The sequence below is a fragment of the Prosopis cineraria genome, unplaced genomic scaffold, assembly GCF_029017545.1.
Source record: "Prosopis cineraria cultivar Desert tree isolate PC_DT_omini unplaced genomic scaffold, ASM2901754v1 PC3, whole genome shotgun sequence".
Lineage (NCBI taxonomy): Eukaryota > Viridiplantae > Streptophyta > Magnoliopsida > Fabales > Fabaceae > Prosopis > Prosopis cineraria.
In genome coordinates this window covers 11,239,436-11,311,524 of record NW_026555334.1, presented here as the reverse complement: position 1 = coordinate 11,311,524, position 72,089 = coordinate 11,239,436, and the positions used below count along the sequence as shown (strand labels likewise).

At 31.7% G+C, this 72,089-nt stretch overlaps 3 protein-coding genes across 9 annotated transcripts; 2 read left to right on the top strand and 1 right to left on the bottom strand.

Moving 5' to 3' along the window:
- The first annotated feature begins 43,288 nt into the window (after nucleotides 1-43,288).
- LOC129307042 (ribosomal RNA-processing protein 17) lies at nucleotides 43,289-45,992 on the top strand. The gene is made up of 4 exons (XM_054947901.1): nucleotides 43,289-43,534; nucleotides 43,669-43,774; nucleotides 44,809-44,926; nucleotides 45,479-45,992. The coding sequence occupies exons 1-4, from the start codon at nucleotides 43,416-43,418 to the stop codon at nucleotides 45,712-45,714; spliced, it is 579 nt and encodes a 192-aa protein (XP_054803876.1). The 5' UTR covers nucleotides 43,289-43,415; the 3' UTR covers nucleotides 45,715-45,992.
- A 6,085-nt stretch (nucleotides 45,993-52,077) lies between these two features.
- On the top strand, nucleotides 52,078-57,381 carry LOC129306050 (calmodulin-binding protein 60 B-like). Its single transcript, XM_054946366.1, has 8 exons — nucleotides 52,078-52,726; nucleotides 53,302-53,377; nucleotides 53,912-53,970; nucleotides 54,313-54,806; nucleotides 54,883-55,043; nucleotides 55,205-55,408; nucleotides 55,588-55,825; nucleotides 56,138-57,381. The coding sequence occupies exons 1-8, from the start codon at nucleotides 52,614-52,616 to the stop codon at nucleotides 56,683-56,685; spliced, it is 1,893 nt and encodes a 630-aa protein (XP_054802341.1). The 5' UTR covers nucleotides 52,078-52,613; the 3' UTR covers nucleotides 56,686-57,381.
- A 1,598-nt stretch (nucleotides 57,382-58,979) lies between these two features.
- Nucleotides 58,980-70,732, bottom strand: LOC129306386 (anaphase-promoting complex subunit 4). Of its 7 annotated transcripts, none has more exons than XM_054946972.1 (21): nucleotides 70,409-70,732; nucleotides 70,250-70,331; nucleotides 70,061-70,172; nucleotides 69,250-69,341; nucleotides 68,580-68,663; nucleotides 67,686-67,925; nucleotides 66,537-66,617; nucleotides 65,768-65,916; nucleotides 65,374-65,534; nucleotides 65,198-65,298; nucleotides 65,028-65,102; nucleotides 62,797-62,976; nucleotides 61,626-61,708; nucleotides 61,445-61,543; nucleotides 60,937-61,041; nucleotides 60,758-60,808; nucleotides 60,501-60,642; nucleotides 60,133-60,360; nucleotides 59,885-60,037; nucleotides 59,638-59,719; nucleotides 58,980-59,251 (listed from the first exon to the last, which is right to left on the bottom strand). In XM_054946972.1, the coding sequence occupies exons 2-21, from the start codon at nucleotides 70,316-70,318 to the stop codon at nucleotides 59,157-59,159; spliced, it is 2,382 nt and encodes a 793-aa protein (XP_054802947.1). In that variant the 5' UTR covers nucleotides 70,319-70,331; nucleotides 70,409-70,732; the 3' UTR covers nucleotides 58,980-59,156. The 7 variants fall into 7 exon arrangements, with proteins under 7 accessions (XP_054802947.1, XP_054802946.1, XP_054802949.1 ...); XM_054946971.1 differs by having other exon boundaries at nucleotides 70,250-70,326; XM_054946974.1 differs by having other exon boundaries at nucleotides 70,061-70,159; nucleotides 70,250-70,326.
- Between the last annotated feature and the right edge of the window lie 1,357 nt (nucleotides 70,733-72,089).

Genomic DNA, 72,089 nt, shown 5'->3' with positions numbered 1-72,089 from the left:
AACATTAATGATTGTTTTTGGGTTTAAGAGTTGTTAAGAAGTTCAATGTTGGTTAAAAGAAATTACTGCTCCATTTTAATGTAAAATTAATTTGACTTGGAAATTTGAGTTGAAATTGAAATAATATAGATATAGATTATCCAAAGCCATTAAAATGAAAGACTCTTGGTTTACAAATTAATTTTAGTTGGTGCAATGGTTAGAGTCTGTGCCTTTTTAGGAAATAAGGAAAAATGGATAATTTATTTCAATAAATACTTTTAAATGGCAGATGGTTTTCAAACCATGTGTATAGGATTTAAAAAGGGTATTCTTAAAGGCTTATAAATTAATAGTTTACTTTACTACTTGGAAATGTTATAGTGATATTGAATAGCCTTTATAATTGCACGTGACAGTAAATTCTTCTTGATTAAATGATTAATAATAATATTCTGTGATGGTTTAGATGAATAGGTAAAGATGGAAGAAATTCAGTTGCGACTATTTGAAGGAACTCAGAATAATGCATGAAGTAATGAGGCTTTGTCTTCTAACGTAAAGTTCATTATATAATACATGATTAATTGAACTAAGATTTTCATCTTTTGCTATAATGTTCATTATATGTATAGGTTTGGTACAACTTCATTATGTAAAGTTTAATGGAACTAAGACATTTCTTATTACTCATGATTCTTACAAGTTTAATTTGGTACCTCATATGGTCTGATGATTATAGGCTTTCTGGTATAAACTTGATTATATAATATATATTCAATTGTTGGGACAAAATCTGATGATTTAAGAAATAAAATTTTGATTTTGAGTCATGAAATACTACCATTAATAATAAAGGGAAAAGAAGAGATAAACTGATCATAACAGTTGTACAAGCTTGTAATCAAAATTGTTATAATTAAGAATGTACCGAGCATGATAGATAAAAACTTAACTTGGGGCTAACATGATCATACAAAGCCCAACCAAAAGAAAATAGAACTTAAATTATAACTATCAACTTTAAAAGCAAGATTACAGATTCAGCAAAGTGAAACGTAGAGGATGAAAAATAAAAAAAAGCCTTCTACATGAGACGATTGGGTACTGATGAAAATATCCTAACTGTTGATTCTTGATGAAGAAGGGTGATTTGGGTCAATCAAGGACCTTTGCCTTTTTAAACAATCTTTGAAGAACCGGACAACTTTAGGATCATGGTTGTACTTCACGCTGGTAGCATTATAATGGTTTATTATCACCTTATCATCTATATTCAGAGTGAATGAAATGATAAATCTTACTATAAAACCATAATTAAAATAGTGAAATGGAAAAGAATAATAAGAAAAACTATGACTGACCATTCTTCCCCACCAACTTAGCAAATTCAAATGTAGCAACTAAATCTTTTTTTCTCAGTCTCTAGAAGATAATTATTGTAAACATCATATTTTGTTCGGACATTGTTTTTAATAACTAAACAATATAAAAATACAAAAATGAAATTTAATCCTTTTTAGGATTATATTTTCAAAAAAAAATAATTAATAGGGTTTAATTTTATTTTAGCCTAGATAATCTTTTGTTGTTTAGGATCTTATTTCTTTTAGTTCATTAAAAATAACTAAAAATAAAATTTAATCCTTTTTAGGATTATATTTTAATAAAATCAAAAAAATCTTGTTTAAATCTTTTAAAATCTCTCTCCAAATTATCCCAATCATTTAACAATATTGAGAGTCAAATTTTGAGAGTTAAACTTCTCTCCTTAAATCTTATTTCTCATTGAAAAATGTACATATGTGTGTGTGTGTGTGTGTGTGTGTTAATCTAAAAAGAAAAAGAAAAGAATTAAAAAAATAGTATAAGGCTGGGTGAAATGCATAGCGTTTCACCATAGCCCAAAAGAGAGAGAGCTAGAGGACACAGTACCAATACACATGAAACTCACGCAAAAAAAAAAAAATAGAAGGCACACACTAGCAAAAGCATACAGAAGCAAATACATAGAAACACAAAAAGTAAATGCAGAATAAAAGAAACAGAGCTAGACACACGCAGACACAATAGAAACATGCAGTGCATATCTCAATACTTTCTTTGATTTTGAATTCCGAAGCGCATCGCCAAGCATTGCAAGAAGTGTTGAATCAAGCTTTTGTGCAGCCTAATATAATCCCTGAGAAGGTGGCAAGTGTAATGAATGTTGTGAAAGCCTCCTTTATCATTTCCTTTTTGGAAGAGAAGTTACAAAAAATGCTGTCCACCAAACTAAAGCTTTACATATCACTTTGAAATGTGAAGGGTTCATAATAGCAAGAGTACCGATTGACGGAGGATCAGCATTAAATGTCTTACTGCTCTCCATGTTGAATCATTGTCACTAGAAGCTTCAAGTGTACACAAAAGCAATTGTGGTAAGAGCATTCGATGGATTAAGATGGGAAGTATTAGGATCCGTTTGTCTCTCTCTAGAGATAGGACTAAGCATGTTTAGGTGGATTTCCAACTTATGAACATAGATCCAAGCTACACAATGCTGTTAGGAAGGCTATGGATTTATTCTGCTAGGGCTGTTCCTTCTACCTTACACCAAAAGGTTAAGTTTATTAGTAATGGGGGAATTGTATCAGTTAAAGGAGAGGAGGAAATCATGGTGAGCAAACTAACCTCACCTCCTTATATTGAGGCTGTAGAGAAGGATCATGGAATTTCATTTCAAAGCTTGAAAGTTGAGGGTATTCGTGACAGTACTCATAACATCAATTTCGTTGTTGCTAAAATCATGACGAAGAGTGGGTTTATGCCAGGGAAAGGTTCAGGCTCTCATTAATAAGGAATTACGTGTCCAATTAAGGTTTTGGATAATTGTAATAACTAAGGGTTAGGGTATGAGCCTACCCTAGAAGATCAGATAAAGGATAAAGCAAGTTTGGCGAAAGGTAAAAAGGCCAGTAAATTGGAGATTCCACATATCAAAGAATCTTTCCCAGGCTCGTTTGAGGTTATATGTGAACCAACTATCTTAGTGATCTCTTCCAATGAAGATGTAGTATGTGAAACAAGTGCCTTAATTGCAATCAATGATTCCAGCAAAGTTCTAGCGAATTGGGAGTTTGAAGAGGCCAATGATGTCATTAGCTTAGAGTAATTGTTTCAATTATGTTATTCTTATTTTGTTATCCACTTTTTGAGCCCAGGTTTAGGTAATAGATCCTGGGTATTCTCTAATACAAACTTTTGATGCACGTAATTTATAAAAATGAATTTCGGTTGCATTCATGTCTATCTCTTTATTCCACCTTATCCACTTCAATTCATTTTTTCCCTTTCTTTTCTTTTCCTTATTTTTATTTCATTCCATATTCATTTCTATTATCCAGGGATTTTGTTTCTTCTGGTTCCATCTCTCACCCAGAGGTTAATAAACCTTGTAAAGATGATTCACTCGTTGCCACTGATATGTATGATTGTGAGTCTGATAATGAGATGTAATCTAAACTTTTTCTAAGATGCTTGAATTGAGTGATAAGAGAATATGCCAACATGAAGAAGTGATTGAGATGATTAATATGGGAATTGAGGAGGATTAAAAAATGCTCAAAATAGTAGATAATCTTGAAAGGGAATAAATGATTGAGTTGTTCAAAGAATACATAGATGTGTTCGCATAGTCCTATAAAGATATGCCCAGGTTAGACCCAAGCATTGCTTCTCATAAAATACCATTGCTTCCCAAGGTTGAGCTTAAGAAACAGAAGTTAAGGAGAATGAATACGAGGGTGTCCTTGCAAATAAAAGAAGAAGTAATGAAGCAGTTAGAAGCAAGATTATTAGAGGTAGTAACCTACCCACAATGGGTGGCAAATATTGTTCCCGTTCTTAAAAAAGATGGTCGGATTCGAATGTGTGTTGATTATCGTAATTTAAATAATGCAAGCCTAACAGATGATTTTCCACTACCCTACATTAATGTATTGGTTAATAATACTGCTCGAAGCTATCGCTATTCCTTTATGGATGGTTATTCAGGGTACAATCAAATCCCTATGCATGAAGGAGATAAAGAGAAAACAATCTTTACAACCTAATGGGGAACTTATTATTATCGCGTGATGCCTTTTGGTTTGAAAAATGCTAGGGAAACTTATCAACAAGCTATGGTAGCACTATTCTATGACATGATGCATAAAGAAATTGAAGTATATGTGGATGATATGGTAGTTAAATCAGCAGAGAATGAGAGTCATGTTGAAGTCCTTAGAAAGCTATTTGTAAGATTGCGCGAATATCGACTAAGATTAAATCCAAATAAATGCATCTTTGGAGCTCTTTCTAGGAAGTTATTAAGGTTTATTGTGAGTCATAAAGGGATAGTAGTAGATCTAGATAAAGTAAGGGCAATTCAAGAGATGCCACCTCCCCAAATAGAGAAAGAAGTTAGAAGTTTCTTGGGACGATTGAATTACATTACTAGATTCATTACCAATCTAACAGCTACTTGTGAACTGATGTTTAAGCTGTTAAAGAAAAATTGCAAGGAGACATGGGATGATGATTAGCAAAAGGCCTTTGATAAAATCAAAGATTATTTGTTAAATCTCCCAATTTTGATCCCTTCATCACCAGAATGTCCACTAATCCTCTACTTAGAAACTTTACCTCACTCAATGGGAGCAATGCTAGGTTAACATGATGATTCTGGAAAGAAGGAAAGGGCAATTTATTTCTTGTGCAAGAAGTTCAATGATTGTGAAGCTCGTTATCCAATGATTAAGCGAACTTGTTGTGGACTAGTATGGGCAACTAGAACGCTTAGGCAATATATGCTTTACTAAACTACTTGGCTAATCTCACGAGTAGACCCACTCAAGTACATCTTCGAGAGCCCACACATTGCAGGTAGAGTACTGAAATGGCAAGTTGTACTATTTGAATATGATATAAAGCATGTGGTGCAAAAGTTAGTCAAAGGTAGTGCGATAGCGGATCACCTGGCTGATAATCCTTTAAGGGATGACCAGCTATTAGATTTTCAATTTCTTGATGAAGGCATATGCGCTACAGAAGAAAGTTGTGATGAAGGAAATGATGAAGAGCAAGAATGGGAAATGTATTTTGATGGAGTCATCAACATGCATGGAAATGGGGTAGGAGCAATGATCGTTTCACCAGAAGGAAAACAATTTTCAGTGGCCATTAAATTAGAATTTGATTGCATTAACAACATAGCAGAATATGAAGCTTATGTTAATGGTCTTCGAGCAGCTATTACCTTGGCCATATGATGTTTGAAGGTGTTTGGTGATTCAGCTCTCATTGTTCATCAAGTAATAAGAGAATGGAAACAAAGGAAGCAAAATTGATTCCCTATCAAGAACTCTTAACAGATTTGATTAAGCAATTTAAGGTTGTCATCTTTCATCACTTAACTCGAATAAAAATTATTTCACTGATGCTTTAGCCACTTTAGTAGCAATAATTTAACTTGATTATGGAGTCCATATCCAACCCATTCAAGTAAAAGCTAGAAGCTTTCAAGCATGTTGTTTGAATGTTGAAGAAGATCAAGAAGAATATCCTTATTTTCAGGATATTAAGGACTATATCACTAAGAGGTCATACCCAATCGGAATGACTAAGAATGAAAAGAAAACCCTTTATCATTTAGCTATGACATTTTTTATCAGCAAAGATGTTCTGTACAAGAGGGGTTATGATGGAACCTTACTTCGTTGTGTGACTTTAGAAGAAGTAACGAAAATCATGGTTGAGGTACACGAAGGCATATGCGATACACATGCGAATGGTCACACTATGGCTAAATAGATTTAAAAGTGTGGCTACTTTTGGTTAACAATGGAGAAAGATTGCTTTGAGCATGTCAAGAAATGCCACAAATGTCAGAATTCATTTGCTGGCATCATGCAAAAAATGTTTCTTAAATTCATGAAGATAAATATTTTGTGCTGATATGGGATTCTTGAAATGATCATTACTGATAATGGTCCCAATCTCAATGGAACGGAAGTCAGAAACTTTTGCGAGAAGTTCCAAATCAAGCATCATAATTCAGCCTCATATAGACCTCAAATGAATGGAGCAGTTGAAGCAGTCAATAAAAATATTAAGAAGATAATTGGGAAAATGATAGTAACTTATAAGGATTGGCATGAGATGCTTCCCTATGCTTTACATGGTTATCGTACTACTGTACGCACATCCATAGGGGTAACCCCATACTCCCTTGTTTATGAAATGGAAGCTGTCATGCCCATTGAGATGGAAATACCATCCTTGAGAGTATTGGCTGAGGCAGATTTAGAGGAAAATGAATGGGTATAAACCCAATTTGAGCAGCTCAACATAATTGAAAAAAAAAGGCTTACCGCAATGTGTCATGGACAATTGTACCAAAAGAGAATGGCAAGAGCTTTTGATAAAAAAAACTTTGCCTACAAGAATTCAGTGCTAGTGATCTTATACTCAAGAAAATATTTCCTAACTAAGAAGATAATAGAGGCAAATGGGCTCCAACCTATGAGGGACCTTATGTTGTCAAACATGCTTTTCTGGAGGAGTGTTGATCCTAACTAACATGGATAGTCAAGAGTTAACAAAGCCCATTAATGCAGATGCTATCAAGCATTACTTTGTTTAGACAGAAAATAAAAGAAAGAAGCACTTACTGGGTTGAAAACCTGTAAACGCAACTTAGGCAAAAGTTAGAGCCAACAGAAAATGAAAAGGAAAGAATAGCTCGTTGGGTTGAAAACCTGTAAAGGCAACCTAAGCAAAAGTTAGAGCAAAGAACAAGTAAAGCAATGATAAGAAGAAGAAGAGTTCACCAAGACAAAAGGATGTCTTAGGAGAACAAAGGAAGGCATAAGAAGTTAAGTATCTATGTTTGGGAAAGTTGACTCTATCGTCCCTCCTACTATGCATATTAATGGTAGCTCAGTAAAGCACTTGTTGGGGTTTTGAAAAGCTAAAGGAGAGAGATGTGATTAAGTGGATCCACATATCCCATTTGCGCTTAGGCCATTTGTATTCATAAACCGGGATATTCCCATTTCTCTATGAACTTTGGCATTAGAGAATGAATTTTTCAACACCCTTGTTCCTTTGAGATCATTTTTATTCTCTTTTTGTGTTATCATATTCGAATTCATATCTCATATATTACAACAGGTTCACATTCAAGGAACAATATTTATTGATACATTTACTTGATGTAGAATGTTAGTACTTTTATTCTTACTTTTCGCCCTTGAGATATCAAGATCATTATGTAGGTGTAAAATGATAACGAGAGCATGTGTGCCATCAATATTTGGTCATAAAAGTTGATTTCATTAGCTTGAAAGCAAGATCAAGTGACGAGAATTTAGTCGTTTGGATTTTCTAAAAAAAGGACAACGGCATATTGTGATACTACACCTATTAATGAATAAAGGTTAAATAATGGATTTGGACGTATTACCTTGTGTTCAAAATGATTTATTCAATATGCACGGAAATTTTCAAAAATGGAATATATATATTAAAACAATTTTCAACATCAAGCTTTCCCATAAAATTTTTTGCAATATACTTGCATTATCTATACACTTGCATTGGGGCAAAAAACCGCATCTTACCCTTTGCATTTATCATAAAAAGAAGTCTCATAAATTGAGACGAACAAAGGTTCAAACCTTTTACATTGCAAATCATCTATCCATGGTATTTTGTACATATTTTTAGCACCCATGAAAAAATCATACATGGCGCATTACCACATTGTATTCCTTGTCATAGAAACACACCTCATTTGGATTGGGGCAAAGCAAAATTAAAAAAAAACTGAGGAAGTAAGAGAAGAAATAACAAACCTCACTTGTGAGTTTCTCGTATTTTCCCCGTGAGATGAAACCTAATCTCACACCCTCAAAGCCCAGTACCAGCTGGCACAATTTTTAAAAGCCTTGTCACCGACAGGCACCCCAAAGTCCATATCAGCTGGTACGATTCTTTAAAAGCCCTGTCATGGCAGGCACCCCAAAGCTTAGTATCGGCTAGCACGATTCTTTAAAAGCCCTATTACAGTAGGCACCTCAAAGCCTAGTACCGACTGGTATGATTCTTTAAAGGCCCTATTACTGTAGGCACCCCAAAGCCTAGTATTGGCTGGCACAATTCTTTAAAAGCCCTGTAACGACAGGCACTCCAAAGCCCTATAATGGTAGGCACCCCAAAGCCTAGTACCAGCTGGCACGATTCTTTAAAGCCCAGTAACGACAAGCATCCCAAAGCTCTGTAACGGCAAGCACCCCAAAGCCTAGTACCGGCTGGCACAATTCTTTAAAAGTCCTGTAACGGTAGGCACCCTAAAGCCTTATAGCGGCAGGCACCCCAAAGCCCAGTACTAGCTGGCACGATTCTTTAAAGCCCTGTAACGACAGTCACCCCCAAGCCTTGTAACGGCAAGCACCCCAAAGCCTAGTACCAGCTGGCATAATTTTTTAAAAGCCCTGTAACAGCAGGCACCCCAAAAGCCTAGTACTGGCTCATGATTCTTTAAAGCCCTATAATGGTAGGCACCCTAAAGCCAGTCTCGGCTAGCACAATTCTTTAAAATCTCTATAACTGCAGGCACCCCAAAGCCCAGTACCAGCTAGCACAATTTTTAAAAGCTTTGTCATGGAAAGCACTCCAAAGCCTAGTACCGGCTGACACAATTTTTTAAAGCCCTGTCACAGCAGGCACTCTCTAAGCCTTGTAAAGGCAAGCATCCACTAGGTCCTTTGGAACATAGGCAATTCATCTTCATGGAGGTTTTGTTTTGTTTAGTTCCTAAATCACATTTCATTTTAAACCTTTTGTTTTGTTTTGTTGTTTAGTTATAGGTACATAAGAGTCTTGCCCTTCCAAACAAAATACATGTTCTATCTTTACTTATCACTTATGTAAAAATTCAAAAACATACTTTTTCATATATTTACATAAGAAACAAGTAAATAGGGGCAACGTTCTAGTCAACATATATTTTGTTTGGATCATTGTCATTTGTTTACAACATCTTTTTTTTATCTTATTTTATTTAGTCATTTTCATTCACGTCACATTACTAAAACAAAAAATCAACCATTAAAAAAAATTATTTTACTGTGTTTGTTATCCAACAGTCCTGCATTTTTTATGTTATTTGATTATTTTCATTTGTGTCACATTACTAAAACAAAAAAAAAATCAACCATAAAAAAATCATTTTACTATGTTTGTTATCCAACAGTCCTTCATTTTTTATGTTATTTGATTATTTTCATTTGTGTCACATTGCTAAAACAAAAAAATCATTTCATTGTGTTTGTTATCCAATAGTCTCGTATCTAATCATAGCTTGTTGTGTCAGGGGCAATTAGGTCTTTTCATGGGTGTTGCATGGTCGACCAAAATACATATTCTATCTTTACTTGTCACTTATGTAAGAATTTAAAAACATACTTTTTCATATACTTACATAAGAAACAAGTAAAGAGGGGCAACTGTGAATACCGTATTTTGTCCAGGCATTGTTTTTAATAACTAAAAAAAATAAAAGTACAAAAAAAAATTTAATCCTTTTTAGGATTATATTTTCACAAATATAATTTTATTTTAGCTTAGATAATCTTTTGTTGCTTAGGATCTTATTTCTTTTAGTTCATTAAAAATAACCAAAAATAAAATTTAATCCTTTTTAGGATTATATTTTAATAAAATCAAAAAAATCTTGTTTAAATCTTTTAAAATCTCTCTTCAAATTATCTCATTCATTCAAAAATATTGAGAGTCAAATTTTGAGAGTTAAACTTCTCTCCTTAAATCTTATTTCTCATTGAAAAATGTACATATATACATTTGTGTGTGTGTGTGTGTGTTAATCTAAAAAGAAAAAGAAAAGAATTAAAAAAATAGTATAAGGCTGGTTGAAATGCACAGCGTTTCACCATAGCCTAAAAGAGAGAGAGTTAGAGAACACAGCACCAACACACATGAAACTCACGAAAAAAAATAGAAGGCACACACTAGCAGAAGCATGCAGAAGCAAATACACAAAAACATAGAAAGTAAATGCAGAACAAAAGAAACAGAGCTAGACACATGCAGATGCAATAAAAACATGTAGTAGCACACACGTAGAAACACAAAAATAGAGACAACGCACTCAAATTCCATGCACATAGAGATAAAGAAAACCAGAAGGCACATGCGAGCAGAAGCCACTTGGTTAGACAAAGAACGAGAAGGAAAAGGGAAGAAGTAGAATAGCACTGTATATAGAAGAAGGAAATGCACAAAAAAAGGAAGCTACATGAAACTAGAGTCAGATGCAGAGAAAAGGAAAGCTAACAGACCAACACTGAAACACACAACAGAGAAAGCCGAAGAGCAAGGGAAAAGTAAAACACACAGCCACGCATGCACAAAAAATGCTGAAAAAATAGAGCACAAAAAAAAAGCAGAACAGGAAGAGAAAGAGGAAGCCAAGAGGGAGAAACTGAGAGTATAAAAAGAACAGAAAACAAGAGCACAGGGGATAATGGAAAAAACATAAAAAATATAGACTGAGAGAAAGAAGCAGAATAAGAAGAGAAGAGCGAAGACGGACAGAGACAGAGGAACGAGAGTTTTCTAAAAGGAAAACAAAGATTGAGAGAAAGAAGCAGAACAGAAAGAGAAGGAAAGGCGACGGGAAACTGAATGTGAAAACAGAGACAGTGAGAAAGAGGAAACTGAAATTAGAGGGGGAGATTTCTAGAAAGATAAATAGGAGAAGATAGAGGCCAAGATCAGACGTAGAAGTTAGCTAAAAAAAGGATAAAGGATCTGTATTTTTTTAAGAGCGAAGGAAGGAGACGTGCTACCCAAGTTCTTTAATCTGCTTGCTTCTAAATTTGGAATGCTCTATGTTTGATTTTGGTCCATCATTTCCAAAAAAATTTTAAATATCTATAAGCTTTAATCATTGTTGGGTTCCCTGAACAATTTCTAAACAAAAGGTTGACGTATGCCTCTTTGAACATTTAGATCCTTGGATTTCATTATACTTTTTTTTTTTGGATATGGAATTTGGCTTTTTGGAGGCATTCTTGCTGTGAATGCTGCAAAATTTTACACATGTTCATGTATGGCTTGATGGATGCAAGAGTGTGAAGAAGAATGACAAGGAAATTTCAAATAAAATTTTTACTTGCTATCATAACTAGCCTGATTTAATTTTGAGCATAATCTCATTATAATTTTATCTCAGATAATGAAAAATTAATAGGATTATTAGACTTGGTTTTTGAATATGTTTTTAGCCTAAAAGGATATGTGGATATGTGGATGATTGGCGTTGATCCTTATATTGATAGAGGCCCTTTATCTATTTGTAATGTCTCAACATGATTCTCTACCTTCTTTATCTATTTACATGCGCATTATGTCATCACCAGAAGGGAGTTCCATTTTTAGGTATTTTGAACTTTATAATTGAAATCTAATAAAAATAAGAGAGTATATATTTATTTGTTATTTATTTATTGTGAGAAATTTTAAGAATTTTTGCATGCATTTAAAATGATCTCATGTCGTGTAAATCAATAAGATTTTGCAGATATGAGAGCAAAACATATATATTAAAAATTAACTCTCCTTTTATAATCTAAATTAATGATTTATTTAAGTCTCATGTGAGGTTTCAAGAATCTCTATAGAGACTTAAATTAATCACCTCATCGTGTGGGATAATAAGTCCTCGCAGGTATAGTGATTCTTAATTTTTATAATAAATAAATTATTTTTGCAAATAATCATATAATACAATTTAGAAAAATTAATCAACCAAATTAATGTATTTAAATTGTAATCTAATTATATCTTTTAGTCATGTGAGATTTTTGAATCTCTGTAGACTTTTAAAATAATCGTATTATTATATAAATCAATGAAACTCTGCAGATATAATGATTAAGTTTTTAATATATGCATATATATATATATATATAAATTATATAATTAATTACATTAAAAATATATTTAAATAAATTTAATTCTTTTATTGTGTGAGATTTTGGAATCTCCGCAAATATTTAGGATAATCATATTATCATATAAGTCAATAAAGCTTTACAGGTATAATAATTAAAATTATTTAAAACCATATATATCTTCTTAAATTATAAATAAATTAAATTGTTAAATTCTTTTATCATGTGAGATTTCAGAATCTTTGTAGATATTTAAAACAACTGCATTATCGTATGAACCAATAAGGCTTTGCAGGTATAGTAGTTAAAATTTCCAATCATAAAACATAAGAAAAATAATTTAAAACCCTGTTCTTTCTTTATTCCAAAAATTTTAAAATTGAGAAAATAATTAAAATTAAATTACTTTTTACAATTTAAAACACACATCAAAATGTCAAAAATTATTTTATTTGCAAAATGGTGGATTATTTCTAATTAATTTCTCTTCAAAAATATTTTCACCAATAAATTTTTAAGTCCGAACTACGTGTACTTTGATTCCCATCATAGGGTACGTAGGCCTTAGAGTTAGATTATAAGTCAAGTCCTCCCTCGTAAATAAATAAATATTTCTCACTTAATTCTTATCATTTTTTAAAACATATAAATATAAAAGGGATAATTAAAATAATTATAAAACTATATTAATAGAGCACAACAAAGTTTAGGTAACCGTTCTGACGAATGGATGTTGTGGGATACCTAACACCCTCCCCATACTCAACTAACTCTCGAACCTATTCTCTAATTTTGCAGACCATCCTTACCCTCCATTAATCAACTTTCTAAAATTTTCCTCAAAATCTTGGTGGCAACTCCTCGTTCAGTCAGTTCCCAACATGAAGGCAGGGACCTCCGCTCGCGCATTGTCCGTGTCGTATTATCCGGGTGCAATAATCATTGTATGCATCCCAAGCTAGACCATCCTCGAGTAAACAATTTAGATGATTACCACTGTAAATAAGATATTGATTGGAAATTATTCACCTATAAGAATAAAATCACAATGAAACAGTGACAAAGTAAAGTTATTTAGTTATAGGAAGATGAAGTTGAACAAAGCAAACCGTGTGTCCTATAACATGACGGAGAATTTCCAATACACAAAGCAATTATCTTCTTCCTTGATGAGGGGACCAACATAAGTAATCAGTCCAGCAACATCTGAAAATAATAAGAAAAACTAATGAGCATACGGTTAAATAGATAACATTTGAAAGACATAACTTTAGAATGAATAATGATGCTTACAATAACAATAAGATAAGTTCCACTTACTGAAAAGTTATTTTTCAAACCTATGAGGATCTGTTAAAAATGGGAGGGAAATCAACTTCATAGTAGGCGAGGGGACCATGACTGGTGACTTACTAAAATATGTATCAGGTTGTATAATAATGAAGTACTTGGTGGATGCAAGATTTCTAGCCTATTTGACTTCAAAGTGTTGGATGTGATATGTAGAACCTTCATGAAGAATGGGCAATAGGCGACGGCTATGGTGAAGAACATTAACTACAACCATTAGAAGAGTTCCCTAGAAACAATAAAAATAGTAAAATTATAAGAGATACAAAATAAGAAATGTGGCATATAATTAGATGATGGGAATAAGATATAAAGATAATATTTCAGAAGATTAACCTCCATATTAGAAATAATAAAAGTTGAGAGACTTTACAATCTGTTAGAAGCCAAGATCATCAACCCAAAACTTGTGTACAATCCGAACGCAAACCTCATCATCAACAACACCCTCTTGAAGATCTTTTAAGGGAGTGAAACGATGGGTAGCCATCTAGGAAACTAAAACCTTCAATTAAAAATGTAGTAGGGACCAAATAAAGAAAAAGAAGACAGATTGGCTAGAATAGACCTACAGATTAAGTAAGAACAAATAAAGAAATGATAAAAACAAACCTAAAAACTAATGGGAGGAATGGAATAAACATTGGGAATAGCAGGAGGTATAAATGAATATGGAGAAACAGTTGAAGTTAATACTCCCATTTGAAATTCATGCAAGCCAGACAGTTGAGCTACTAAAAATGAATGAATTAATGAATACTCATAATAAATGTAGGTGCAAAGAAAAAATAGAGTTAGCCAATGGAAGAAGGGAATTAAACTTAGAACAAAGTAATTTTGACTAATCAGATAGCATAGTTTCTGACCAATAGGATGCATTCTACGAGTTTTGTTAAGATATATTGATGGTAACGTGAATGCCTGCACTGTCCCCAAGTCCCCATAATAACTCTACTTCCTATTCCTTCCTCCCCAACCCTGCCTTTGGGGCCGGAGCCAGGACCAGGAGGTGAAATCAATTCCATATTAATAATTAGAAAATACAAACTATTTAATAATTATGTACTTTATAAAATTTGTTCACATTCATGTTTTGGAATTTTTGAATTATCAACTAATTGTTAATGCTTTCAAATACACCTTTTTTAATATAAATTACAAGACAGTCATTTATTTATGGATTCCCCATTCGATTGCGTGATCGATTTTTCACAAATTTCATAGCAAAGAAAAGTTCTTTTCTACTGTTGCTGTGATAATAGGCAACACTATTGCTAATTTCAAGAGGAGGTAAACCAATGGATAAACAATATGCCTTACAGTTTCAACTAATTTTTTCACAATACTATTGATTCTTTTCAATGATGCAAATTTAGTATTTCTTCATATATCAATGATGTAAGTTTCAAACTGATTGTCAAGCATCACAAAATCAAATGAAGAAAATTCATATGGCTAAAACTTGGCAAATTCAATCAATTTTTCCTCATCAAAAGTATGAACAAATTGACTGGATTCAAACAAGACATACAAATCAACAATCGAGTATTTGTCTTGGTGAATCGATCATTAAGTTCTTAAAGTTTCATATCAACAATAGTATAAAATAATTCAATTTAATAGTGATGGTCCATTGTGATAGCTTAAGCTTTATCTCTATGATATGATCCACCTTTAAATGAAAAAGAATCTTTCATGTTAGGGATGTCAAGGTCATGCTTCAATAATGACTCCCATCTACCATCCCTCAAAGTTCTGTAATTGTTGCTTTGTGATGTTAACCAAGCTCATGGCATTGATAATGTCTTGATCTTTCCTTTGTAAACTTGTGACAATTCATTTGAGATGCCAAAGACATTTTTCATCAAATGTAGTGTGAATGAAAAATCAAAATCATCTAACAAATATAAGAGAATGAGCTTCAATCCTTTGATATGCATTTGATTGATTCACTTTTATAACTTCAAGAACATCAATCACAATAGAAAACATGAGTATTAAGTTTATCAAAATTGCATAATGTGAACTCTAATGAGTATCAGCATTTTCTCAAGATTAGTTTCTTGATTTAAGCCTCGTCTACTAGAAATTTCTCCTATTTCCAATGCCTTATAATATGGAGTTATTTGTTTTTCATAAAGTAAGTCATATCATTTATAAGAACCCTAATAACATTTGATATAGTAGACACTAAATTGAAAAGAGAGGTAACTTGAATATGATTTTTAATTACAATGTCTAATGTAAGTTGTAGTTGATTAGCATAGCAATGCACATAAAATGCATATGGATTCTTCTGTAATATTAAATTTTTCATACTATAAAATTTACCCTGCATATTGCTAGCACCAACATAACCTTGTCCACAAATTCTTGATATGCTTAAGCCATATGTACAAAGCAATTTCTCAATTGTCAATTTCAAGGACAAAGCAGTAGTATCTGTAATATAGACTATACCAATAAAATGCTCAACAATACTTCCTTTCTTGTTAACATAATGTGAAGCAAGGGCCATTTATTCCTTATTTAAACAATCACATGATTCATCCACAATAATAGAAAATGATTCATCTCTAATGTTACTAATAATAGATTAGTGGTTTCCATTGTAGCAATATTAACAATATCCTTTTGAATTTCAGGAGCAGTTAATTAATTGTTTTTGGGAGCATTTTCCAAGACAACTTGATTTATTGATTCATTGTGATTAGCAAGAAACTTAAGAAGTTCACGAAAGTTACCTTAATTATCATATGTGCTTGACTCACCATAACCATGAAAGACTAATCCTTGCTTTAACAAAAAGCGAATGTAATCAATTATGCTATCAAACATCTTTGATACAAGTTTTAAACTTATTCTAATTGCCTTACAATTACAACTTCAATATGTTAGTTTTGATTCATTAAATCTTGACATTTGTTTTGAGCAATGTTGTGGGCATTATTAGGACCTTTAACATGAGATGAAAGCTTTTCTTTCTTGTGCCAATTTGTGAATCCTTGTATCACAAATACATTACTATCTAATTTCTTTCCAACATCAGGCCTGAAAAGATAACACAAGTAGAATGCTGCATCTTTTTTTATATTATATTCCAACCAATTTCTCAGTTCACTAAACCAAGCAAGATAGAATCTTTTCATAAAATTCCTAAATTTTCTTTATGGAAAATTAGGTTAGGTAGGTTGACACAGTCCTTTTTGCAAATATGCTTTTCATACATTTTCTTGGTCATTAGGATTATATGATGAAATTCTAATTCTTTTTCCTGGATCAAATTGCAAATCTTGCAAGCTTATTTCAATTTGTTACTATGGTTGAAGACTCAATTCACAAAGCTTTGATGAAGATGGTTCATTTGATGATAATTTTCTCTTAAAAAATCTCTCCATTTTCTATTCAAAATTTATACAATTTGAAATTATTTAGTTACAATCTTACAAATATTCAAGACAAAAAGGATGGCCAAAAAACTATGTTTATGAAAAAATAGGTACTTGAAGACAAAATCATAAAATACAAATATAAAATATAAAAATAATTTTTTATGCTATTAAAATAATTCAAACAATGTGTGAAGAATGGTTACCTATATAAGAAGTACAACTTTTGCATCTTGCGTGAAGAATGAAGAATGAAGAATGCTATTCAAAGCTCTTCTCCCTCCCAGCTTTTTGTCTTCTTCCTCCCTTCTCTTCTCTTTCCTTAATTTGTTCTCTACTTGACTACCTCTTTACTCTACTATGTTCTCACATCATAGATGAGGTCCGATGGTAGGTCCAGTTCAGCGAATGTAGTTCTAATACGTAAGGTGAGGTGCTCCTTAATTTTTTTTCCTAAATTTGATTTGGGATTTCAAACAATGTCATCTAGGTTATTTTTTTTCCTATTTTCTTAAAAGTTTAATAAATGTTAATTTTTTATAAAATAATATTAGCATTTGGGTATAGTGAAATTGTGGGCTAAAATTTACTAGGCTTTGAATTAAAAAAATTTTAATTTTGGATCTACGTTAAAAAGAGGGGCTGTAAAATATAAATACCTATATTCCTATACAAGTAATTTTTCCCATCTGAGTGGGCATATGCCATCCTTAAATATATATGGCTCTGCCACTGCTGTCTCCACACATTTGTATCATCTTTTTTATTTATTTACATGTATTCTTTTTTTCGAGATAATCTTGTTCGAAACACTATTAGACATTAAATGTTGGCACCTCTCTCAATGAGAATTTGAATTTTAGTTTGTCAAATTGTGAAAGGCCAGCTCCTGCTAGACCCAACCTCCATTGGTTTGTATTATCTTTTTAAATGTTAAAAATTAAAGGGAGAATTGCTAAAAATCCCTTGTTGGAAGGGAAATTATGCCTAAGGACCAAGCCAAATATTTTATTCATAAAAAAATTTGTGTAATTGACAAAAAGGCCCCTTTATGTTAATTAAAAAATAAAAACGCACACAATCTGGCTGCCAGAGCTTTGGCCCCTCCTCTAATAGTGATGGTATGCTTGATGGAGCTCTAGCCTACAAGTGAAGGGTCATTAGAAAAGTTAGTATCCCTTGATTACATGTAATTATCAAAAGATTGCATGAAAGCTCAACAAACCAAAGGTAAAGTAAATGTTAATGCTTATACCTCTACATCATAAGCCTATCATCTTGCACCTTACAACCCAAGCCTATCCCTTGTACCCTAAGCCTATTACCTTGCACCTTGCACTTAAAGCCTATCACCTTGCACCTAGTCTATCACCTTATATAACATCCTAGTTTTAATAGGAATCTAATTATGAGCATTATGGATTTTGATTAAGGATTTTACATTAGGATTTATGTTTTTGTTAAAGTTAAATTTAGGGAATTGCATTAGGGACATTGATAAATTGAGATTTGATTGAGTAAATGAATCATGTTTGTGGATAATTGAGGTTTGTGAATGGTTTAAGCACTTAATTAGGGACTAAAATGGGTTTAGAGTCATGTATAGAGGTTAAATATGATCCAATATAGGTTTTAGGTCAAACTAGCTAAAACTGGCTAGGCTTTAATAAAGTACTGTGTTTCTATATCATGTATCACGATGCATGGTGCATCCGTCGTAGCACGATATAGAAAATCACTTATTAGTCTATCTTTATGACATACGTGATTTGAAGGAAGTTTAGAGTGTTTTTTCATGATTTTTAGGTAGCTCTGTTAGGGTTTAGAGTTCCCAACCCTAAGGCATGAATTTAGAGCCCTAAATCACTAAGGTAAGCTTATTTAATCTTTCATTTACCCCCTAATCTTCTTTTTTTTTTTGACAGTTTGTCTTTCTAGTATAAGTGTTTCATTTTTAGAGGTACCCAACTCTTAAATTTAAATTTAAGGTGTTGTTTGAGGATAAATAAAGGTTGTTTAGGTATTTTTTGTATTTTTTATAGTTATAAGATGATTAAATCTGAAACCCTAAGGTTGAAATTGACACCTTAATGATGATTTTGAATTTTAAGGTTTAAATATGTACATGGGAAGTGTAATAAGGATTAATGAGACTAAAAATGATGATTAAGGTGTAAGGAAGATGTTAGGCTTAATGAGAGTAATTAATACAAGCCTAGGATTAGTGTGTGATTAATGTTTAAGCATTTTGTTTAGTTATAATTAGTATGTATTAATGATTATTATTATTATTGTATGATGTGTAGACTATGGTGTTAACACCTTAAGTGGTAACTATTCATGTGTTCAGGGAGCTTTGTTTGCAAAGAGTAAAGGTAACCACTCTAACTTCTTATGGTGTGTGATGTAGTATCATTAATGGCATACATTCATAAGATGATATTGTAAAAAAATAATATTCATAAGTATACCAGAATAATCAAAAGATTTCATCTTAAAGGGTACAATGTAAACAACTATGTGCCTTTTTATATCACATTATGCATAGTCACACCTCTCTTATATCCTCCTCATGCCTCTAACATAAAATCATGGGGTATAACATATTAGGATCATCTATGAATTGAAATTACCCTAGCTATCCATGCAAGAAAGGCTACTCGGCCAAGGTTGCCTATCTCACTTGTAGTTCACGATTTTCCCCAACTCTCACACTTTGGGATGCCATTCTCCCTACACTAGCTTCTTCATCAAACAAGTGAAAAACTAATTAGGTTTGAGTTTCTCATTAAACCAATAGGATTGTCCCTCATTGAACAAGTGGGACAATATGAATAATAAATCTAGGCTAACTATTGAGCTTCAATGGTAATCTTACTATGTGAATTTTAATCCTCTACTCCTTTTTGTAGGTGAACTCGACCTCTTATGATCATGCAATACATCAAAAATGCAATTCTTCATAGCATGAAAATTTTTCACTATACAGGCATACATAACATCATCATCATACTCAAGTCATCACTAGACATCATATAATATATATACATATATATACATATACTAATCATTGCACTCTAACTCACTCTACAATCACTCACATTATTAAACTCCACAAACAATCACATTATTGAACTACACATATCATATCATTGAACACCAAACAATCACATATGCTCATTGAACTTCATTAACACATAATCATTTTACTCCATATGACACAAAATTGTTGAATTCCATTAACAAATACAATATTGAACTCTAAAGGAAAATACATCATTGAACTTTATAAGACCAATATGGTGGATTTTTAAGTAAGTCATGCCACACTTGCATTTTGTTCAATTTCACATATTTCAATTTTCAAAGTATAACTTAATAAATCAATTAACACAAAAAAGCATAAGAAAGAATTCCCCTAATTACCTTAAACCTTTAAGAGATCAAAGGTTTACCCTTCAAATTCATGCTTTCAAAGCTTCACAAAGTTTGAATGGTGCCCAAAGTGATCTCTCTACATTTAACCACAATATTAATCATCAATATCCCTTTTAGGTAGTTTTTACTATCTAACTTAACACTTCTTCACTCTTTAAGATTTAAACCCTTGACATACATAGGTACCCATATAGTTTTTTAGTTTCCTCTAACTCTTATTAATTTCAATGAACTCCTATATCACTATTAATAGAGCCATATTGCTCTAACCACTTCATTAATGGTAGATTTTTAGTTATTTATGGCTCCTAACAACTAAAAATACATGGAGTCATAAATGTTAAGTCTAAGTAGCTCAATCAACTCACATTAACTCTATTTAAGTAATGGATTTGAACCCTCAACCTTTATGGACCAAAAATCATCTTCCTTAACCAAACCCTAACTCTTAATATCAAGAAAATGAAAGAGAAAAAGAAATTCATGCTTAGAGAACTTATCTCTATTATTTAGAAGCTCTAAAACACTTTCAATGCTTCAATTCTTTAAGCCCTAGTAGAGCTCTTTTGTTTCTCCTTCGCTTCTCTTTTGTTTCTCTTCTATTTTTTTTGAAGTTTTTGCATCTTATTTCTATAGATTTCTCACCATGCGGCGTGATGCCTGTCCCCATATGTTGTGTTATGTGGCATAGAGGAAAGTCTTCTTCTTTCGATAGCACCTTGCATCGCAACATCTTGTGCACATGTAGCGTCATGTGGCATAGAGCTATTTCTCTTTGCTTTTCTTACTTTTCATGCCCGAGTGAGCTAACCTCACTTCGGACTCAATCCTAAAGTTGAAACCACAACCCAAAATACCTATTAGATCTCTGTAACCACACATCACATTAATTTACATAATTAATCCCATTTATTTAGCTAATTAGGGGTTATATTTTCTTGAATGTTACACTACACCCTTGCACCCTAAGTCGGCTTGCACCCCAAGCCTATATCCTTACACCTCAAGCCTATACATGAGAGTCAAATGTTTTTCAGTATAATAATAATGTTTCTATGTAAATATATGTTTTCCATGTAAAGGTCATATGTTTGGTTCAATCCATTAAAGTCACATCATCATTCTATCTCTTTTAAGAAATTGCTCTTTTTTTCATGAAAACCTATTATATGCCAAGTAACTATTAATGGCTAGAGATCATATGTACTTTATTTTCATGAAAACACAAAGTATATCCTGAAAATGATAATGATGATACTGAGAAGTTAACAACAAATGTCTCCAAAAAGGAAAACAAAAGTAACATAAGCTTGTAATACCTATTCATTACACAAACTTAGAACAAACACCTATTCATAAGCTAGTAAAGTCTTCCTTTACATACAAATCACCAGCATAGTCAACCAAATATTGTTGAAGTCAACTACAATATATGAGAAAAAAATGAAGGAACAATTTATAAGTCCACACAAGTTCACAACTTTAATTCAATTATGTCTAAGCCAATGCTCCTATAAATTTGTCAAGGTCCACAAATTCTCTAGTAACTGAATCAAAAGTGCAAATAAATTAGTATCCATGCCATGCTACATTTATGTATAAGATGTTTATGCAAAATGAAATGACTAACCAAAAGCCAAGCCTTGTTATCTAAGTCAATACATAAGCCAAAAACAATGGTGAATGGAAATGAGAGATCCATCTAAAAAGTTGCTAATGAAATAAAAAACAATAGCATGAAACATTTTTTTTTAATTTTAAATTGAATCACAAATGCCATGCTTTTTTTTACTTAAAACTTGACATTAAGCAACGTCTCAATTATGTATTACTTCATTGCTAGTACCATATAGTACAAGTCACCTTAAACTGGAGATGAGTCTGCAACTCAACCCTTTTTTAAGTTTCCCAGAATACTCATTATCATCTTTAAAAACTAAATTGTCTAGCCTAAGCAGTCTAAAATTTATACCTGCACATTCTATATTATAAATTAAAATTAAAATGGGAACATTTACAACCTTGTGCAAAATTTAAGTGTGAGATAACTTATTAGGTTATACTTAGAGACAAAAATTTTGCAAGCTTTCATGTAGACATCAACCATATTTTCCTAATACCATGATGTCTATTATTAGCCATTGGCAACATAGAGCTACTTAGGAATTATAATATCTGCCTTGACATTATTAATAATCACCGCACAATCACAACATACATTGGTAATTAGGAGTTATTAATCTCTCCTAAGTTTACCATAACCACTGAAGGGTTAAATCAAGTAAAATGTTGAAATACATTTAGAAATATTTGGAATTCCAAAAACCCTTCAAATATATAGTTTGAACTTAAACTAATTGATATTTAAAAATATGTAAAGCATGAAAAATTTTACGAAGCAAAACACAAACAAATAGGGTTAAACATTTGTGTACATTCTAGCATAAATGTCCTAGCATATAGTCTATACCCACGACATGTGGCATAGAGAAGGCAATTTGGCCTTTGTACCATATGCTATAGAACGTACACCATGTACCACAGCGCACTCGTCCCTGTCATGACAGCTTTTTAGGCAAACTTAGAATGTGCGCTAATTTTGCATCTGATATCAATTAAAGTGATTCAAGCACCCATACAAAGCTTATTCAATAATTTAACTAATGGTATAAATTTTGTTATGCTCTGACATCGGCTATAAAATTTGGATACTTGAATGCAAAAGTTAAATTTTATAATCAATTTAAGAAATCCAAGCGTTCAAATATCAAAACTTATAACTAACTTAATTTAGGACTTGAATCAAGTCCAATATACTAATATAAACCTAATTAAGCTTTTAAATGCATGATAAAACATCAAATGACAAATCTGGCTACTAAATGCCTATTTTCACCTAAGATGGCCCGTGATACAATTTATAAGCAAACCTTTATTGGTTTCAACATTTCCACAATATATTTTAAATCTATACTAACACCATATAGATAAAATATCTCTTGTACTTATGTTAGCATTTTAGTCCTTTACCACAAAAATTACCCCATATTCTTACATATATAATAATGGGCTAAAACACAACATAGCATGATATAATACAAGTGCATCTAACACAATCTTATGTATTCCTAATTGGTAACTTATAATACCATACAAATGAGTTTATGTATGCAACTCAACAAAATCAAGCATTACAATTACAGTTTAGCTAATCTGCAAGTCCTCGCCTGATTCCTTCTCTTGCTCAATCTCAACTGTAGAACTTGTAAAACAATAATCATGAGGTGCGATAAAAATTTTAATAGCCAAAATAATCTATATTATCAATTAACATGCCTATAAATAAGAATTAAAATATGTGTAGAATACACATACACACAACAACAACAACAACTATTACCACTATACAATGCTTGATTGTTACTCATCTGCTCCTCCAATACTCTTAATCACACTGATAGGCTATTTTGTAGAACCAATTCATGTGTATAATCCTAAGCTCACCATCCATGGTCGGATTACCTAGCTAAAGTGTCCCAAACCACTTCTGGATTATAAATTCTCTCTCATAAGTAGGGTGTCGTTACTCTAACACTACATTTTATGGATGCTAAGGAGCTTAATATCCAACTCCGTACCCTTTCAAGCACTAAGGAGAGTAATTCTCCAATACCACACCTTTTTGAGTACTAAGGAGAACATAAGTTGCACTTAATGTCCCAAGTTAACAACAATGCCATATGAACTTTATCTATACTATCTCCACTAGACCATGCATAATAAATTTCCAAAAGTGTGTAATAAATACCCTTGTTATTTATTTCAAAAGCATACAATTTCACAAATCAATACTCTACACTATTATCAAAGTACTTAGCTTTTACATATATATATATATATATATATAACCAATCATATAAAATCAACTTATGAATAATTTCTACAAGCTAATAAATGATGTAAATTATTTGGTTACTTCGACCCTTTTGTTGCTAAAAGGGTTACTCGTGGTATATAACTATCAAAATCACCACTTGAGTTTCAAACAAGTCCCACACCCCTTAATCTTAAAGATATCAATTAGGGTTAGCTTAGCCTTAAAGGGTCAGCCCTTGAAGGGCCAGGGCCTAAATGGGCTAGCCTTATTAAGCCCGATTGAATCTTAGGGCTCCATTTTGGCTAACTCGAGCTTGGCTCCATTTTTTTTAATTTTCTTAATTTAAAAAATTTACTTAAAATCACTAAAAAGTTATCACACATGACATTAAGTCTAGAAAAATATATTTAAGACAATCCACACAATCATAAATTTAAGTATAATAAAAAATATTAACATCATAAAATCAACATTAATAATAATTAAACTTTGCCAGCATCATTGTCATAAACATTAATATAATTTGATTCTTCTTCTTGGGTTGAAGTCTAGAGGATCAATTGAAGAGAGAAGGAATGAGAACTTACTTGATAGTCAAATGAAATGAAACTAGGTTTTAGACTTTTGGTGATATTTAATATTTTATATTAGAATTTAGACTTTTAATTTAGGGCATAAAAGGGCCAGCCCTTTTAAGCCTTATTTATCATTTCAAGGACTAAAGGAGCGTCTTAACTCTAGATTTTATTAGGCTTAAAAGGGCCAACCCAATTGATGGCTCTATTTAATCTACAACATAACACCATATATCTTGACACATCATAATATGTCAAACTTTCTAACTTCAGATTAAACTAAAGCTTAGCCCTAAACTCCTCAACTCTCTTTTCTTCCCTCAAAGAACCACCAATCCTTACCTCAAGTACTTAGATTAAACTTTAGGAACTACATGCAATGTAAAACCTCCAATTCTTAAACACATAATTAGAACATACTTAACCTTAAGGTAGAGCTATCATGATATTTATAACTAATTTAATAATAAAAGATGTCATGGAAAGAAAAGGATCAATTTAGTTATATAAAAACTCAAAAAGGCTAAGTATGAAAACTTTGTAGAGATGGGATCCCATAAATCATTAAGTCTCAAAATTGAGTTTCAAAGGCCATTTAGCCATTATAAATTAGAGTAAAAAGTGTTTGAAAATTATGAAAAATAATTAGAGTTGAAAACAAGTGAAAATGAGGTAAAAATGGTCATTATTGCTTAACAAGGAACATTAAGCTGTGGCTAATATTGGACATAATGGTTTATAACATTATGTTTAGCTTAAGTTTTGATGATGACAGATATAGATTACTTAACTATATGCATGCATGACATAATAATGTTTATATTTATTCCCATGCATATTAATATTTAGACTAATTACTTTGTTCATGGTATATTATTGAAGGTTATTTAATGTGAGTGAGCATGAAGAGGAAGCCATTAATATTATCATTAGCATGCTTCACTCAAGAATAAAGAATATAAAGATAAAGAAAAAGATTATCCAAGAAAAGCTTAAGTGAATGAATACATACAAGCTTGGATCCATTATAGCCTTGATCGTGATAGGTATAATATCTTTAGGCTTTCTAATTTTTATGTTAAACTTATTTTTTAAAAAAAATCTTAACATGCATTTTGATTTTAAAATAAATAGTGAGATATAACTTTAATCTTGTTTTTAATTGATTATATCTCACATGTTTTGAAAATATTTTCTCTTAAATATTATTTGAAAACTAATTCCATAAAGTTTCTTAAAAGTTATATTTACTGAAAGTGAAGTTATGTTATTAATACTTAAAGTTTATGCTTTGAGTTCATAATTTTTGAGATATATGGTTTTGACCTTTATTCAGTATTTTCTATATATCTCTTAATATACAAATTCATTTAATGTAAAACTTCTTTCATTTAAAAATAGACTTGTATATCTTTCCAAATACTTAATTTTATTAAAGATAGATTTTATATAAAATTGTTTTTAGTTTTCAAAGTTGGTTGTTAATGCATTCAGATCATCAAAAAATTATCCTTGACCTTTGCTCACCATTTTGATCATATCTCTCAAAATACTTTGAATTTTCAAGTGGGTCTTCTTTCGTTGGAAACTAGACATCCAAAGTTATTGCCTTATTTAGACTTAAAATGAAGGAGTTATGACCGTTAGAAGTTGCCCCATATTCTATTTTAAAACTGTGTCCATTATTCTTGAATAGATAGTCTTATTTTGATATAATCTCATTTATTCCAGTATAAGCACAATTATTTCGGTATAAGCATCAAGTTTTATGCTCTGTTCTTGGTGTTTGTGTTTGTACTCTTTGAAATTCATTCTATATCAATTCCTTTCATTCTCTATGAGTTGGTTAACTTTGTAACTTTCCTAGAATCCTTTTTAACACAACTTCAGGTTGGATTAAACACTTATCAATTCTTACAAATGATTTTTACTTGTATAGTAACTTAGCACTTCTTATATATGAGTTATTACATATACTGGTACAAATAGCCTATACCGATACAAGTATGAAGATTTATACTTTGTTTTTAGTCCTTTTTTTGTGCAAATCGAAACTTACTCGTTTTTCATCTCTTTCATAATCTAAGTGATGGCCTCTCATTTTCATTTCTCTAGAAGCCTTCTAAACACATTCTTGGGTTAGATTAAAATTTCATTCAATCTTTGATTTTTCTTTATACCCAAATAGCATTCGTTCATTCCGATATAAACATGAAGAAATATGCTTTATTTTTCATTCTACATCTTATAAGTTTTGAATCTCTCTTGTTAATAAATATTTTCATAATCTAAGTGTTGTGTTAATACTCTTACCTATTTTATAATTCTTTTAAACACAACGTCAAGTCGGATTAAACATTTCTTGATTATTCCAATATCTATATTCCCGTCATTTTTTTGGCATTTATCTCAACGGTAATATTGTTAGGGCATTAAATGCATAAATGCCATTATACTTGTTTTTGGTTCCAACATGTAAACCTGTTTGAAAAGCTACCATTCCAATATCCTTTTAAGGTAACAATACCATTGCAAAGCTACAAACCTATAACATTAAAGATCAAAGAGCAATGAAAAATTGATTGTGTCTAACGGATACTCTGCGAGAGCAAGAGGAAAGAAGATGATAACTCTAACGGCTATATTAATGAGTCTAATGGATCTCTTATCAACACTAACTATAAAAGGACTCATCTATGAAGATCAAAACATAGAAGAAAAGTAAGTGACACGAGCTGAGATATTCAATACCTTCAACTACTCTTTGTTTTTGTCTTTGATATTATTGTACTTTAATGTATTTATCTACTCAATGAGTGAGTTTGTATTGGAATTACTTTATGATCAAATTCTTTTCATTATTTATCTAAGCATACTTAAGATTAGGGGATCTTGAGTGGGTGCTGAAATTACCTCTATAAGGGAGAGAGAAACAGACTTATAAGTCTGAGAGATTTTAACTGGCTTCACAATTGCCTAGATTGAACTTGTAGGATTTTTGTAAAGGAGAGTGATATAGACATTAAGTATGAGATTGTACTATGGCTTTACAAATGCCTATCGAAATTGTGGTTATAGTGGAAAATTTCATGAGGTTTCTGGGGACTGGATGTAGGCTAAGTAGATTAGGCTGAACCAAGATAAATTCCCTATACATTGCTAGCTATCTCTATCATCTTGATCAGCCCCATTTATTCTCTCATCATTCATATTCTAAGTTTTTATGGTTAAGAGCTTTAAGCAAAAAATTGGAAAACACCTAATTAACCCCCTCTTGGGTTACTAGCATATCTTACATCCAACACTCCCAGTAAAGTTTTAGTTACGGCCAATTCTCTTTTGGCTATAACCAAATGGTCTCTAGAACTCTTTTAGCTACAGTCAAAAATCTATAAGCCATGGCCAAAGATGTCATGATAGCAACTGTCATGACAACTACCTAAGCACGAACTTCCAACATGCATAACTTTTGATTCAAATTTTTGATTAACGTGATTCAGGTATCTTACACATCAACAATTTCATAATATAGCTAATGGTTTTAGTTTCTTGTCAATCTGATATTAGACAAAGAGTTTAAATGCTCAAGACCATAATTTCACATTTTTTCCTCTAAAACCATTAGCTAAGTGTTTAAATCTCATACCATAAGCCATTAGTCCTCACCAATAAGTTCTAATACACTTGTCCAAATAGTCACAAGCATCAAACAACTTTTGATACAAGAATTGACCACCCAACCACTATAAAACACATAACGAAGGGAATGTAATTATTTGCATTCAAGCTAAATAATCTCCCAAAACATGTAAAACTCATTTAACTAGTCAAAATATACTTATTCAAACTATCTTGTAATACTACTATAGATAGATTAGCGGTTTGGACTCTACTATGGCCAAGACAATTAAAAAATTGACTAAATTCAATGTCTAAGGCTACAAATGCAAGTGAACTTTAAATAAACATAAGTCAATATAAAAGACCTCTAGTTGGTAAATATTGTATTTAAATTACACATAAAAGATAAAACTAAAGACATTACAATTGATTTCTTAGTCTCTACTTTAGAGGCCTGTTGGAAATTATGCCCTAAGGCCAATCATTATACTATGCACATTGTTATTTAATGAATTTTTTTTATTATCATATCAATTGCATGTTCACTATGATAACTATATCCTTAGAAAAATTATAATGATCGTTCTAAATGTTCCTGGTCTGTCATCTATGAGGGATCATAGATGAAACAAGACTAGTATAACTCTAATTAATTATAGAGATATAAATTAAAGTCATAGGCACTTGAAAGAGTACAAGATGCTGGATTGATGCGCTATGAGAAAGTTTTATGGTATAAGTCATAAGCTTATCTCATATGTAACTATATCACTAAACCCTTTGACCTAAGATCATCATGAATTTCTACATGATGACCACTAAACTTTGACCTAGTCAAAAGTTACCTTTGACCGGGTGATCATAAAGGTGATAATTGAGTTTAGTGATATTCATACAGGAGAATATAAGTACTCAAGATGGAATTTATCCCCCACATTAAGTGAGAGATATTACTAGGCTCCTCGATGAGTAAGAGTAAGAAAAATGTATGGTCATACTACAATGAAAAAGGTTTTTCCATTATTATAGTAAGTCTGCTCAGAGATCGAGAAAGTAACGGTCAAGTAAAGGAGAATGACAATTCAATGTCTCACACTTGATCAAAATATCGCATGACAAAAGGAATGTGATACAATTGCATGATAGGTTATATTATATCATCGATCCCCATGTGAATTAGGTAGTTATAATATCTTGCTAAAAACTACTTGTAACTTGTGGGCTAATAGCATAATTAGCCTACTGCCAATTTCATATGGGCCTACAGGATCACACACAATAATAGCTCAACTCGAGTTATAATATCTAAATTCATTAAATCTGAAATATATCTAGATTTAAAGAATATAATATAAGGTAAATGAATTATATAAATATATATAAATATTTATCAAATACATATTTGTATATATATATATATATTCATGTGTGTGTGTGTGATATATATATATATATATATATTCAAAATATATATGTATATATATATTCGTATATATATATATATATTATAATATGTATGTGTGATATATATTATATTATATTGTGTTAGTTTTAAATTTAATTTTATATGATAGATTAAATTTAATAACTAACATGATATAAGAGAATATCATATCAGTTTTATAATTTGAATATATAAGATAAATTCAAATTAGATATGATATCATGGATTAAATTTATGAAATAAATTTAATTAAATTTTCATGGGCTTTTAAGTGGAAGACAAAAAACCCTAATCCATATACCATATATATAGGGATGAAATCTATGAAGAGAGAGTTAGACAAGTTCTAATGACAAAAACACTTTGAAAGCCATGAAACATCCTATAGAAAGAAAAATTAACGTTCAAATAAGAACGGACACTGGGAGCGCTAACATGCTGTTTGAGTTAGAGAGCTGTTCATATGGATACCGGTAGAGGGAGTAGATTTATGTTATCAACTCCTGAGATCCAAATTTTTAAAGAGAACACGTGCCAAATTTGAAGAATTAAAAGGCAACTATTCTATCCACCTTGACTTAAACAAGTTCGTTCGGTCCATATCAAGATAGGAACTTTAAAATTTTAATCTTTCGCTATGCTTCCCTATCTAACAAGGCCTCCCCTTTACCTTTAGCTTGATCCTTACCTGTAAACATTAAACTATGAGGGTGAGATAAACATCTCAATAACCAAGTAATTTAATCAAGCATATTAAAGTATGGCAATCATAAAAATTAAGCATTTAATGTCATATAAGGCAAACTAACATTATTTACAATGCATCTTTATAATATGTTTTGTATGATCAAATGCAATTGCCTTATACCACTCCTTATATCATCTAACCAAATTCATGAGCTATTATCTCATATAAGTCTAGCCAATGTGACTGGACTAGCTCTGCTCTCCAATTGAAAAGAGTTACCCCTTTAAAGACTCCTACACTCACTCTCGAACCATGGATTCTCTTTAATCGAATTTTAGGGTGTCATAAGTGCTTGACCCACACCATCCAATCTAGGACCAATAATAATGAGCATTATGCCTTACCTATGCTGCACTTATAGGTTGTTGGCAATACTATGCATATATACAATGAAATATGCTAGCCATTATGTGTAAAATTAGTAGAGGCTACACCACATGAATTTTCTATCATAATCCCTCTACTATGCTAGAGTGAACTCCTACCCATTATGATCATGCATGTTCAATCAATAAATGAGAATATAAGCTCATGCACATCATAGTAATTCATTATCCTCATAATTTCTAGAACTTACATGCTTATCCCAGCTTACACCACATTATAGTTTACAATAGCTTGTTATACAATTAACTCATAACCTATCCAAGCCCACAATTCATATTTCAAATACAAAATAACATCTATATAAACATAATAATTAAGCCTTTCATCACAAATATGTATGCTTACCACATCTCTTCCAACATCATCAATTATGACCACTCATCATGTTAACATATTCATCTCATAGGCAATCTAGGCTTAACATTTAGATAAATATAATTATCAAACACTTCATCATAATGAGTCATGTTTCATATTTGGATAATAGTTTAAAATCAACATATTCATCCATAAGCTTATTTCAAGCCATCCATAATAATGCTTAAAGTGTAAATGCAAACACAATGACATACTATACTTAAATTCTCGGTTACCTCAACTATTAGTTTAACAACCAAGAGTACCCATGACTATTAAATGGAGCCTTTAATAAGCTCAATAGCACCAACAATAGTCAATCTACAACCAAACACATCAATAGTCATTAATGACTAATTATCTTTAATTAACTCTAATAAAAGCCTAGACCCAAAAATTCCATTATGGTCATCTAACCATAACTAAATCCATTTTTTGTTCCATTACTTCACTTAGACTCCTATTAGTCTAATCAACAGCATTAATAACCTATAACCTTTTTAACTCAACTAATTAGCTCTAGGGTTTCCTTTAAACCTCGCTTTGAAATCTTAAAACTTAATTAGCACTATAACCTAAAGGTTAGACACTTAAATAAACATTTATTTATCCCATTGAAATCAAAATTCTAAGCAAAATCACAACCCATTTTTGGATTCTCAAAGAACTACCCATAAATAGTGATGAAAATGCACAAGAGAGGAAGAGAAGAGGTCATAGGCACTTGCCTAAATGATTAGAAGATCTAAATAAACTCAATTAAACCCCACAATAAACTCTAATAGAGCCCTCTTCATTCACCTTCAGGCTCTCGCTCAATTTTTTAATTTTTTTGAGCTAAAATACGAATCTAAAGGCTTAAAAATTGAGCTTTAACTCCAGCCAATAAACCTTTGGCTGTGACCAAAGATTAAAATTCCAAATTCCAAGTATTGTCCATCTAATTGGGCCTAAATGTGACCTAATATTACTTAGGATCTAATTCTAAGTCTTAATTAAGGTCCAATAGACCTATTAATCATCCGTACATTATCTTTTAGTCCAAGTTAACTCTTAATTGTCTAATTTGTCTTTAATTATCCAATTAACCTTAAGTTAAATTTTTTAGGATGTTACATGCAATACCTAGAGCATAAATTCCTAGCTTATGCAACACAAGTCACCTTTTTCTCTCTCTTTAAACTTGAAATTCTGGATGTAAAAGTAGAAGAGGAGAGAGGAAAGACTTACTAAAACAAGTGATGGTCTGAAATAATTTTTAATATCTTAACTTAGATTAACCTTAGTTGAGTCTTCTTTTCTCTCTTCTCGTGCTCCTAATTTCTCTATTTTCCTTCTACCCCTATTTGCCAATTCATGAGTTATAACATAATTTACTGTGTTATGCACTATAGGGCACATAATTTGCTATCACCCATTTTTTTCAAATTTGACCCCAATCCACTCCTAACTTCTTCTTGACCCAACCTTAGAGCTACCTAATCATCCAAAACTTTCATGAGTATTTTGAAAACATGATTGAGTAATTAAACCTCCATACATTAACTAATTACCCTTAACTAACAATTAAACTGAATTAAAACTTAGGATGTTACAAGAATAAATAGAAAATTAAATGCCATCTACAGGTAAGTTCCATATAGAAGAAGAAAACAAGAACAATACTAAAATCAAAAATTTTGGCTTATCTTTGCTATAAATGAATTTGTTTCCCATGAAACAAATATCTTAACTAGCAAGGAGAACAAATTTGGAAAGCAATCATCTGTACAAAAGAGGCTCCCAAAATCCTTCATTGCATTATTAGAATCACTACACCTATAAAAAGAGTAAAATGGACCTAACTTAATTTTTGAGAAACATGTCATTGTGAAGGAAAATTTAAAAAGAATATTGTAACTTATGATGAAAATAAATTCATCATAAAATTCTCAGTAGATAAACACTAATCTTAAACTTCAGTAGAGAATTCAGATTAATATGCAGATAGTGTCTGGGAGGAGGACATATGGAGCTATCTGTAAAACAATGGCATTGCATAATTTCCATTAGGATAACAAAAAAAGTATGGGGACTAAAGAATCTGGACACAAAAGTATTATGGCTTCTCATTTTAATGGGCTTGATGGTTGATGCATAGTGTATAACACTAGAGTTTTATAAGGGTGTGCATACTAAGTGATATATGCTATTAAGAAACGCAAGCCATGGTTGTGTAATTCATTTTCTCCAATATTTCAATTCTGAATACTAGTGATTGTTACTCAGGGAAAAAAGAAAGAAAAATAAAAGCTATAGAAACTGAATGAGTAATTAAATTTAATCTATCATATAAAATTAAATTTAAAACTAACATAATATAATATAATATCAGATACACACACACACACACATAAATATATATTTCAAACATATATATAATTATATTTTGAATTTTATATTTCATATAAATATATATAAATATTTATTAAATGAATATTCAAATATATATATATATATATAATTCATTCACCCTATACTACATTCATTGAATCCAGACATATTTCAAATTCAATGAACTTGGACATTATAGCTCGAGTTAGGCTGTTTTTGTGTACAATCCTGTAGGCCCATGTGAAATTGGTAATAGGCTAATTACGTTATTACCCACAAGTCACAAGTGACTTCTAACAAGACATTGCAACTACCTAATTCATATAGAGATCGATGATTCGATGTAACATATCATACAACCATATCACATCCCTTTTGTCACATGATATTTCGGTCAAGTGTGAAACACAAAATTGTCATTCTCCTTTACTTGATCATTACTTTCTCGATCTTTAAGTGGACTGACTATAGTAATAGAAAAACCCTTTTTTATTGTAGTATGGCCATACATTTTCTTAGTCTTACTTATCGAAGGGCTCAATAATATCTCTCACTTAATGTGAGGGATAAATTCCATCTTGACCACTCATATTCCTCTCCATGAATATCACTAAACTCAATCATAACTTTTATGATCATTCAATCAAAGGTGACTTTTGACTAGGTCAAAGTTCAGTGGTCATCATGTAGGAATCCATGATGATCTCAGGTCAAAAGGCTTAGTGATATAGTTACAAATGAGATAAGCTTATAACTTGTACTATGCAGCTTTCTCATAGCGGGTTGGTCTACCACCTCATACTCTTTCAAGTGCCTATGACTTTGATTTGTATCTCTATAATTAATCAAGGTCATACTAGTCTTGTTTCATCTATGATCCCTTATAAATGACTGACCAGGGACATTTAGGATAATCACTATAGTTTGTCTAAGAATATAATTATCATATTAAACATACAATTGATATGATAACAAAAGAGAAATTAAATAACAATATGCATAGTATAATGATTGGCCCTAGGACATAATTTCTAACATCTTAATGATCTTCAGGTTTTGTCTTCATCCATGATTTTTTATATCTACACACATAATAAATATCTTTTTCTCTTGGTTTTGTAATCATCAAAACATATAATCCAACAACCTTGTCATGTTGTATATGCATATTTTGTTGTTCATGCACTTGAAAAACTTGTACATTATTGTTTATCTAAATCACACGGACTATGTATAATAAACAGATATATGTTATTAATGTATGGACATTGTCATATTATATATAAACATTATATTGTTTATACACCTAAAGAATGTATACATTATTGTTCAACTAAACCAATGAACTATGTATAAATGACAAACATTGCATTGTTAATATATGGACTTTGTCATGTTTTATAGACATTCTGCCATATATATACTTGAAAAACTTGTACATTTTAAACAAGGCACAAATAAGTCTTTTCACTAGCAAACATGTTTGCATATAAGACCTTTAGGCTTGTACAACCAATTCAGAATATATTAGGCCTAAGGTACAAATTTCTTTGATTTGGGTTCTTAGATGCCTTTCTCCTATTATTCCTTTTAGGATTGGAGGGGATAACTTTTTTACCAAACCTTAAGATCAAAAGAGGGTGTGCAGTAGTTCCATGACAATGTCAAACATATTATATACAATTGATAAAATGTTTCATTTTCTATTATATGGCTTTTACCCTTAGTTTGGATTAGGAGAAAATTAGGGAGGAAAGAAAACTAGAGGGGAAATTTCTAAAAATAGTAAAAGAAATTTTTTTAACTATTTTTAGCAATTTCCCCTCTTATTTTCTTTCCCTTCTTTTATCCTCTAACTTTTCTCTCCAAGTACTAGAAATAATATGTTGATATTTATTGTTTTTTTATCTACTATAACATATATGGCTTAAGAATCACCTCAATTTTGTTAGGAGCAAGGACATAGGGCATTAACTTTTTGTCTGGCTTTGAGTTAGTGAAGAAGTGTTGCGATAAAATTAATATGAGAATAGACTATTTGTTATAGGGTTTTAAAGGCAAGAGCAGAAGAAAGCATTTAATAAGATATGAGAAGCTATGCTATTTTGTAAGCTTTAAATTAGGGTGGTTTAGGTTGTCAAGAACACTTAAGTCCATTTGATTGCTAAAAGAGAAATACTTAGGCAGACTGGGAGCACCACATCATTTATGATTTGTTCAATAAAAACATGACATTTAGATCATAGTTAATATAAATTAATTTTAACATTAATGATAGTGGAGAGCTAAAAGGCAAAAAATCAAATATATATTCTGTGATAAAAATAAAATCAATTAAAAAATATCACATAAGGTTTTATTTAGATTACTTGAAGTATTTTAATTGGATAGACCACAAATGACATGATGGACCCGATCTACCTAAGTATTTCTTTTACTAGAAAGAATGAGAATGGAATAGATTGAAAAATCAAAACAAAGATGCACTAAATTTGCCCTCTATGGTAAGTATCATAAAACTTAAGGTTAAGGGTCATTTTTATCCCTAAACTATACGCAAAAGGTTAATAAGGATCTTAAATTGAACTTAAGGTCATTTTTACCTCTCAACTTAAAAGATTTCTCCTCCTAGCACCTTGATGTTAAACGAGTTTAATGTCCATTGATATAGGTCTTACTTTTTAAATTTTTTATATTTTTATTATAAAATGTGGGCCCTATTATATCCTCTCTCTCCTCTTCCTCTTTATGCGCTCAACTAGATCACCCTTCATCATCTTCTTCTCATCGCTCCCTCTCTTTACTCCCTACCTTCTCTATCTCCCCCTCCCAACCTTCTCCCCCTCCCCCTCCTGACCTTCTCCTTCTCTCCTCTCTCCTCCTTATCCTATTCGCATGAACTTCCCTTTTATATATTTCTATTGACACCATCTCCAAGTTCATCATCATCTCGATCGATGCTCGCCTTTTAGGACAAAATTGGAGAGAGATGAAGAAAGATGACTTACGATGGTGTGGTGTGAACAGAGAAGCCATTGGTGATGAAATGTATAGAGGTAGAGAAGGACACGAGGTATGTAATGTTCATGGAGGTAGAGAAGGACATGACATACAGTGGCCATCAACATGGAGTTCAAGAACTCACACAGTCACTTCTAGAGCTTCTCTTTCTATTTTTATTCGCATTCAATTCCTACTCATGATAGTCAATACAAGCCTATGTACATATGGCTTCAAAAAACAGAGGATGAGTTGAGCCTTTAAGTCCAACATAGTATACAGAGAATTAAGGACAATGCTGGCATTAGTATCCAATCTCTACCTAATTTTTTAAATATCATGAAAAACAATTTCATGCAGCATGCTTACATGACTCCATATGAAACGTCTCTTACTTTTATTCTGCCACCACCTTCAACTCAGCTTAGATTCATTGCTAAAGCTTCTCTTTCTATGTCCTTTCGCATTCAATTCTTGCTCGTGATAGTCAATACAAGCCTATGTACATGTGGCTTCAAAAAATAGAGGATGAGTTGAGCCTTTAAGTCTAACATAGTACATAGAGAATCAAGGACGATACTGGCATTAGCATCGAGTCTCTACCTAATTTTTTGAATATCATGAAAAACAATTTCATGCAGCATGCTTACATGACTCCATATAAAACATCTCTTACTTTTATTATACCACCGCCTTTAACTTAGCTTAGATTCATTGCAACTACTACTAGAATTTTTGTGTGTTTGCCTTTCAAGAAAAGAACACATGCTCTGTTTTGTTCTTCTAAAATAGAGCTTACATTCAATTCTAGTTATGACTAGGTTTTAACCAAAAAAGCCTTAGCTATATAAATGATTCTCTTGGAGACCTTCATTAGATTTAGTGTAACATCTTGAATTCTTGATTCTAACATTTATGCTAATTAAGGGGTTAATTAGTAATTTAATATGGGACTAGAATTCTAAATGGTGGGATGTGATTTTGACTCGTTAGAGGGGTTGTGTGATCAAATTTGAATGGGAGTATGGTATTGCAAAATAGATTGTGTAAACTATTGAGTAATTAGCAAGAATGACGTTTATAACCTGTTACTTATCAAGTACGTCTTGTACTACCTTAACCTCTTATTCTACCTTATTTTTTTAGTTTAAACTATTGAGAAATTGAATTCAAAAGTTTTAAGGAGATGATTTCTTACCCTATAGTAATAGAAATGTTCTTTAGGACTAAATTAGGACTTTTTGATTGGTTTGAGTTAGAACAATAAAGCTTTAAAGTCATAGGCTCAAATTGATTAAATTAGAAGAAAGAAATTGAATAAAACTTAGGAATGAGTGTATTAATACTTGTATTGGGTGATGATTGGGAGAAGAAGGTAGAGATGGCTTTGAATAAAGAAAGTAATAGTATTTAGGTGCTTAATTGCTATAATTGCCAATTTTGTGTAGATTTTGTATGTGATGTGATGTAATAGCAAAAAGGAGCTTAAATTAAGGTTGAGGAACATGGATAACCTTTCTTTTGAATGGAAGGGTTAAGGTAACCATATAATTCATTGTGTTTATTAACTATTATAACTATGTAGAAGTAAATGTGTAGAACTATTATTTCAATGATTGTGAGTTTGTTATGCATGACTTTACATTACAAATGAATTTGAAATGCAACATGATTTTGGAAATGTTTACTACACCATTAATGGATTTCAATTTGTAATGAACACATATATATAATAGAAAATGTAGAAGTAGTAATTGATGCATGTGAAAAGCATGATCATAAGGGGTGAGAATTCACCCAGGATATATGTAGATGTGTGTATATGTGGAAACGTGAGTAAATAAATCCATATGATCAAACTAGTATCATAGGATATCTGGTGTAACAATCTATATCGGGCTAACATTATAGGACATCTAATGCAGCGATATACTGGGACTGTTATCATGAGACATCAGGGAAGTCTAAAAACTCCCTAATGCCCGTTAGGGTGCGATTAGAAATCAATAATGCCTTTATCACAAGTGTGTGAGATGAAGGAAATCATAGTTCAGAGGTAGGATATATTACCTTTGGCCATGTGTTTCTACCAAAGGTGCACTCGAGTTAATAAGCAATTGGTCTGGTAAAGGCTATGGTTTTGTGTTGGGAAGCTTTGAAGGTCAATGAATAAATGATCAGGCTTATTAATGGGATTGTGTGTAAATGTTTCTGAAAAGAAAAACTATTGTACTGTTGATATATATATATACACCCACACATATAAACTATCATTTTGGTTTGTTTACTTTTATGTGGTTATTTGTGTTAATAGATATTAAACGAGCTATTTTGGTTACTGAGATTTTGATCTTATCCATAGTTATTTATATTTTTTTAAGTTATAGTAGTAGTAGTGTAAAAGGAAAGGAATTAGGCCAGAAATAGAGATTTCTCTAAGAAGCCTAGTGTATGAATTGGTGTAATGACTAATATATAAGTTATTTGTATATATAAGCTGTCATAAGAATCGAAGCATGCACATAGCTTGTGAATTACATGTGTGGGAGTATGAATTTGGATATCTTAGCCCATTCTATGTATATGTGTGTATGTGGTGAAAATGACCATATAGGCTAGTGGATGAGGACATGTGTGTATAGAAATGAATTATGTATGTTATGTGTAAAGTTGGCCAGCTTTGTAGAAAGTAAATGAGAAAAATGATATTTATGCCAAATGTGTTAAATGGGCAGTTTATAGGTCAAATGTGTGTATGTGTATTATATTACATATATAATTTCTCAATCAGGTATGAATTGTCCATTTAGATGTAGTTAAGGCCCTAAAAGTGGCCAATGATTTGTGGTTTCAAATGGTGATGTTCAAGTGGTGAATTTTGACTTAAAATGGCCAAAATACACTTGGGTATCCCTCTTTTAAATGGAGTATCGAATTTGAATGAAACCAATATCATTGGTTAGATTATAAAAAAAACTTCATGTGGGAGCTTGAATAACTCTAATTGGATATCGAATGCAAAAATGGCTCACATTCGAAGTTCGCATTAGAAACTATTATTTAACAGCAGAATTTGGTGTGTGCATCGCAGTGCATGGCACAAAGCATGATGCCAGAGACTCTGTGCCACACGCCACGATGTATGTGGCACGAGCAGTGATGCATGGCTCATATTTTGTGCAAATTTTGTTACTTAAAAATGGTTTCCTTTGAGATTTATCTATTCTTAATTGTATGCTTCTATTGTGTGCTATTTGGTATGACTTAAATCATTTTATGTAGTGATTTTTTTCTTAAAAAGCTTTAAGTTAGGATCCTAAACTTTCAAAGAAAATAGTTTTAAATTGTTTGATAGATAGTGTGAAAGGTTAAACGGTAATGTCAGTAAGGGCATTACATGTAGTATCATGAAGGTCTACTTTCAATGCTACAACTTTTTGAAAGCTATTCTTTAGTTTTTTCATGTTTTAAGATATTGGTTTTTCGTGCTCTTTTTCTATATTTTAATTTTTTTTGGGTTGTGTTTATTGATATAGAATTTAAGCAAATCAATGGAAGGTGTGTTTTCTATTTTGTGTTTGCTCATCTCTTGGGGCTTTTATTTTTTATCGTAAGTCATTTCATTATTAATGATATTTGGCTGAGTTTTAAAAAGGAATGAGGCTTGAAGTGAAGAGAGAAGAAGACACATGGGGAGAAAGGGATGAAATAAAGGAGAGAGAGGGGAGAGGGGGAGAGAGGATTTTTTTTATATTATAAAAATGATGGGACCCCACTAAAAATATTAAAAAAATTTAAATGTGGGACCCATATAACTACAGATTGGGAGGGTTAACCCCAAGGGCACGGCAACAATGAATTTGTAAGTTGAGGGATAAAATTGATCCCAAATTGAGTTTAAGGTCTCTATTAACTTTTTGTGTACAGTTAAAGGAAAAATTTGACCCTTAACCCTAAAACGTAATACTATATATCACAAATATAGAAATCATCACATTCTTCACAAATGTTATAAATAATGACTCTCAACCCTATGAATTAAATTATCCTTTCCCCTTTTGAATATGATTCACCCATTCTCCTCCACATTTTGATCATTTTACTTTTACTTTTATTTTTTATCCATTCCATTCCTTTCTAACAATCAAACAAGATCTTAATCTCTCTTAGTAAGGCTTTAATAGTGAAATTAGTTTGGAGATCATTCATTGTTGATGAGGGATCTTTATACAACAAGGCATTATTCATTCATTAATTTGAAAGAGGTATGGAAGGTATTATTCAATTTAATAATAAGAGGTTTAAAAAACAAAAATACCTATAAATTTTTTTTCCATAAGCATCCAATATCCTTAAGTGAAGGACAATGTAATAGTGCTTGTAACATTGATGAACTAAGTGCAAAAGTGGTCAAACTGTTAAATCTAACTATCATTCGTTAATGTTGGCCATTAAAAAGAAGGAAGCAAATATAAAATTCAAAAATACCTATTAATTTTTTTTTTTATCAAGGAGCTTCTAGAATCCTTAAATCAACAATAGTATATGGGTATTCATTAACTTTATAAAAGATGTCATATAACTACACTGGCCCTAACAACTCTGGCTTATTCAGGTTGGCGCAAATTCTAAAATATTATTTTATTTTATTTTATTTTATTTTTTATTCATTAGCAAATTTTTATTTTTATTTTAAAAATGAAGATTTTTAAAAATTTATTTTATTTTATTAATAATGAAAAAGAATTTGAATATTTGGGCTAAGCTTATTTAGATTTGGGCTTTGCCTAAATTTTTTGGTCTTCTTTAGATAGCTCAAATAAGTTTAAAATAAATAAAACTTTTTAAACCCCTAAGTCCAATGCTAAGATTTTTCAAGCTTATTTAGGCTGACATGTTAGGCTTGACTTAAGTTACCAGATATGACATTTCTCAATTTGTTAAATAACTTGATATTGATCATGAAGTTTTAATAATAGAACTTAATAGATTGGGGAATGTTGGCTTATTTTATAAAATTAATATTTACCAATGCACTATTGTTAACTTTAGAATATCAAAAGCTCCTAGAGAAAAATTTTATAAATATTTTTACACTTTATATTTGCTTTCCTTTTTTAAATAGTCAACATTAATTAATGTTAGTTAAATTTAATGGTTTCGGTACTTTTGGACGCATTTCATCAACATTAGTCAAATTGAATTGTCCCTAGAGAAAAAGTTCATGGGATTTTTGCCCATTAACCCCAAAAAAAAAAAATCTTCTAGCAATGATGGATTTTATTAAAGAAAATTACATTTAAAGATCACTTAAGAAACTTATTCATAGACAAGGACCAATGCAGAATGATTTGTTGTAAAAATAAAAACATAAACTTATTTTTTTTTTTTAATGGAACTTGTTAGTCCTTGTCTACAAATATATTTTTTGAGTGATTCTTGAATATGATTCTTCTATTTTATTATGTAGGGTTAATATTGGTGGAGGACTTGATCCTCAAGGGTTATTGTGGTAGGTATTTGTTCTATTTTTAATTACAAGTCTCTGTTTTTAATTTTTCCTCGCATCTTTTTTATGGGTTGCCAATTAATATTACCCTGAAACATTCAACGTGACCTAATCATGAAAGTTTGTTTAATCAAATGCTAATATTATCTCAAATCACAAAATTTTGGGCAACCAACTTCAGAGGATTTTTATCTCTTAATCATATAATATGACACATAATTTTGACCTTTTATAAGAGGTATTTTGGGAAATTATTTTAATTACATTTAGAACTTTGTAACGAGATTTTTTTTAACCAAAAACTGGGACTTAAAATCAGGGACGGAGAAGTAATTAAATACATTAAAACCATCCCCTTCCCAAACACAAATGAGATACAAGGAAAATTAATTAAATACATTAAAACCATCCCCTTCCCAAACACAAATGACATACAAGGAAAATGATTATAAAACTTTACCGAAATATCTAAATAACAATCAAGTTTTTTAAAATGTTATAAATTTTTCAAAGTCTTTAGTACCTTTCTAATATTAATGATTTTATATCAAATGATTAAATTATCAATAAGTTTACGTAAAAATTTATAATTTTTTATTTAATTCATGTGATTCATAGAACAAAAGTTATTATTGTTCAAATAAAAGTTATAACTGGTTATTTTTAAAATTTAGACTTTAAAAATAAAAAAAACTTCATATAAAACTTGAGATTCACAACATAAAAGTTGTGATTGCTTAAACAAGAGTTACAATTGATTACTTTTAAAATTTAAATTTCAATATTAAAAAAAATTACATAAGAAGTTGGAATTTTTTATTTAATTTTTGTTATTCATAAAATTAAAATTGTGATAACTTATATAAAGATTGTGATTAAAACTGGTTGCTTTTAAAACTTATTTATTAATTATAAAAAAAATTTACATAAAAAATTATAATTTTTTATTTAAATTTTTGTGAGCTTAAATAAAAATCGCAATTAATTTTAAATAAGAGACAATGTAATCATTTAAGTCAAAGTTATTAATATTATAAAAATACTTAAAAATTTTAAATAAATTATGACATTTTAAAAAAATTAATTATTATTTATATATTTAAGTAAGATTTTATCATCATTTTTCTTTATATATTAAAATATTAAATTAAATTATTAAAAAAATAAGCTAAAATTCAAGTTTTTCTCCTCCCTCTCCCTTTTTTTTTTTTTTTTTGGCCTTTTTAATTTGGCTCGAATTCAAGTTTTTCTGAGAGACCGGAGTTCTGCGTTCATGTGATCCCTAACGCCTAACGACCTGACTGCAGAGCCGCGTTCAGTTCACAGTTTGCCAATTTACAAAGGAGGCGACTAGGTTTCTGGAGCGGCAATGGTAGGCAACGTGGAAGAGGAAGTAGTTCCGCAGGTAGGGTCTCAAGGTCGCCATCTCAAGAAGAGGGCTTTAAAGAACAAAGCTTTGGCCGTAGGTTTCAACGAGAAAGACCTCAAGTACTGGCCCTATCCTTTTCAGTTTTTTGATACAATCAGAGCTCGAATTGTTTTGATTTTTTTTCTTTTGGTGAGTAAAATATTGCAGATTTTGAGGTTGATAATGACAGTGAGTTGTCCTGTGGGGTTTGAAGGGATTACGTGACTGGGTTTCACAAGCGGAAGAAGAAGAGGAGGAAGGAAGCTCAAAGAAAACAAGAGGAGGCGGAACGGTGGAAACGCATCGAACTGCGCAAAAAGGTAGAACCTTTGAAACATGTTCCTTATTCCTCGGCTCGCAATTATATGCTGGAGTCTTTTTAATCGTAATTTACATTCTTTGGTGAGTGTTTAACTGACATGATTAATCCAATGAGTCCTCGTACTTGTGAGGTCTTTTGGTATGCACTCTCCTTTAAGGCATGAATGGAAAATTCTAATTATTAAGCAATGGTTTTTAGGTTTGAGATCGAATTAGTTTATTGTTGATTTTTAGGTTTGAATGCTGTAAACTTCTGGACTTTGTTCTAGAGGACGTATGAATTTCAGTTCCTATGTTGAGTTTGATTTAGAATTGTTCTTACTTGAGCAAAACGCCACTGAATATAACAAAAAATGCAAAAATAAGAGAGGGATTTTTTATTTTTTATTTTTTTGGGCGGGGAGGGATAGCGGTGGAATGTAATTGCATAACAACTGAAGCTTATGAGATTAGCAAATGCAAGGACCTGATGTTATCCAGTCCCCTGTGCTAGACCACATACACGTGGCTGAGTTTGTATGCCTTAATGGGATCCATCTTAGTATACTACTTGCAGATTCACAGTCATTAGAAGGCTATTGCCGAGCATTAGTATTAGGTAATTCAAATTAAGGCACTGGACAATAACTATGTCTGTTAGATGTTTGGTGGTCTAATGTATGCAATAAGGGTATTTACCTTGAAAAACTTCTATGCTCATTTTCTTAACATGTGGAAGGATTGTTTAATGTTTGCTCTGCTTGAATTGATTGGGCATGACTTTGACACTTTGTATGCAAGGGCCTCTGTCTTATTTTAGTAATGAAAAGGTCTATTCATTCGAACACAGCTTGAATAAGATGGGCAAAAATGGAATATTGTTTTTCCCTTTATTCACATATTGGAAGGCTTGAGTGCAGCATTTTGCCTTGCCTTCTTCAATGTCTTCTTGTATACAGTATGACACTTGAGACTAGGAACATTGAGTTGTAGGTTTGTCTCACATAGATCAAGGTTTACCTTTGCAATCTTTCTGATTGAGCTATTGTTGCAGAGAAGGTTGGAAAAAGAACTTGCTCTGTATGGTGGGGTTCTGCCAACCACTGACCCGGAGCCTGATGATGAAGTTGATGGGAATGAAGAAGATAAGGAGCAAGTTGAATCTCTTTCTGGTAAGTTTGTGAAGACTGCAACTATTTATTTGAAAATGTATAATACTTGTTCCTAGAATCAAGAAGCTTTTGTTTGTTCCAGCTGTTATCCGATGCCCTGAGACTCTATAAACATGAGTTAGCTGAGCTGGTCTGGTTAAGCTGCTATCTTATTTTTCCATTGTTCTCTGATGCTAAGATTCCATCTACTGTATCTTTTGGCCTTTCTGAGATGATTCAGTACAAGACAACTCCTATATAATTTCAAACATTATCTTCAAGAGTCTCTTGTCCGACTCATAAGTTAAATACGTAAGAAAGGAAAGCTGGTGGTTTCCACATGCTTGTTAAAGAATTGTGCAATTAATTGCTGTGGAATATCTTTTGATTCTGTCCTGAAATTTTACCATGTGACTTCCAAAGCTCTAATTATTGTACTCGATAGAGGCTTTTATTGCTTAAAGTTTTACCAAAACCTCTCTGCATCACGTGCAATCATTTCTGTGATTTTATTTTATTAGCTTTTGGTTAGTGACTTGTTTGATGATTGGATTTACCTTCCGTTGCTGACAGGGAGAAGGACATATGAAAATGATGATGTGAAAGTCACTGTGATAACCAGTGAGATTGGCCATGAAGAAGAAACCTATCCTCGTGAAAGGATTGTGTCTCACCCTGTTGTAGCTGATAAGAAGCACAATGTACCAATAAAACATAAGAAACCATTTAAAAAAGTTGCCAAGCGCAAGTCACGGCCAAATCCAAAGAGAGGTAAAAATAAGGGGAAAAAACAGAACAAGAAACGGTAACGGCTGATTTTGCCTCTTCGGAAGAATTAGAGTCCAGGAACTTAGCTGCTGAAATCTTCTGCTTGGGTATTGACATTGTGAAGTCGGAGCTTGTTTCATAGTGATGGCAGGAATTCCTTGTTTTTAGGTGTTACCAGTTAAAATGAATTGAAGGTTCAATGCAGAAATTTTGATATATACACCACAAGCACGTCTGTTTGCAGGATTCATATTTCCTTTGACAATGACTTGTACTCTTACCATTTTTTATACTCAATTCTCATTCTCATTTATGCTTATACGAAGTCTTTCGTTTGAATTTTTGTTATGGGTCTCCGGTTAAGTTGATAGTCTTTCTGTGAGAAGTGAGAACGACTGCACTCACCTTCGTGGACTTCATTATTGAACATCTGAGCGTAGCCTTTATTGAATTCTTCTCACACACACATAATGTACTGATTAATTGAATGAAGTAGTGGTTATACGAGTAGCTAATAAGAATTATTCAGAGAATCAAAAGCAGATGTCGGTGTTTCAGTCTTTTAGATGGTGAAATCATAATATTCCTTGCGAAATAGTTGTTGCGGCGTGTTTGCCCCTAACAGGAATGTTTTTATCTACGTTAGTCTTTATCAATATTATGAGAAAGATAGTGTTCCATAAAGATATGCCATTTTGGTCGAGATGTCAACGTTTTCAGCTTTTTCTTGAAGAATTATTCTTGTTCATTTTATCATTTGCTTTGGAAAAGTAGCTTTATTGATGTGTTTATTTACCATCAAACTAGTGATATTAATAAATTGCTAATCTTTTAGTCTTCTCTGTATACATTGTAAGGAAAAGAGAAGTTCAAAATTAAGCTAGTAAGTAGAGTAAAATGTTTTTATTTTTTTTATTTTTGGTTATCAAAGAGTAAAATATTTTTTTTCAAGAATTCAAGGTGTATATGTTCAATTGTATCTTAAATTGTTTCAATAAAAAAATAGTTGTATACAGTAAATAAATTGTATGTCATAAACAAATTAAGATTTAAAATCCTTTTAAAAGAAATATTCATATTTGATTGTATATTCAATAGAATTGCTTTTAATAAAAATATGGCAATAAGAAAATATTTAACAGAACTCTTGATAATTTTTATGGTGATGATGATCATAATAATAATAATGAACCACTCGTTAATTGACTTCTCAACACTTTGTGTACCAAAAAGAGGCTCCTTAAAGTGAAATATTCTTCATGCACAAAGTAATTTTGTTGTGGGCTTTATTCTGGGATTTTGATTGATATGCCCTCTCTATTTAATAAACTTTAGATTATATCTGAATTTATAATTTTAAAATTATATTTCTCTGATTTGCTCTTTGTTACTCTCTCCATTAAAAAATATAAGATATTTTTTAAAGAGTTGGATGTTAAAAAATGTAAAACATTTTTAATCTTTTAAGGTGTGATCATTGCTTTTTTTTAAAAGTGACTCTATTGATAATAACTTTATATTTATTGTAGAGTGTTTAATAAGAGTAAATATAAAAAGATAGGTTAGTTTGAAAGTAGGTAATTACTTTATTGAGGGTGAGATTTGATTAAAAATGTCTTATATTTTGTAATGAAGGAAGTAAAATTTAAGAAGGCATTCCACATAATGACCATTTTATAAAATTTGTATTTTAATAATTGAACTAGAAATTCAGTTAATTGAACTAGAACTGGACAAAAGTCAAATTTGTTTCAGATAGAAATTTGAGATTTTTCATTAACTGTTAAGTAATTTATCAATATCATCATCCATATATAATTACGAAATTAATTGAAAACCACGCTATTAATAAACCATATACTCATCTCCTTATAATGCACGAGGCCCCCGTTTTTCTTAATCAGATACAAGGCACATATCCAATTTTTTAGTTATTTTAACTAATCAAGTAATTGCTTTTATTTGATTGTTATAATTTAAGAGATTCATTTAGAGTGTTTAACTTTTTAAATTAATTATTTATTATGGTTGTTTGATACTCGAAGGATATTCATTGTTGCAAATAATGCTAATCCATTTTTTTAAAAGAAATAGTTTGCTTGATATGTTACGTGGGGTTTAAGTTTCAAACTTGTTTAAAGTAAGTAATCAGTTTTGAGGGGGAAAAAACAAAGTAAATTAAAAGGAATAATATGATGCTTTAGCAACTTCATTTTTTTAAAAAAAAAAAGCCATTAACTATGATAATTTGTCCCCTTCATTGCATTGCGGGTGGACATTTAAATTTTTAAAAAATAACAATAACAATTGAAAAACACACAGTGACGTAGAACATAGCATCTGAAAATATTATTTAATCAATAAAAATAATTTATAATAATAAATATTAACAATTCAAGGCGTATTTATTTGGAACGTGAAGTTTTAACGTGTTTACTTAAAAGTAAATACTTTTTTTATTAAAAATTATAAAATATTTTTAATTAAATCACTTCTTTAAATAAAGTAGTTACTATTTTTAAATTAATTTTATTTTTTTATATTTATATTTATTAAAATTTTATAATAAATATAAAATTATTTATTAATAAAAATACTTTTAAAAAATAATAATTATATTTTAAAAAATTAAAAATATTTTATATTTTTTAATAAAAAAAGATGTGTAAATTGATTGTAAAATATTGGTTGAATTTGAGATACCAGGGCCCAGTCTCATCTTTTTGTCTGTCACTTGCAGGGCATTTGGCATCCATCCATCTTTAAAGCCTCGCAATGAACCAGGCCAATGTATGGCGTGCTTGATATCCATTGCACTCAAATCCCGCATGCTTTTTATAAAAACGCGGGGAATGGATTTTCAAGTATCAGGAATCCGTAAATTTAATAAAATTTATCTTTTTAAGAAAAAGAAAAAAGATTTTTATGTTTTATGAAAATAATAAAATTATAAATTTATGGTTGGTTTGTGAATAATATCTATGATAAACAAGGTTAAGGAATTAAATCTAACTGTGAACGTGAGTATTTTGTTAATAGACAATATATAATTATCTTTGTAAGAGTCCTTTGTGTTGGAAATTGTGCTTTGAAGTCAATTATTATATTATTTACGTTATTATTTAATGAATTTTTTTTTGGTTAGCATATCAATTATATGTTCACCATGATAACTAAATATTTGGACAAATTATAGTGATTGTCCTAAATATCCATGATCAGTCATCTATAAGATACCATAGATGAAACAAGACTAGTATGACTTTAATTAATTATAGAGATATAAATCAAAGCCATAGACGCTTCAAAAAGTATAAGATGCTAGACCGACCCGCTTTGAGAAAGTTGTGCGGTACAAGTCATAAGTTTATTTCATATGTAACTATATTATTAAGCCCTTTGACCTAAGATCATCATGGATTCCTACATGATGATCACTAAACTTTGACCTAATCAAAAGTTACCTTTGATTGGGTGATTATAAAGGCTATGATTAAGTTTAGTAATATTCATGCAGAGAAATATGAGTAGTTAAGATGAAATTTGTCCCCCACATTAAGTGAGAGATATTATTGGGCTTCTTGATGAGTAAGACTGAGAAAACGTATGACTATACTATAATGGAAAGGGTTTTTTTCATTGTTATAGTCAGTCCACTTAAAAATTGAGAAAGTAATGGTCAGGTAAAAGAGAATGACAATTTCATGTCTCACGCTTGATTGAAATATCGCGTGACAAAAGAGATGTGACATGGTTGCATGATAGGTTATATTGGATCATCAATCCCTATGTGAATTGGGTAGTTGTAATGTCTTGCTAGAGGTTATTTGTGACTTGTGGGCTAATAGTAGAATTAGCCTACTATCAATTTTATATGAGTCTACATGGTCGCATACAAGAACAGCCTAACTCGAGCTATAATGTCCAAGTTCATTGAATCTAAAATATGTCTAGATTCAATGAATGTAATATAGGGTAAATGAATTATATATATATATATATATATTTTAATATTTATTTGATAAATACATATATATATATATATATATGAAATATAAAATTCAAAATATAATTACACATATATTTGAAATATATATATATATATATGTATATATATATTCGTATATATATAATATAATATGTATATGTAATATATATTATATTATATTGTGTTAGTTTTAAATTTAATTTTATATGATAGATTAAATTTAATAACTAATATGATATAAGATAATATCACATCAGTTCTATAATTTGAATTTACAAGACAAATTCAAATTAGATATGATATCATGAATTAAATTTATGAGATAAATTTAATTAAATTTTTATGGACTTTTTAAGTGAAAGATGAAAACCCTAATCCATATATATAAATAGGGAAGTGCTTCATGAAGAGTGAATTAGAAAAGTTATGACGGCAAAAATAAATAAATAAATAAATAAACACTTTGAGAGTCATGAAACACTCTATAAAAAGAAAAACTAACTTTCAAAGAAGAACGGACGCTATGAGTGCTAACATGCTATTCAAGTTAGAGAGTTGTTCATGTGGATATCGGTAAGGGAGCAAATCTACGTTATCAACTTCTGAGATCCAAACTCTTGAAAAGAGCACCCGCCAAGTTTGAAGAATTAAAAGATAACTCTTCTATTTACTTTGACTTAAATAAGTTCATTCGGTCTATATAAAGATAGGAGCTTTAAAATTTTAATTTTCTATTACACCTTCCTATCCAACACTTTGAATGTGGAGGCATACCTTACTCTTGAAGAGTTCCCAAAACCTAAATCATCCAAACTTTTGTTGATTAAAAAAAAAAATCTATGGTAAACCAGGATAATGAGTAACTAGGTACGTCATTTGTCTCAAATTATAACACATTTTTTAAGGAGATTTGACATTTGAAACACTTTGAGAAAAATAAGATTTTATTAATGATATTTTTTTAACATTACCTTTCTCATAATTTTTCTCTCTTTGATATTCTTTGATAAAAAAGAATATTAAATGAGAGGTATTTTATAAAATTTATATTTTGTTTTGAAAAAATAATGTTGTATGGTATAATTAATGAGTTTTATTGATTTGTGTAATTTTATTTAAAAATATGTTATAAAATGAGACCAAGGGAGCATTTTTTTCTTCTCAAGAGAAATAATAACTAAATTCCTATTGAGAGAGGTACTCCGTATTTAGTGTTCTATTACATCTCAAATAGAATTATTGCCAAATAGAAAAATACCTATGAGTAATTAAAAAAAAGAAAGAGTAATTAATTTTTTTTAAAGAATAGATGTATCCTCCTTAAATTTGAAATCAATTTAAATATGTGGATAATAAAAATTAAAAGTGAGAAACAAAATTACACATGGAGCATAGAGATGTTGAAAGGAAAAAAAAATCGAATTAATGAACTTCCATAACCTTTTATCTTAGTATGCTTTTGTTAGAGTTGATAATAAGGGTTGGTCCTGAAGGGTTAGGCTTAAAGGCCCTATTTAAACAAGGGTTTGAGCTTTCAAAATTATTTTTTTTAAAATAACTAGGGGGCCTTGCTCTGATAAACTCTGTGAAAAAAGGTTCGGACTCGGCCGACCTTTCAAGTTCTAATAAGCCTAGTTATCTTATACACGCACATACATATATTTGATTAATAATGATACAATTTCGTTAATATTTATTATAGGTGATGATGAAGAAGTTGCAGAGATAATTAATATTAAATTTCCACCTTCATTTTTAACAAGTAAATCTATATTTAAGAGATTTAGTATTTTATTTTTAGATGATGATGGAGAAGATTTAGATTTACATTGATAAGATTTTAATATCGATCTTAAATTTAAAATTTTAAATTTTTGTCAAATTTTATGTTAAATTTTATGTGAGACTTTGATTCGTTTCACGTTAAATTTTTAAACATTTTATTTAAATTAAAATATTAATTTTTTTAAAAAGAACTTAAAAGTTTAAATTTAAATTTTTTAAATAAAGGTCGAAACTTTAAAATTAAATTTAATTTTAAATTATCAAGTTTTAAGACCTAGATTTTAAAGTCCAACTTATAAATATTACATCCTAAAGAGTCAGACACGGATTCTCAGCTTGAGCTTTGGTTGACATGGGCATGTTTCACAAGCTTGACATGAATTTCAAATGATTTTTTTTTTTTTTTTTTGCATTATGTTGGGGGCTAGGGACTAAGCTCTCAGCTTTGGGCGCTGACAATTATCTTCATTGCATGCCCAACCATTCTTATAATCCCACGTGGCAACTATATAAAAATATTCCAAAATGATTCCCTAAAGCGACGGCTCACATCACCGGATCCTGACGGTGCTGCAACACCCAACCCTAGCCCCCAGCCCACCTCCAACCCCACTACGCTCAGATTCGCGACTGTTAAGAAAAGCCGCCAGTGTTTATCCACTCTCCCTCTCTCTATATTCTCTGAAAATAAAGCAACCCCTTTTTCTCTCTAGTCCCGACTGCGACAAAATAAGCGTCAGCTTCACGTACAAGTACGCACAGAAGAGAAAATTCGCCGTCCCTTCGGCGAAATTTCTCACATATTCCCCTCCATCCATCGTTTTGCATCTTTGCCTTTTCTCTCTTTCCTACTTTTTTATCCCTTTCGTTTTCCGCTTCGGATTTTCCTTCTCTCCCTTTTATTATTTATTTCGACGATCCGAACGGGTAAAATCGTCTGCTCTGTTACCCTTTTGGCTGCTGAGAAGACGAAGGAAAAGTCCAATACTTGAGATTTTCTTTGTTTTTTGTTTTCCGAATAGTTGAGAGTTCGAGTCAAACTGAATTCTTGGGGGGCTTACGTGACTCGGGAAGGTACTTGTTTTCTGCTGCCGCCGGTGCTCTTTCCTTTCACTTTCTCAGCACGCAAACAGGAAAGTAACTGGCTGGAGGTGTTTCGACGGAGAAATGCAAACCAGATATTTGGAGAGATCGGGTAGTATGGCCAGAGAAAAGCGAGGCCTGGATTCGACTTCGGCTGAGGAAGATCAGCCTGATAGGAAGCGGCCTGCTTTAGCCAGGTGATTTGCTTTCTTCAATTGTTTTTCACTTTTGAAGTTCCGTCTCGCTAGGTTGTGCATGGTGAACATTTCGCTGGTTCTATCCGATTTCTTGTGTTTTATGTTCTTTTTATAAATCATACTGCCGTAGTATACTTTATTGGCTAATGTGATTATCTAACTGTCTAGTCAAGCTCTTTGCTTTCATGCTTATAATAGCGTGTAAAGTGTGTTGAGTGGCTGTCGGCAGAGTATTATAGAGGTTTCAATCGAAACACTTCAGAGAGAGAGAGAGAGACCAATAATGATGATGGGGAGGCCATTGAATCAAAGAAAGAATGTGAAAAACCAAAACAGAAAGTGTAATCGATCTCCTTTGAAGTGTGTGACGCATTTTATACCACCATTCTATGTAATGTTCTATGTTTTATGTTCCTTTTAGACACACAGCCCCTTGTGATGGTAGAGCACTGGATCTAATTGGCTAAGCTAACTTGTAATATTAAGCACTTAAGCTGTTCATTTGTTAATGTTTAAATTCATGTTTTGAATTTGTTAATGAATGCATTTATTTTACATTTATAAATTATATGCAGTGTAATTGTTGAAGCTCTCAAAGTGGACAGTCTGCAGAAACTTTGCTCATCACTGGAGCCAATTCTACGGAGAGTTGTAAGATAATTAAGTTCATTGTGGTATTGATCCTGAATATGAAAATCTGATGGGATGATTTTATGTTTAATTCGTTTCATTACATGACTTATAGTAATCACTTGCATCTATTACTTACCCAATATGTTCTGAAAATAGTCTTGCTGAAATTCACAAACAACTAAAGAAGGTCTTATACCCCTTATAGATAGGAGGCCTTAAAGAGATGGAAAATGGAAAGGCATATTTTTCTTGGGTTGAGTTCTCTTTTCCAAACCCTCTTGAACTGAAATGGGGAGGGACAGAAACTTTTGCTTCTCCTGCTCTTAATTGGGATGAAAGTAAAATTAGACTTGCATGACATTATACTTATTTGCTTCAATCAGATTTTTTATTATCATTGTCAAGTTTCCCTAATTTTATTTATGTCTTTGATGTCGTAAAAAACAATGCATTGGAAATCCTTTGTAAATCATGTGTACGTTTGCCACTTAGCATGCATGATATTTGGCCTTGGGCATATCTCTTTTCTTACTCTTGCTTGCTATTCAACAGGTTAGTGAAGAAGTGGAGCGTGCTTTAGCAAAATTAGGTCCTGCCAAGCTTTCTGGGAGGTATTTTGTAGTTCCATACTCTTTTATATGGCAACAAATTGGTCAGATACATTTTCTTAACATGTGACTTTTATTTTGGTTGCTTACTGCTTTGCATTCCCCCTAAAGACATATGCCACATGAATCTGACGATATCTTGAAGTTATTCCATACCATCATTGTTTGAATCTTTACTTTCATGGCATAATTCTGCCATCACAATAACTTGTATTAATAGAAATTAAAGTTTGACATATGGTTGAAGTCTAACTTATTGACTATATGTTGTGCTTTGAATGCAAAATTGAATGTTCCATCTGTATCTATGATGTTCTGCTAATGATCAAAGTATAAATAATGCAGGACATCTCCTAAACGCATAGAAGGTCCTGATGGCAGAATTTTACAGTTGCACTTTAAGACCAGGCTATCCCTTCCCCTGTTTACTGGAGGGAAAGTGGAGGGGGAACAAGGTGCTTCCATTCACATTGTTTTAATTGACGGAAACACAGGCCATGTCATCACATCTGGCCCAGAGTCTTCAGTGAGGCTGGATGTTATTGTGCTTGAAGGGGATTTCAACAATGAGGATGATGATAATTGGAGTGAAGAAGAATTTGAGAGCCATGTCGTCAAGGAGAGGGAAGGAAAAAGGCCTCTCCTAACTGGAGATTTGCAAGTTACTCTGAAAGAGGGTGTAGGAACACTGGGTGAGCTTACATTTACTGACAATTCTAGCTGGATAAGGAGTAGGAAATTCAGGCTGGGGCTTAGAGTTGCCTCAGGTTGCTGTGAGGGGATTCGTATTCGTGAAGCCAAAACAGAAGCCTTCACTGTTAAAGATCACCGTGGAGAATGTAAGTTCTTAACGTTGTGCTCATTTCCCCCCATTTTTCTAGCATGGTCACTAACTAAACTTATATTACATTATAGTATACAAGAAACACTATCCACCTGCCTTGAATGATGAGGTCTGGAGACTGGAGAAGATTGGAAAGGATGGGTCTTTTCACAAGAGGCTAAATAAAGCAGGAATAGTCACTGTTGAAGACTTCCTTCGGCTTGTGGTCAGAGACCCTCAGAGGTTGCGAAATGTAAGCATGCTGACTCTTGTAACCTTTTTGGGTTTTAAATATCAACTGTTCTAAGGTGGGGATTTCTATTGAAGGATTAAATTTCATTGTGTGCTTGCGCTTATGATTTGATATAATTCCTTCTGTCAAGATTTTTCATGTCCATTATATCTTTTATGTAGATTCTTGGGAGTGGCATGTCTAACAAAATGTGGGATGTTCTTGTTGAGCATGCAAAGACTTGTGTTCTTAGTGGAAAGCTTTATGTATACTATCCGGAAGATGCAAGGAATGTTGGCGTTGTTTTCAACAACATATATGAGTTCAGTGGCTTAATTACTAATGAACAGTATTATTCAGCTGATTATCTCTCTGAAAGTCAAAAGGTCAGGAGGCCTGCAGAGTTAATCTTGAATTTATGTTTGTATATGTTATTTTTATTGATGGACTAAATTCTCTTCTATAATGCAAAAGAAATGTAAACTTTTGTATTCGAATTTCTCTTTCAAAATTTATGGAAGGAAAGGTGAAAATGCCCATGGTCCCTGTTCTTGACTGCATGTAGGTTTTTGTTGACACATTGGTGAAGAAGGCATATGATAATTGGATGCATGTTGTAGAGTACGATGGAGAGTCTCTGATAAATTACAATCAGAATAAGACTTTGGGTAATTCTCAACCCCAGCTTCCGATGGGTTCACATGATTATTCAAACTCACTTGATCAGCAGATCTCCATCCCAAGTTTGCCTGTTGCAGTGCCTGCGGGGCAGCCTCCCATGGATTCAGGGGTAGCAATTGGAGGTATATATTTCCAAGCAAAGCAACATTATAATAAACTCACAGCAAAAGGCATAGTCTTTTGCACTCTTTTTTTATGAACATTATTTCTGAACTTCTTGTCCTTCTTCCCCTGCACTTCTCTGTGCGTGTTTGTGTGGGTGGGTGAGCACACATGCACGCATATGCTTGTGTGTGTGTCTTTTGAGCCCGTACGGATTCTACCCTTACTTTTTCATCAAAATGTCTTTTTCACCCTTTTAAAAAGAAAAAATCGAAGTGAGCTAATGAGTATGAACTGATAATTTTTTGTTGGCCACTTTTGAGTGTCTCCAGGTTATCATGACGCATCAGCCGCCAGATTTTCAATGCAAGCACAACATGCTAATCTTAATTCTTCAATTCAGTTTGATGGTACTGACATGACACTACAAAACCAGTTGATGAGCTCTTCAGACCAACCTCAACTTTCAAGGAATGAAGATGGGCTGACTCTTGGTCCGCCTCAGTCAGGTGCACCAGGATTTCAGAATGTCAGCATGTCAAATCCTTCTTATAGAGGCTTCGAAGACTTATTCCATGAGGAGGAGATCCGTATTAGAAGCCATGAAATGCTAGAAAATGAAGATATGCAGCATCTACTCCGTATTTTTAACATGGGAGGTCATGCTCATACTTCCTTTAATGCTCCTGAATATGGGTACCCCGGTACATCTGCTTATGTGCCTACTTCCCCCGTGACCTATGATGATGATCGAAACCGCTCCTCCGGAAAAGCTGTTGTGGGCTGGCTCAAGCTCAAGGCAGCTTTGAGATGGGGTATTTTTATTCGGAAGAAGGCTGCTGAAAGACGGGCTCAACTTGTTGAGTTGGATGATTCATAGAACACGACCTGGAAGGCACAGCTAAATGATCTGAACAGGTTATATAGCAGCCTCGAAAGCTCCTCTTGCCTGGTATTTGGAATTGCTGGGGTGCTGTAGTTCTATAGCATGAAGCGAGGGCAATAATCCGGGATTGAAATTGAATCATGGGGTGCAGGATCTTAGCTAAAGAGTTTCCATGATGCCTTAATTCTTGAACCAGTTGCTGAGACATCTGCCTGTACAGGAGTATCACCCTGCAAAAACTCTCTTTTAGCTGTTTTATCCGTAATGTTTTCCCCTCCACATTAAAGCCTGCAACTTCTTTCAAGGACTCGGAAAATGTTTGCAGCTGCTGGAAACTGACAAGTTCACTGTGGAGTTACGGAAACTCAGGTCTTTTTCTTTACGTTTGAAGTATCTACGGCCATAAATGTTGGACTGAATGGCCTTGACCTATGGAATTTTGTGCTATTAGGTTAGGGGGTGATATTCAATTATGTGTTTTATCATGTAGTTTGCCTTGTAACTCAATAATCACAAATTGATCATCAGTAGTTAAGTTGCTAAAATTGAATTGATTCGTGTAGAGATAGTATCTGTTAGATGCCTGCTTTGTATGGAAGTCGCGTCCTAAACATTAGACTGTTATGTGCTCCGATGGTCTCTCGAATGAATTTTTAGCTGGGCATGTGAGAAGCCCCTTCTTACCTTTCAGCTTGACCATCCGTTTTCTCGTTGTGGCCTACATTATCCTGTGTGTTTTGATAAAATGAAATGACAATTCAACATTTCAATTAGAGGATGCAAAAGAAAAATATCGATACATCAATACATGAGTTGTCAATATATTTAATGAAATTATAGGAAGTTAGTTTTGGTGTTTTATTTGAAAGTTACGATTGGTGCAATTTATTTCTCAAATTTATAATGCAAAATAGTAAGTTTAATTATTGGAAAAAATATGTGTGGATCTTGTGGAGCAAATTTACTTACAGATGAATTTTATAAAATTTAAAAAATTACAGCTAAAGAACTTGAATGTAATTTTGAATTAGGGTGAAAAATCAATAGTACCTCTATTAAAATATATTATATTAATTAAATAATTTATAATCACTTCATTAGTAATTTATAATTAAAACAATTACATATAGATCTCATGAAGTTAATTTATTTACAAATAAGTTACAAAATTCAAAAAACTACAATTAGATTTCTTGGGACCTAAATGTAATGTGAAATTAGGATAAAAAGACAGTAATTTCTCTATTAAATATGGATATATTATATTAGTTAAATAATTTACATCTATTTCATTAATAATTTACAATTTTAATTTTAATTTTTTACAATTGTAATTTCATATATCGAATAATTAAAATGATTAATTTAACTATTGAATATGTAAATTATAGTTGTAAAAAATTAAAATTATAGTTATAAATTACTAATAAAATAATTATAAATAATTAATATTAAACTTTATTAATAACATATAATTGTTTAATTATTGGATATGTGAAGTTATAGTGTAAAAAAATTAAAATTATAATCATAAATTATTGATGAAGTAATTATAAATTAATTATTTGATTGATGTAATATAATAAAAATATTATTATTTTTACATCCTAATTTCAAATTATACCTTGAACTTGGTTATAATTTTTAAATTTCGAGAGACTTGTTGATAAATAAGTCTATTACATGAGCTTTATATGTAATTTTTTTTATAACTATCACATCAACTTTTTATAATTATAACTTTATATATCTAATAATTAAATTAATCATGCATTACAAGTCTAATAGTAATTATATACAACTATTTTATCAATAATTTATAATTATAACTTCACATATTTAATATTAAATCAATCATGTCATACTAACAAATTTTAACATTAATTATTTACAATTACTCCATCAACAATTTATAATTGTAATTTCAACATTTTATAACTTTAACTTCACATAGTTAATAATTAAAAACACTTGATTAATTTAACTAATACATATGTAAAATTACATTTATAAAAAGTTAATATGATAATTATAACTAACTGATAAAATAATTGTAAATTATTTAATTGATATAATATACTTTAATAGATATATTATTACATTTGCACTCCAATTTTAAATTATACTTAGATCTCAAGAAATCTTGATATAATTTTTAAATTTTGTAAAACTTATTTATAAATAAATCTATTTCATGGGACCTATACACAGTTTTTTCTTAAATGATAAAATGTTTCATATTGAATATCTATGACCCCTTTTTCCTGAACCAATCAACTTAATTCTGGTTTAAAAAAAAATCCATTTAATTACATCATAATTGGATATTACAATAAATAAGCGATGTAACACTGGATATAACCATGATAGATAGGTGCAAGTGTTGATGGGAAAATGGAAGATATCCCTTTTCTACATATTTTCTCATTCAACCAAAGATCATACAAATTAAAATAAATGGGCAATTATTCTGCATCTGAGGCTTCATCTTCATCCTCATCCAGGATGTAAACCAAGGCACGTTTTCTTGCAGCAAATACACAAGCCACGCCTCTTGATGCTGTTAGCAAGGCAAAGTAAAAGCTTAATATATACAAATGCATAGATAATAATTTGATTTCATTGAACAATACAGAATTTATATGCTTCTGTGCGCGCGCGATAATTGATATTGTTTATTAATGTGGAATATTATTCCTGAGGTAACACCAAACAATGCTTTTAAACACTTCTTTTAATTTTATTTTTTATGCAGGGGTAAGTTATTCTAACTTAAATTAAAAATAAAAGCAACAAATTTTGAAACTCTTCCAAATTCTCATGATTAAAACATGGGGAAAAAAAAAATCCACATCCGGGTTTTTTTGGTGGACTAACAAGCAGAATCTTGCATCCAAGGAATTACATAATGTGATTGACAGGGATAAAAAGAATGAGACTACTTACCGCTAACTGCCAAGGGAGCTATTACAGAATGAGGAATGGCGCGAGCTTTCTCATCCTCAACATGTAGGTGCGCAGCAGAGTCCTAGATACAAATGATTTCAAGCATTGTTGAAAGAATTATTAAGTATAAATATGTTTACCGATGTTCAAAGACCCCAAGTATATTATTTTCACTGTTTTGATTCCTTAAGTTGAAAACTATAAACCCCATCGGATAGAATTAAAGGATGGAAATGGCAAGACTTGCCTTGAGTTCTTTTAACCTCCAGACATCTGTGTGAGCAGATCTTGATATAGAAACAAATGGCAAATCGCTTGCTTGTAGAATCATCATACAACCATCTCCGGTGCTTTCTGACGTAGTTGGAGCTTGGTTTAGTAACAAGACGATTTGAGTATCCTATTTCAAACAGCAAAATCAAACTACGACTTGAACCAAAGTAGAATTCAATACTGCTATTAGAAAGGTTTTATATCCACTATTTAGGCCTTTACCTTGTACAAAGACAGATCCACGCATTGATAGTCACTAGGAACGCATAACAACATAGCTTCCAAAGAATTATAGCCCTTCTTCAAACATTCCAAGTCATGCATAAACCCCCGCACTATGCATATGCAATTCTCAATATCCGTGAAAGACTCGTCAGGTACTTTGAAAGATATGTAATCAATAAACTGATGTTGACAAGTTTGATGTGACAAAGAAGTTTTGGAGAAATCCTACAGAAAGAAGCGACAGATGTAACTTATGAAGTAGGAAAATAAATTGGCATGAAATCATAGGAAAATATGATGACCTAGAAAAGGCCTCATATGAATTAGACTAAAAAATTGTTGGAGATTCTATCATGAACAAGTACCTCAAAATACGATACTGAAGCAGGAATTCTAATGGATAGAGATGCTTCTGGCAAAGATGAGAGGGGAAAGAGTGGTAATAAATCCTCACAGAGTATTTTTCCTGAAATTGTAGTAAAAGGCATTTGGAGAGCCTCCTTAAAGCTGGAAGACATTAGATTCACAATTAGACTCAGATACAATAGAATAACTAGAACAATGCCCACAGCTAAAGAATGGGCCAGTGCTCTGTTAATCTCATCAGTATCTTGATCATTACCATTGGTGAGGGCAATGGAAAGAGGAATAAAATACCTTAATTCCCAGCCACCTGAGGGTAACTTAAATGGTAAGAGTGGGTAAGAATATGGATAGCAGCCCGGCCGCAAACTCCCCTAATGTAAATGAAAAATAACCAGAAAGAAAAAAAAAAAAGAAAAGAAATAAAGAAAATAATACCTTAATTCCATCTGTTGAAATTCTTTAGCCAAAGTTCTCTTTAGATATTCAGAGTCTGCGAATCCCCCAAATTGAACTAATTCTCTGATTCTTTCCAACGTCTCCCTGTAGAAATTGGTAAAAGCAAATCAACATCAGACATCCATATTCCAATAAGAATGTTTCATAACCCTAGATTTCCATGCATATTATATTTAAGAATAAAGAAGCTATCCACTTTCAATCATTGGAAATCTTGCTAGCAGAAATTTGAAATTAAATTCTCATACGAGACAATAGTTAAAACTTTCTTAATGCTGGTATGCCATAAAAACCTGGCCTAATTTTCTGGAAAATATAAATATCAAGAGCGAGATGCCAATAGCATAAAAAATTCTGTTATAATTATACAAGCTAAAGATGAGCCACTGCTTGAATAAAGCAAAGATGCAATGCGATTGGTAGCAGAAAATGGTGATAGTTTGGGATCAAACACTGAATACGACTTGGGAAGGAGAAAAAAACTTACAAATCAACTTCAACATCACCATCCGTTTCTGATATCTCCAGCAGTTGTTTAACTGGATCTTGGTCATACAAAAATTTCAGGAATATTACAACAAGTTCACTGCCAAATCGAAAAGTAACATCAGAAAAATGACAAAAATAGCACCTTTACAATCGGAACATTAAGAGATTGTAAAACAAACCTGTTATATGGTAGAAGCTGGTCACTAGGTTCTGACATGAGTAACTTTATACATTTTAAGAGCCAGTTGAAAAAGTTTGAAAACTGGTACAAGAAAAATTATAAATGAATCGTGAATAAAATGTACAAACTAAAGTAGGCAGAATGGGCTTTCGGAAAAAAATAAAAAAAATGTTAACATGCATACCAAATTGATTTTGTTCAGACACATCAAATCGTAACACGTTCTGCTTTAATCATTTCAATAGAAGCCAAATTCAAAGTTTCTCATCCATTCTATCCTCTTCATACATGAGGAAAATAGACCTCAAACATTAATATATATACATATATATATATAATGCTTTTTCATGGTTTATTGCGGAAGGGATTTATCCACCTAGAAAATATCGTTTCTCCTAACTAATAGAAGTTTTAAGCGTAATAGACTTCCTTCCATCAAATACCTGTAGGCTTATACAAAGGAACTGATACTTAATGCATGTGGTCATAACACTCACTCAAGAAGCATTGGATTGAATACATGAGATGCCAAAATGTCAAACTCCAATCAATGTTTCAAAGACACGTAAAAATGGAGCAACAAACATGATTCATCAATATTCAGAAGCCATGAATAGTACGGCTCCTCTTGGGCCTTGTGCAACCTTTCTTATTCTTTCAATCTTTCTCTACATGTTTCATAGGACCCCATGCAACTTTGTTTTAATTCCTTTGATTTTTCCCCCGCATATTTCAACAGGGGTTTAAATGTTAAAAATATGAGTAGAATCTTTGAGAAGCTAAGTTATTTACATCATGAGGAAAAGATATGTAGTTTAACATGGAAAACTGATAAAATTGGGGAGCGCTAGACTAGTAAGTCAACAATGGTGTGTGTTTAGGATCTGTTGTATTGATTTCATTGTTGAAGTTTGCTTGCTCATAAAGAATTACAGATGGAGGATTTACAGATAATAATGGAATTATTATATTTAAGGCAATGCTATGCTCAAACAGTTGAATCATAAAAAGAATTCATTGTAACCACACCCAAAAAAAAAAAAATAGTTAATAGCTATTGAAAAAATTTAAGACAAACCAAAATGTTAAAAGAAATAGAGAATACATTAGTAAGATTGAAGCTAAAGTTCAAGAGATAACTTAAATTTATAGATTTAAAAATGGCAAACCTGCTGCACAACAGATGAAAGAATCCTCATAAATCGTTCAACTTGCACAAGTAGCATACCAGCCTTTTCTGTTGCATTATTAAGAAGTGACTCATCCAAGCCAATGCCGTAGTAGCGTGCACGCCATCTTGAAAGCCCTCTTAGTTCTCCCATCCTGAATGCAATAACTTCTGTAGCAGGCTGAAATATGTATTGCTTCACTTAGTTTTCATTGACAATACAATAGTTTGCAGAGCTTGTATTTAGAATTCAAGTTATTTAGAACAAAAGTTGCAGCATATTTTCAAAGGATATGGCATGTGGCAGCAGTTAAAGAGATAAAACTAGTTTAGTCTGTAGCATTCATGCAATTTTTTTTTTTTTTTTTTTGCCCCCAAAACAAATGACTTTGGTAAAGTGGAGCCGAAGAATATGGAGAATACAATGAATCCTCCTAAAGCTGAAGTCAGAGAAAGAATGAGGGAAAAAAAATACAGAAGATGAGCGCATAATCATAAGAATGCTCCTTAATCTCTCTACATACCTGACATAAAAAATTCTCTTAAAGAAGCTAACCACATGTAAACGATAAGTCCAATGGGGCAAAGAAAACAACCATATCCCCTAATATAGAGATTTAAGGGGTAAAATGTCACATGGACCTTTGGAAGAGCCATGCTTTAGAAGCTGACTTGTGAGATTGAAGAGCTCAAGACAGAAAGATTACGGTGTATCCATGTATGGTGAAATTTGGGAGAAGAAAAACTTATAGATCCTTATATATTGTCAAATTAACCAATTAAAACATGAAGTGTATGATTTTTTTAATAATAAAATGGAAAGTATAAAGTTCTTGCAAACAATAGTATCATTATCATTCTTCAATTAAATCATAAATGTCATTTATTTTATTGGAGAACATAATAACAATGATATAATCTAATTCGTTTAAGAGTTAGGGATTGAGATTTGAAAGTACTAATTTTTTAGTTAATTAAGGTTAAAAAATATATTCCCTCTGGTTCTAAATGAAGGAGCTAGTTGAGAGGTTTGATTTGATTCTAAATATATAACTTCAATCTCCTTTGTCTCCCATATTTGTTATTTTCCCCTAAACTACCTCAATGAATTGCACCCATTATATAAGGGTAGAGTCCAATGTAAATGATATAAAGGAGGAGGAGTAATTTAGGGAAACTAACACGACATTTCTCACAAATATCTGACTTAACAAATTTCACTAATCTGCATGAATTAGTTATCTAATTCCTACATTCAGGACCAAAGGGAGTAACATTTTCTAATTGAGTGCATTTCAGTCATATTTTTACCACTATTTTTATTCCCCCATATATTCCATCTAACCAAATATAAAATAAAATGGCATTCTGATCCCTTTATATATCATGTCAAATGTGATTCTGGGTCTCAAAATTCTTTTCCATTCTCATTTTCATTCTTATAAAAATCATTGCAACGTACCAAAAAGACACCATAGTGTTAACCAATTCCCGTTATTAATACTTAGTAATTTACTCTACAGTCTGCTCGTGTGAGAATGTGTGCGTGTGTGTGTGTTCAGGTCTACATATAATGTTAGAAAAACTGTGGCCAAGCCTTACAAAGGTCAAGAAAACCATACAAATAAATTTTACAAGAGATCATAATATCTACTTTCTAAAACAAGAGATTGTTAATGAACATCACTCACATTCATACAAAAAGAATTTGGACACAATGAACAATTTCATGTTGGTTCTATTGACGTCAAACATAATAGCATGGGCTTTAAATCACTTATTTGTAGCTTGTAAGTTTATAAATTCTAATTCTACTTGTAAACAAAAAGGGGATCTCATGGACTTTGAGAATTATATTCCGATTTACTAATTACCAATTGTAAAGGTTTTGTATCTCTTCAAACCAAAACTGCAGAATTTAGCAATATAGCCGAACATCAATTTAGGAATTGTGATACAGAGCAATTCTAAAGGATAGAACAAAAGGCGAGGGATTGTAACAACTTCCAGATGGCTTAGCAGCAGCCATTAGAATAGTTGGTTAGGATTCCTCTAGACTATACAGAGGAGGCCATTTGATCTGTAACAGCATCAAAGTAAAAATAGAGTATTAATGGGATCCTTTTTTGCACCAAACTATTTACAGCATAAGCATTTTGATAAAATATGCTCTCAAGCATTAACGCATTCAGTAGATGTCACTACACAAGGCACATGAAAAAGAACATGCACCTGAAGATGGTCCAAGACAATACGCTGAAGTTCTTTTCCTGCACCAGAGAGAACCTTTGAAACACGCTTAACACCCTGAAGAGCAATAAACGTACTGACTAAAAACTACAACCACAAACTAATATTGAAGAAACAAATATATATATATATATATAAGGCTATCTGTGTACCACTTCACCAAGGGAGTTAACAAGAAATTGATGAACAGCTGAACTGGTCCTTGCACCACCCAAAAGGCTCAGAAACTCCTCTTGAGGGGTGGAATCAAATCCTATTCATGAATGATGGAAACAAATGAATTTATGAGCTTTGCACAAACGATTTCCTTATACTTTAAATCAGTTACCGTGATCTATAATCAGGGATGACAAAGAATTAAACTTCTCCCGAAAAGTGTGCATGGCATCAGACCACTGCTTACGCATAACAGATATTGAAGTCCGTACAACCTCAGTCAAATCCTCAATGTTAGAAGCTTGTTGAGCTACCTGATGGAGCTCATTTTTCCTACATGTATAGAACATGGAGAGAGTCAAAGTCATGCATACAGAGGCAGAAGAGTTCTATTAAGTAAGCATGCATGATCACTTTCATCTTCATGAATACAGAGTAAAAGCTTATATAATTAACAAAGAAAAATAAATGAGACATAAATAGAAAGATTTTATAGTTTTGACATTACACAATTTATTTTCTATCAACTTACTAGTAGAACATCCTGCTTTTCATAGAAAGATTACCTGTTCCAAAATATAGCAGTATTTAATGCTAAACAGTGTAGGCCATGAACCTCTCCATCCTTATGAATTCGCCTCGAGTCATTATCAACTTCAACAAGGACCCCTGAGCACATGACTACCAAACGGCAAAGATCTTTTGATAAAGAGACCTGGAGACATGTAACAACATCAGCTTCCACCTGTAAGTTGCTAAACTATATGTTTAGTCCAGTTATTCTGTTAATTTTATTCTTTATTTACCAATATGTTCCATAGTGGGCGCATCCCACTTTCACCCCATTGTCCTCTTACGGGTTTTCCTTTTTTTTTCTGTAGGGTGGGAGGAATGGAAGGGTTAGCAAGAGCAATACAGCCTATAATTTGCCATTTTAACCCCAAACCTATAAATTGGTTAAAACATCAAAGCGGTTTATTGAAACATTAAACTTAGAATCTTTTCCATTCCCCTCTCCCATTTGATCTACCATTTAAAACTAGCATACATAGTGTAAAGGTAGACTAGGTAGCAGAAACATTAGATCCAATAGGCAGAGGAACTGGGATTTCGAACGATCAAAATGCTTTGTCTCCTTTGCACCGTCATCATCTTACTCCAATGGTTATTATTAAACAATCTGTTTCTCCTATTCACTGAGTGGACCATACTTATTCACATGTTAAAGAATCATAGTACTTAATCACAAGAACCAAACTACATTTTGTTCTTTCCTGCTTTTGTCCCCTGCTTGGGTGAGTGTAAAAAATTTACTGATAAAAAAGAAGAGTTTACCTTGTGTATAGAAGCATTTAAAAGTTGGTACGTTGCTTCTACACCCGTACAGGAAGTAGGAAAAGCAAGGCTGTGTATGTTCTGAAACACCAACATCAAAATTAATCCAAAAGGGAAAAAAAGAAGTTAAATGCACAGTCGAGTGAAAAGGGAACTAAGCAGCACATAAGATACAAGATGATGGACATAAAGAATAAAGAAAAAGAATAGACCAACTTGATAGCTTCCATGATTTCTTTTTCTGCTGTAGTTGGATGGAGCATACAATATTTATCCAAAAATATATTGTCTTGTAAAAGTTGTCTGAGTACTATCAAGAATTTGAATGATATTATAAACTTGGCATGCTATATATATAAAGGGAAAGAAGCTCATTGATCAAAAAGGGGAAAGAAGCTCACATGCACATGCTAGACAAACAAATACACTGTTTATCTTATGACACTAAAGGCTAAATTTTATTGATTTCCCAAGTAAAAGAACAGTCCACATCAGCTAGATCAATCCATTCTACACTCAAAAGCCTGCACTCAAGGCAGCATGAATCTTTTCATATAAAATAAGGGAATAATACAGAGGTAAGTTCAGACTTCCAAGTTTCACATCCACAAATAGGTCCAATGTCATTACTACTCTGAATACTAACAGCCAATGATTTATTTAAGAAATCAGGCATTAATTCAAGAGAGTTTGCACTTATTGCGCTTAGCCCAGCTATGTGAAACCCCCCTACAAACTATCCTAAGTTAATTATTATGAGGGTCCGAAATGTTATCAGCTGTTGGTTCATGTTAATTGAATAAAAGAATATTAAATAGTTGGCTAATAGTTTTCCACTGTTAGTCCTGTCAGTTTCTGGTAGTCAGAATATAGCTTGCAGAAGTACCTTACATTACTCCTATATGATATATAGGAGTAAAGTATGTATTCTGGTTTTAGTTGAATGGTGTACTTTATGTTTGTCTCTGGTGTGACATACACCATTACATCTTGAGCATTCATCAAATATTGAAGATAAGTTTTTAATAGTAAATAAACAGAAACAAAAGTACCAATGATTAGAATTCCTACTCCTTGAACTTCTTACCATGCCTCCGATGCCAAGAGGCATAATAATAAAAACAAATGCCAGGGCAAGCAATGACTTACAACTTTTCCAATCGGGAAGATGCCAAATATAGTAAAACAAATATTTCCATCTTGATCTCCACTGCATAGGATATTGAAACGTCGATGAGAAGAATTTGACAGCTCCTGAAATGAATCTTCACCATCCTCCATGAAGCCACTATCTCCAGATACCAATCCAGGCATCCGAGGAACTCTGGGAGCAGGAGGGAAGAAACGAGGGGTTCTATCTTCATACTTTGCTACGGGACCACTGTCATTCTGAAAGACAATTTAAGGCAGGGAACATTTAAAAAAAAAAAAAAAAACTCACACCAAGAGAGAGATAGAGAGAGAAATAACAAGCACAACATAGATACAAAAAACACTGCTGGGCGCACTCGGATACAGTCTCTGTTCAAGTTCCAGATACAAAATTGCCTCAATAGGTATGTTTGGACAAATTTTATTAGTCAAAGAAAACATGAGAGACAATAAACAAGGAAAATGTAATTTGTTTTTTATGGCATAAAAATATATCCTTTACACAAATTTCACATGTGCTTCAAATCCGTTAATTCCAATTTAATCATGCCAGCATATAAACGTAAAGCAAAGTCACAGACTAATCAGATTCAGATAACAATACCTGTGAAACGTTAAAGATAATAGTTTATTAGCAGAGCTTCTTTCTTTTTTCCTCATCTCAAATATATTAACCAGCATATGTTCATTTTGAATTCAAAGCAAGCAAAAGTCAGGCCAATGGATGAGAAAATAAATTCCACAAATCCAAAGCATTACCACATGGCTGTTGCATGATACTAATAGTCCATAAATATGTGCACACATAGAAACGTTCTTGTTCTAGTGGACACAAAATACCAATCAAAATCAATAAGGCACAAACCAGTCATTAGATAGGAAGAAGCATACTGTAATTAGGTGACTGTCTTCCTCCCAGTTCAGACATACGATGGCAGCGCAATGAGATTTTAAGCTTCTTAACAACTTCCCATTCTGCCTCAGAAATATCATCTCTCAGTTAAAGCACCATAGGAATTACTAAAATAAGACCAAAAACTCCAAAGCTACACATAGTCAAAAGCATCACTGCAAAAAGAACAGATCCTACTCTATCAGCAAAAGAAAAAGAAAAAAGAAAAGAAAAAAGATCGACCAAAAAGCAAGCATTATGAAATTGATCTTTGGACTTTTACTGGTTTTTCCTCTTCGGAATGAAAACTATAGTATTGGTTACCTGTTAGACTAATCATTTTTCATATATCTCACAATCACTGTCAAAGTACAGAGAAATAAGAGACTCAACCACGTGCCTTTCTAGAACAAAGAAATAAGAAACAAAATCCTTTTTTTTTGGGATAGTATATGAATTAGTTTATTTACTCTGATATATTTCAAAACAAAAACAGCCATTCGACAAACTCTTTCAAACCTCCAGACATGCCTTTTTTTTTTTTTTTAATATCTGGGAAATCCATAAGACAAAACCTTCATAACACAGCCTTAGCTGCTTAAGCAAGCTAATGAGGAACAAATTGGTAAGGAAAAAATCAAATCCGAAAAAACAAAAACTGCTACCCACTTCAACATCATGCAGCGACACTGTTCCATCTTCAAGACCAACAGCAATTGCTTTACCATCCGGACGCCAACACAAGGATGTTATGCACCTTCCTACAGAAAGAAAGGCACTAATCTATCATACAAGCTAGAAGTTGTAGCAACAGTTGATATCCAACAAAGATAACAAATTCCAAATACTCTCTCCGTCCCAACTATAAGACACTTTTAGGCAAAATCTCGCATACCAATAAACCTCATTAAATACACCTAACAACGTTATCTTTCCAAAACAAAAATATAAACTTCTCGAAATACCCATCATTTAATACATTGAAAAGAGAAAAGATGGAAATTAATTATAGAGAGAAAAAGGATAATATTAAAATTGGTGCATTTAATGAAACCTTAATTTATCCAAAGTGTCTTATATTTTGAGACGGAAAAACTTTTGACTTTCAAAAGTACCTTATAATTTGGGACAGAGGGAGTAGAAAATTAGAGCAACACAGAACCAAGTTTTTGATGTTCTAGGCAATTTTATACAGTTTGCAATTCATTGGAAACATCACGGTTATAGATGCAAATTACGCCCTAATAAATTAATTCTAAGGGGCAGAATATTTAAGGAACACCTTAGAAACTTAACACTCTGGTCTTCGACATCAATTTTATATCCTAGGTAAATAACATGCTAGAACCAAATTGTTGTAAATTGTGATAGTATACTAACCCAAAAATCAATAAGTCGATAAACCCATTTCATTACTAGACATGTTAGGAAATACTATAGTTGAATCAAAAAGATGAAGTTTGAAAAGGACCCCGGTCACCTTGTGCTATGGTCCATAACCTCTGCCAATTAAAACGATGTAGCAAGATCTTTGAGTCCTCTGTAACCATGGCCAGTAGGTCCTTCTCAGGATTCCACTCTGCAATTTTTATCTATGAGCCAAATATAAAACATCAGAAAAATGCAGGAAGAGAATCAGGCTAACATGTTGGGAAGATCAAAAGAAAACCTGGGAAGCAACAGGCTTGTCGAATTGTAGCTGAAAAGGAAGCAGCCGAGACGACTCATCGGTTTCCATATCGACCACTGAGCTTCAGGGAATATAAAAAGCTCTGAATAAAAAGATTTTGAAATGGTAGACATTAAAAGCAATAACTAAAGTCATTACCTGGAAACGGAAGTGGAGATGGACAATTGCTGGACAGCGGGAGGGCTTAGTAGGAGGGCTGAGGTGGGCAAACAACGATGCGTGGCGGGATTTTGCCGATTTCAATTTGCTGGTACCGAGAAAAGAATTGTAATTTCAAAGAACTAAGGCCCTGTTTGGTTTGCTGGAATTTGGTTTTGAGAAAACAAGGAAGAGGAAAGAGAGAACTCAATAAGTGTCAGAGAAAACCGACGCACAGATGACCACGGTGGAAGGTGTCCAACAGCGAGCCTCAACAAGTGACGGCGTCTGACTGTGAGCTCCACCCAGTGACGGAGTCCGACGGCCACCTCTGCCGAGTGTGGAGCTTGTTAGTAGATTACTCCCTTTTTAATATACATGAAAAAAAAAAAATTATTTTACACAGTATAAAAAATTAATTATAATAATTATGTTTAAAAATAAAAAATTAAACTAAAATATTCTATATTAATCAATATAAATATGAATTAATTATTTTTTATTAATATAAATTATGAGAGATAATTTAAAAAATATGTAATAAATATTTATTGAAATATGTAATTTTATTATATAAAAAAAAAGTAAAAAATGATAATTTTTTTTATAGATAGAAACGGAGGAAATACTTGCCAACCAAAATTAATTATCAAAAGTCATAATTGCTATTTTAATTATACTTTTTTAAAATCTATTCAAAAATTATGTAATTTTTTTATAGACAATAATTTTAAGTGTATAATTGATTTGAATTAATATGTATATAGGCTGCTGAATCTTTTTTTTTTAAAAAAAAACATGATTTTAGGTTAACAATTGATGATGATTATGACATATAGTAATAAAAATATTTTGATATATTTTTGCAAAATTGTCGTTGAAATAAAATAATTTTATAACCTTAAATTAAATTACCAAAAGAATTATTATATTAATATTTATGTTGTTAAATTATATTTAAGATTTGAAGAAAAGAAATTTTATTTTTCACATTATATTTAGATAAAAAGAAAAGTTTACATCCCTAGCACAGTTCCTCGTGTGGCATCTTATAATTTGCGTTCATTTCTTTCAGTTAAATTAAATCAGAAAAAATTGAGAAAAGAGAAGTAAAAATTCATTAGATTAATTTATAATGGTCAAAAGCAATTTATATTAAGTATTGAGTAAACATATAGTAAATTAAATAATAATGGCTTCAAAGTATCTTTAATTATGATTTTATTTAGAACAAAATGAAAATTATTTTTTAATTACATATGACAGGTTGAGTTCATCTAAAAATTTATTAAAGAAATTAATTAATGAAAATTACCAACTAATTATTTTCAAATATAAAAATAATTAGAGTCGCTCAAATAATTAAAGGTCCTTAGATATAAGGGAGTAATTTCACACCCCTTTCAAATTATTCTAAATCCCTTAAAAGTTAAAACCTATCAGTAATTGTTATTAAAAAAAAACTATCAGTAATTCTTCAAATTCAATAGAACTAGTTGGAATTAATTTACTTGCTTGAAACCTATACATAATTTCCCCATAACAAGACTTATATACTTAACTTTATACACTTAATATACTTATATTTAATCAAATCATAACATGTGGATCTTAATATATTGGTTTAATCAATAACAAGAATTTATTGTAGAATAAATAATTTATAAAAAATTCACATATT

Coding starts and splice junctions, on each gene's coding strand:
- LOC129307042 (XM_054947901.1), top strand. CDS start 43,416: ATGGTAGGCAACGTGGAAGAGGAAGTAGTTCCGCAGGTAGGGTCTCAA. Junction 43,535..43,668: donor TTCAACGAGAAAGACCTCAA/GTACTGGCCCTA, acceptor TGGGGTTTGAAG/GGATTACGTGACTGGGTTTC. Junction 44,927..45,478: donor GCAAGTTGAATCTCTTTCTG/GTAAGTTTGTGA, acceptor CGTTGCTGACAG/GGAGAAGGACATATGAAAAT.
- LOC129306050 (XM_054946366.1), top strand. CDS start 52,614: ATGCAAACCAGATATTTGGAGAGATCGGGTAGTATGGCCAGAGAAAAG. Junction 52,727..53,301: donor AAGCGGCCTGCTTTAGCCAG/GTGATTTGCTTT, acceptor AATTATATGCAG/TGTAATTGTTGAAGCTCTCA. Junction 55,409..55,587: donor ATCTCTCTGAAAGTCAAAAG/GTCAGGAGGCCT, acceptor GACTGCATGTAG/GTTTTTGTTGACACATTGGT.
- LOC129306386 (XM_054946972.1), bottom strand. CDS start 70,318: ATGGAAACCGATGAGTCGTCTCGGCTGCTTCCTTTTCAGCTACAATTC. Junction 70,173..70,249: donor ACAAGCCTGTTGCTTCCCAG/GTTTTCTTTTGA, acceptor TTTGGCTCATAG/ATAAAAATTGCAGAGTGGAA. Junction 65,299..65,373: donor ATCCCTGATTATAGATCACG/GTAACTGATTTA, acceptor ATTCATGAATAG/GATTTGATTCCACCCCTCAA.